The following is a 72,089-nucleotide window of genomic DNA, read 5'->3' on the forward strand; positions in this document are numbered from 1 at the left end:
AAACAAACCTCGGGTGGCTATACAAGATTTTACAAGTGGCATATATAATCATTTTTATCAACTCCGTCACTGAAAAGTACAACCCAAATAGACGATCTATATTGGTTGGAAGATTCCTACTTTAGTGCGGCGCATTCAAAAAAATATAGTTTTAGATTGACATGTCAAGTTTAGTCATACTTTGAGGGAGGGGAATCAATGTGTTGATTGGGTAAATAGTTTTAGACTCTCTCAAATATGTCTAAATTGTACTTTTGACGAGACTCCTTCTAGAAAAGTTCATAATTTTTTTTGATGACATCTCCATGACTTGCATGTCTATTGTTAATTATAATGCTTATGATTGCTGATGTGGAGTCTTTATGTATTAGATGTTGGTTATTTTTATTTTAGTAACTGTTGTTCAACTTTTAATTAATTGTGGTGTTGTATTATGGTAATTATTGAAAGTTTTAACATTATGAATCTACGTAAAAGAGAGTGTGCATGTTCAGTTTCTATCAAAGATCAACTATATGAATCAAAGCAACTAGTTTCTCCTTTGTCCTGTTCATTTCCTACAACTATTTTCTTGTTCAATTAACAACAATTGGTACCAGAGCTCTCTTCTTGAGGGACCTCAAATGGATGTTGAGTCAAAAATTTCAAAAGTTGCCCCTCCTCTCTTTGATGGGAACAACTATGACATTTGGGTAGTAAAAATGGAATCTTACCTAGAAGCTTTGGACGCTTGGGAAGCCATATAAGAGGATTATGAAGTTCCTCCGCTGCCGAATAATCCTATTATGACTCAGTTGAAATATCACAAGGAGAAAAAAAATACTAAAAAGGCAAATGCAAAATCACGTCTCTTTGCTGGTGTTTCAAAAACAATTTTTACTAGAATCATGACCCTCAAAACAACAATAGCAATCTGAGACTGTAACACCTCAAAATTTGCCCTCCTCTCTTGGGACTAGCTTAACATATTGCATTGCATTTCTTAGGTCATTAGTCATTAGCATGTTGCATATCATATGGCTACATTGAGCAAGTCATCCTCCTAGGTCTTGATCAGAAGATAGAGAGGTTAAGATGCAAGCTAAGGTTTCATGGATTGATCATTAACCATCTGAGGATGTGTGATTCAAATTAGGGTTTCATGGTTCCTCAAGGAGGGTTGAGCTTTATCTTGGTTGAAATGGTACATCATCATCATCATGGTTTTGTCATCACTAAGAGATTCCTTATGCTTGATCATATTCCTTGAGATTAGGGTTTTGACCTCTGGTCAACCCTAATCATCTGCATTGTGCCAATCAGGGCTTGTCAAGGAGATGGGGGTTTCAATGGATATGGGGATCATCATATGGTTATATTGAGCTTATGGAAGCTAGGGTTTCATCATTGAGCCATTTCATCAGGAGTTTGAGGCTCAATTTGATCAGTCAAGCTGAAATTCATCTATCAGTCAGAAAAAGTCAACTGTGCCTGAATTCATGGATTTGGAGGAGGGAGAGGGTTAGAGACACTTCATTCATGTCTAAACAAGTTTCATTTGACATTGCAAACATCAAGAATGAAGAAAATAAAGTCAGATGGAAACTTTCCAAAAATAGAAAGTGACTTGTAATTGAAAATTGCCAAAAATGGAAAGTTTTTCTCCTCAAAATTACATGTCCAAAAATGCTTCAAATGAAACTTTGTTCAACATGAAAGTTGAAGATCTTGCTCTCACCTTTCCAAAAAGTCCAAGAACATGAATTTCTCATTTGTGGTTGGCAAGATATGGATTGATCATTGTCCAAAAAAGTTGAGTTTCAAAGTGGCATAACTTTTGATTCACAAGGCCAAATGGAGTGAGGTTTTTTTGAGCAAAATTCTTTTGATGTCCTCTATCAAAAACAAGCATTGCATTTCATGAAAACTCATCACATAAAAAGTCCATTTTTCAAGTGAACCAATTTTGAAAAAGGGAGGGAAAAAGGTGATTTTGAGAATTAAGCATTATTTTCACATGATTCCACTTGCAACAGTTCACAAATGCCATTTGAAACTTACTCAAACCAAAAAAATTCTACTGTTACATTGCATTGCATAAGTGAGGGTGGATTGACTAATTGGCATTTAGCATGAAAACTTGCATTTTCACTAATCATGTGCATTTTCACTAATTAGGATTAGAAACATCATTAACCTCACATATATAAACATAATTGTAACTGTTTTCATCTTAATCATAATAGAATTTCAGATCTAGATCCAAAATTGCACAATTCTCTCAACTTTTCATCTTCACTTTTCTTGCAATTTCTTCACAAACCTAGCCAATTTCTTCATTGCTTCATCATCTACAATCATTGAAGAAGCTTTTGGAAGCAAAATCTTGAAGAATTCAAGCAAAATCAAGGACTGTTAAAGTGAGGTGCAACAATGGCAAATGGAGATTTCATCAAGATCGTGCGTTATTGAGCCAAGGCCTTGCATCCATTCACTTCTACTAGCATCATAGAACATCTGTTTTTGCTTTTGGAAGCCTGAAACACGCAAATTCGCAACTGTTCTCAAATTAAGGTCAGATTTCGACTTCAATGATTCTTGAAATTGTTTGATGCTTTAGATAGATCTTGTTTAGTAGAGAATTCTGCAATTTGAACCACTAAATATGGTTGAGAAATGAGAGAGTTATGATGATTTGAAGTTTTATGCACAAACATGTTTGCTATCGATTCTCTTAAGTTATGAGGAATTAGGCTTAATCAATTATGGATTCGTGTTGTACGTAGTGAGACCTTTCCATTGATATAAAGTTTGTGTAATTTGGTGAACATTTGTTCTTGGACCTATGAACGCATGATGAACGTGAAGAACATGTGAAAATTTCCAGAAAAGTGTAGTTTGATCCAAAGTTTCGCTACTGTTCATGCTGATATGTGTTTGTACGCTGGAGCTAGTTTACTGTAGCGATCGATCCTGGCCTCCAGCAATTCCACTTTTTGGCATTTGTATTTTTCTCATCACATGTTACATGTTCCACATGCTTCCGTTCATACTTTTTTTTAATTTTCTTCAACATTCAAAAATTCATATCTCACAAACTATTGATCCAAATTGAATGAGATTTTTTCCACCATGATCCTTGCAATCTCTAGAATTTTTTGATGATTTTTGTGGAAATTGTGCACGTGTGGTTTTTGGAATAGCCTAGGGTTTGTTCATGTATGTGGTTTCATGCACCTTGCTTGGTATTTTGATCATGAAATGATTATGCTTAACTGGATGGAGCTAAAATTTTGCATGCTTATTCTAGAGACATTAATGGATATTTTGGCTTTGAGTTTGCTATTTTATCATTCCTGGATTGTGAGATATGACATGATCATTAGAGGTGTGACAATTTGTGTCACACCATTTCTTGTCCTACTTCCTGATTTTATTTGACATGCCATATGAACTTGGATTGAGCTGAATTTTTTGCATGATGATGCTTAGGGATGTTAGGCTCACATGTGAAGTTTTCTGGAATTTTTGAGTGCATTTCCTATTTGTTGGAGAATTTCTCCCCTGTTTGACCAAATGTGGACTTTTTGTGAGTCATGTTTTTAAATGTTTTGTGAAATTCTGGATATGCATTGGATGGACTTGAAATTTTGTGGAGTGATTATAGACACATTAAAGTTTGTCATGGTTTTGGTTTGGTGCATTTATCCTGTTCCTACACTGTTTTATGCTTAATTGAAGTGGATGCATGTTTTGGTGCCTTGTTTGGACTTGTATGAGCATGCTTTAACTTGATGAATTTAATTGACTTACTTACCATTGTCCAATTGGCTTGAAATTTGGTGTGATGGACATGTAATGAATGCTGTTTAGCTGTGAATTGTTTGAGGATTTATTGAATTGTTTTGGATTGAGTTTGGATTGGATCTTTCTGTTTGGTCCTTTGAGGTTCTAAATTCCATGCTTTGTACTCTTTGCCTCATGAAATGATAATGGTTGATGATATGAACATGAGACCAACTGGATTTGATTCTTATTTGATTGATCTTGATTTTGGATAAGTTTCATGTTCTGTTTTGACTTATTGATCCTATTTTGACCCTAGTCTTGTACTAGTGGTTTGTGTTCTCACATTTGAGCTTTGTTTCAGGTCAAAGAGCACAATTGCTTATACTTGATGATGTGCACTCAATTGGGATTGGTTTATTGCTTGTTTATGACTAACTTGAGTTTTTTTTGTAGGCATTGATACTTATGCTTAGGCCTTGTGGCTTGCACCTTTGTGCATTGATGCTTGTTATCTGTTTGTGCTGTGGACTTGTAATTTTCTGTTTGACTTTTGTTTGTCTGGTATACTGATTATGTTGGATTGATTTCAGGTACCTTAGTTGCTATAGTTCATTGTGAACTTGCTTGTGCTACTGCTTGGTTGTGTAAACCAATTGAGGTAGAATCACTAACTCCATGTAGTCTGGAAGACCTGGCCTGTTACTTGGCCAGACACCTGTCTGAAGTCCTCCTTAAGAGGCGATGTTTGTGCTTGTTTATTTTTGTCCCCAAGCAGGAAAAGACCTTTGTTAAGGCAATTGGCAGATACAAGAGGTGTGTAGTCCACCTCCTGCTAATCTGTTGAGTCGTCCCTTGGCTCACATTACATGTTGATGCCTTGTGGATCCTAACCCAAGATCCATGTACAGTTGTACAGTTGAGTCAGTGTCATAAGTGTAGAAGGGTTCCCACTTTCTGGACCCACACTTCTTTGTCTGAAGCTCTCCCTGGCCAGGGATAAGAGCTGTGAGGCACACCCCTCACTCCCATTTCATCTGGCTTCACCTTGACTCTCAATGTCAAGGTTAAGAGCTAACATCACCTGATACAGTTGACTTGCTTTGGCAGTCTAACCCTTGTTTAAGCCACCTCTGTCTGTATATAGTGTGTGCTATTTGTGATTGTTTGCTTTGCCTGTTTAGGATTAGCTTGCTGCCTGTGCAAGTTAGGATAGAAACCATAACTTAGGGATGATATGCATGATAACATCTAGGCTCGAGTCCAGCTCCCTAGTAGTGTGTCTCCCTTTGTATCTGGTTAGAATTTCTTTCCCGTTCAGGGGAACTACGTCGCCCTGATCCTCATACCAGATGAGGTACGTAGGCAGGAGACCGTGCGAGGTCTCTCTGGGCACCCTTTTTTTTCTTTTTGTGTGTGTTTGCTTGACAGTTGCTAGGCTCGAGTGCCTGACTCCTTAGTAACTTGTTGTTTGTTTCTTCTTGTGTGTCAGGATATGGATGTAAGACCAGCGATTGGCTGTCCGTATCCTGATTGTGTTTGTTTGGTTCGGAAGCCTATGTAAGTCCAGCGATTGGAGTTCGGGTTCCATGTTTGCCTGTGTTTGTGTGTGTCTTGTTTCGGCGTGCGTGAGCCGAACTACGGCAGCTCTGATTCTCGTTCCAGACGAGATACGTAGGCATAGGATGCGATATCCTAGCGAGCCCTCTCCTCTCTTTCTCCCACCTGTGTTGTCTTCAGTGTGTGTGTATGATGTTTGTTTTAGCAACCTTAACCTATCGTTTGAACGTGGATCCCGTCGAGTACGACGGATGCGTAGGGGTGCTAATACCTTCCCTTCGCATATATAACGCACGGTGGCGGTTCTGTGTTGTTTTATTTCAGCCCGCCGGTTGTTTTTCGCGGATGCGACAGAGACCATTTGAAAGAAGAATATGCAGGGGATGAGAAAATTCAAAGCATGCAAGTGCTGAATCTGATGAGATAATTTGAGTTGCTGAGAATGAAATAGTATGAGACAATTAAAGAATACTCATACAAATTGCTTTCTATTACAAACAAAGTTAGATTACTTGGCACTGGATTTGCTGATTCCAGAATTGTAGATTTTTTTGGTTACCGTGCCTGAAAGATATGAGGCATCTCTAGCCTCTTTGTAGAACACAAAATTGATGAGAGCATTGAAGATTAGAAAAATAAAATGGTAGATGATGTTCCTGTCAGGGGCACACAACTACTTTATGATGTTTATCAAAGATGCAACATTGATGTTTGTGAGCCTGCTGGTTTTGAAGAAGCAAAACTTGATAAATATTTGATGGTTGCGATGAAGGAGGAGTTACACTTGATTGAGAAAAATAATACATAGCAACTTGTTGACAGACCGCAAGATAGGAAGGTCATTGGTGTCAAGTGGGTTTTCAAAACTAAGCTCAATGATGATGACTCCATCAACAAGTGGCAAAACTTGATAAAGTTTTGGAGTGGACTACTCTGATACATTTGCGCTAATGGCTAGGGTAGACACCATCAGGATGCTACTTGTTGTTGTAGCCCAAAAGGGTTGGAACATATACTAGCTGGATGTTAAATCAACAATTTTAAATGGTTCTTTCAAGAAGAAATATATGTTGAACAACTTGAAAGCTTTATGAAGAAAGGAGAAGAAGATAAGGCTTATCTTCTCAAGAAGACCCTATATGGTTGGAAACAGGCTCCAAGAGTTTGGTATAGAAGAATTAATAATCATTTGATGAGTTTGAGCTTTGCAAAAAGACAATCCGAGTCTACTCTATACATCAAGCACACTGAGGTTGATATTCTTGTTGTCTCTCTTTATGTTGATGATAATTTGGTCATTGGAAATAATGCGACCTTGATTGATGAATTTAAGTTGGAAATGATGAAATAATTAAACTTGACAAATCTTGGATTAATGAATTATTTTCTCAGAATGGAAATCAAACAAAGCAAAGATGAAGTTTTCATTTGTCAGAAAAATATGCAAAATTCTTAAGAAGTTTAAACTTGAAGAATGTAGAGAAATGGCCACGTCAATGAATTCAAAGGATAAACTTTGTAAAGAAGATGGAACTGAAAAGATTGATCAAACATATTTTAGAAGTCTGATTTGTTGCTTGATGTATCTTACATCTACACGACATGACATCTTGAATGTTGTAAGTATTTTGTCTCGATTTATGCATTGTTCTAGTGAAGTGCATCTCAAGACTGCAAAAAGGGTGCTTAGATATGTCAAAGGTACATGACATTAAATTTACCAAGAGAAAAGAATTCAAGTTGATTGGTTTTTCAGACAACAGTTAAGGAGGTTCTATTGATGATATGAAAAGTACTTCAGGCTAATGTTTCACACTTGGTTTCAATATTTTCTCTTGGAGCTCGAAAAAACAAGAGACGATAGCTCAATCTACTACTGAAGTATAGTTTGTTGTTGCAACTGCTGCTGTAAATCAAGCTATCTTTCTGAGAAAGATATTAAGTGATCTTCATCTTAAGCACAAAGAAGACACTAAGATCTTTGTTGATAATCAAGCTGCAATAACTATTTCGCACAATCCAGTTTTTCACGGAAAAACCAAGCATTTCAACATCAAACTGTTTTTTTGAGGGAAGTGCAAAAGGATGGTACTGTTACTCTTGTTTATTGCAAAATAGAAGAGCAAATAGTTGATATTTTTACAAAGTCCTTACCAACTATAAAGTTTGAAGACATGAGATCAAAGTTTGGTGTTTGCATCTCCTAAAGCAAAGAGGAGTATTATGATCATGCTTAGGACCGCTGATGTGTAGTCTTTGTGTATTAAATGTTGATTGTTTTTATTTTAGTAACTATTGTTCAAATTTTAATTAATTGTGGTGTTATATTGCGGTAGTTATTGGAAGTTTTAGTATTGTGAACCTATATGAAAAAGAGTGTGTATGTTCAATTTCTATCAAAAACCAATTATATGAATCAAAACAGTTGTTTTCTCCTCAGTCCTATTCATTTCCTACGACTATTTTCTTGTTCAATTAACAACATGTTTAAAATTTTAAATTTCTCTTTGAACTTCAACTCTCTTATATCAGAACAAGAAATTTATCTCTTGTTACATTCTTTGTTGAATCTTTCCCATACTCTTTTAAATTTCAAAAAGATAAAATGAAAACCATCCATGGTGATTATAAGTGTGTGATTGTTAAGCATTAAGCTAAGGAAGTTTTTGGTTGTCCAATGATTTATCTTTGTCTTTAAACTCAAATCTCAAAATTTGCTTAAAAATGTTGTGTGAGGTTCATGCTAAGGTCACAAAAGCAATGGATGAGGTAACAATCTATCAATGCTTCTAGATATAATGATAATCTAGATGATGAAAGAAATGCTCAAGACATGTTTTAAAAAGGCCCTCCGAATTCAAAAACATTTTTGGAAATACAAATCTAGGTCCATTTATCACTTATTTAATTTAAAATTGAAAAATAAAAAAAATATTATTTTTGCACTCTTGTAATACCAATTTATATATAATTATAATAAAATAACACATTTTTTTTTAGTAATTTTTATTATTATAAGTGAATTTTATAACAAGATACTGAGAAAAAACATGATCAAATCCAACAAGAAAAAGGGAAATGTTTCTAATGTTTTTACCTCCCCGCGCAATTAATCATAAGGATAACGATAATAGAAATTTCAGAACCACATAAATAGTGAAACTCACAAACCTATATTTTTCATGCTTCAAAACTGAAAATTATATTTCAAATGGCAATGATTTCACACACAGCACCAATTCATGCATCGTTGCACTTTTCATCATTCACTACCAATTTCCCTAATTCACCTTCATTCCCATCTTTTACTCCTATCATCAGAACAACTCCTCTTAAATGTCATCACAGACAGAGAACTATAACCAGAGCAACCCTTGATGATATTCAAAGAGATAAACTTTCCTCAACTCCACTTGTTGTGGACGACGTGAATCCCAAAAGGGTATGCATTCATTTTGATTTACTCTTAATGTTTTTAAAGTTTCTTAGAAAATTGAACTTGTTAAGATGTTAAAGTTTGAATCTTTAACCAACCCTTTTCACCTTTTAATATGAAAACTTGCTCAATTTTGTAAGGTGGTTTTCTTCTATTGTTTTGATTTGAGTTCAAAGTTTGAGTTTTTTTTCATGGGGTTTCTGTTTTGTTTTTCAATTCAATTTAGGGCTTGTTTGAATTTATCTACTATCATAAACACTTATAAGACTGTTTTTAGGTTATTTTCATAAGTTTCTTAAGATATATTATGAAACAGCTTATACCTAATATGAAAATGCTCTAAATTTATGTTTATATTTTGTTATAAAAATAACATATACATGCCTTTTAAAGAAAACATATATATAAGCACTTATGTGATAAATGCTTATGCTAGAAGTGCTTAATTAAGTTGTTTATCCAAACCGGCATAAATTTAATATTCAATTTCTATCTTTACTTAGGAGTTAGAGGAAAATGTGAAAGTGCTAAAAAATGCAGCTAAGACAAGAAAGGTACCCGCGGAGGAGATTCTTTCTGCACTGTCTTTCATTGAGAAAGCAAAAGTCGATCCTTCGGGTTTTCTTGACACCCTTGGAGGAAAGGAATCCCCTGGGAGAACCTGGATGCTGATTTTTACTGCAAAGGTTAACATATTTCTATTATTTCGTATGATTCTGGTTTAAACTATCGATAGCAGTATATACTTATTATAATTTTGTGCTGAGTTTTAGAAAAAATTAGACGGTGGTCGCTATTTTCCTCTCACAGCTGTTCAGAGATTTGATGCTTCTGTAAGTATCTTATGATACTATCTAAATTTCATTCTTGATAGTCCGTTTAGAGTGAATTGTCTAAGTTAGAATGTTATATTGGTGAAATTGTTAGGCGAAGCGGATTGAAAACGGTGTATTTCTTGGACCTATTGGACAATTAACGTTTGAAGGCAAACTTTCATGGAAAAACAGAATACTGTCTTTCATTTTTGAGAACCTTCGAATAAAAGTTGGACCTTTGAAACCGCTACAAATCAGCCTTGGAGAAAAGGATGACAGGGAACCAAGTACCAAGGATCCCTTTTTCATCTGGTTTTATGTTGACGAGGAAATAGCTGTTGCTCGTGGCCGAAGTGGAGGCACTGCATTTTGGTGCCGGTGTCGTCAGGTTGATAATTGATTCTTTTTAGCGTCCTCTTGAGTGTCTTTTTCTGAGTTTCTGACTTATTAGAAAGAAAAATTGATGTAGATAATTTGAAGCAGTTGAAGTTCATTCAGGTGAGTCATTTTTTTTTGTACTTGTGCACTGTTAGTTTATAGTACATACAATCCAGAAACTGAAATGTATATAGATACTTCAAATTGAAGTTTTCATTTCATGATATGTTCATTATGCTGTAGAAATTCGGGTGGGGCCATTTGTGAAAAAGAATTACTCAGCAATTAAAGTGAAGAGGATTCAAAAAAGTTAGTTACATATTGACAAGCCAAAATATTTTTCCTCGTTAGGTGAAGTTAGCTGCATAAATCAAACAATATCAGAACAACTTATTATTCAACAATGTCGTAATATCTTATTATGAACCATGTGTCAAGACAAACAATTTGAATCCAAATATCGTTGAATGATTTGATAATTTTTTTTTTGTCTTCCTTCTTAATCTACTTTCTTACGAGTATTTGTGATAGTTTTATCCACACATGTCCTCATTTCTTAAGCTGCGATTTTTGATTTTATTTCTTATAAAATGGGTGTTACTCCAATTTTCTGTTAAGAGTCTCGTATTGGATGAGATATGGTATTAAAATGTATTAAAATGTGTTAATAATTAGGGTAGCCGTTTTTTTTTGTCTCCATAAGCCAATGAGGAAAAAGATGCATCAATTTGGCATATTTTTTTGTCTTTCAAAATGTTTTTATATATATATACATAATGCAAAAGTACACACTTTTATATCTATATTAATCAAACCAAATAAACAAATATGAACAGACAGGCCGAAAACAACACAGAAAGGGGTCACTCAGTCTCCGACCCTATTTGATAGAACTTTCTATGATACATGAATGCAAGACTGTTTCCTTGGCGTAACTAATCACTTTACAAGCTTAACATCCGGGTTCCTAATAGTTTTGAGCCACATATCAGCCACGATCCGCGATGAAATACTATATAGCAGGTCTTGTCCCTTTGCCACTGCCGGTTTCCCTTTCTTCCCCGCTTTTCCCAACCCGTATGCAACTAACCATTGCATTGCGGTTAGTCTCTGCTTCTCGTTGTCCCATCCGTTCTTCTTTGTAGAACTCCTAACCTTGAAACCTCCCACATGCATGCTTATTAGTTTGAATTTCTTCTCCTCCTCCTCAGTCCCGTTCGCGCCAACACGCGATGCATGAATAAGCACCATAACAGGGCCTCCAACTGTTTCATAGCGTCTCATTGGATCCCGCAGTTGGACAACCAATATCAGTGTGACTCTGTCAGTTTCGCCATCAGAACTTGCAGTTGCAGAGCCCTTGTTGTTGCCTAAGCTTTGGTTTCTAATCCAATCCTCAAGTGGAATAGCAGAAGCCAAAAGATCGTTCCCGCTAACCCCTTTCTTTGAGCTGAGTGCAGAAAAATCAAATGGAGCTTCTTCCTCGGCCATGCCAGCTTGAATTTTCAGTGCTTCAACTGTCATAGACTCTATCTTCTGCATTGAAATAGGAAGAAGCTTCTCGGAAGTAACTGGATCTTCATCAACATTCCAAAGTCCCGTTGTTATCCGTTCTTTCCTTCCCGAACTGATAATATTTGACATGCTTTTCAAAGCAGAAACTATGCGGGCAGCGCTGGAACTTGCTCCTTCCTTGTTCCTACCTTGTACGACAGTTGAAGCAATGCCTTCAAAAGCAATCTGCTCTGCAGTTTTACCTATCAGTTCATCTATCGGCATCAAGGAGGATAAGACTTCAGAGCTGAGTTCATCAAGACCAATGCTAGCCAATTTCTGAAACAAATCAAACCCACTCATCGATTCATGCGATGCCAACACAAAAGGCTTCGACATCTGCATAGCCAGCTTTGGAGTATCTTTTCTTGCCACTGCGACATCCAAAGGGTTCATAGAAGCCAAGTAGCCCCCGTCCCGTGTTTGAACCACGCAACCCAAGCCCTTACCAAGTTCAGAAAGATATACTTTGGATTCTCCTCCATCTGCCGGAGAATCGTTGTGTCCTTGTTCAAGTTGTAAAGGTGGAATTTCAGGTTGGTTGAATAAGTATCCTTTGTTGTCTTGATCCTCCTCAAGCATCTGAAGAAACTCCCTAGTTACAGTATCTTCATCCGCATCCAGTGCGTCTGTCTCTTCATCTATTTTCATCATGTTATTCATATCATCATCTCCCATCATAGACTCGAGAGCTTTTATTTGTTGAGCAATTGAATCAAGCTCAGACAATCTAGCATGGTGCACATGATCGTGCACTACTTCCTTCACAACCTCGTCTGCAACCGGTTTCTCTTCGACGGATTTATCAGATTCCCCTCCTTCATCTTCTTTCTTCTCTTGAATCTCAATCCCTTTATCAACAACCTCAAAATCTGGAAGATCAAAATCCTCCACCTGTTCTATGTGGTCACGATCGACTTTCTGGACAGAAGAAGAGGAATCATGAACTGGATTCGGGTCATCAAGATTCAAATCGTCCATTCCTTGGATACTGTCACCTTGCTGTACTTGTGAAGGACTCCACGCGTCGCTTCTACTTGTCATTCTGGGACTAGGCACGCTGAAAGATGACTTGGATTGTTTGCGTGCGAAAGAAGATGAGAAACTACTCAACTTGCTGGACTTTGGATTCCCCATTGGACTATTACTATTGCTATTATTATATATATCAACTCCTCCATCTTTCTCCACAATCTGAAAACCAAGTTTCACAACAAGTTCTCCTCCTTTTGCCTTTCCAGATAACTCGAAGCTCGTATCCCATTGCCTAACTCGCGAACCTTGTTGGCTCTTCTCCACAGACTCTCGAATCAACTCGCTCAAATCCACATAGCTTCTTCCAAAATCAAGCTCTTGAGCATCAACAGCAAAAAGGTATATCAAAAAGGGACGTGGCTCAAACTTGCGCCTCTTCTCATGATTGTTGTTGGTGTAATAAGCATGGCACTTGATAAAAAGGGTCTCCTCGAAATCAGCAGCTCCTTGTGAAACGCGTGACGGCATTGTCTTAACAGCACCATCCTTTGTTTCCTGCTTCCTAACGCAGACAGCTAACCTTAGTCCATTCATGGAAGAAGGAAGGTCTTGAGCAGCAACCACTTCAACAGAAAACAAACAGCTAAGTTTCTGCATTCCAATATGCGAAAGTGCCCGCATAGGCTTCCACTTCCAAATCCCTTTCTTCTCATTTTCACCCAAATTAGTTGTTGATGTCTTAGCCACAACCTCTTTGGTTTCTGTCTTTGAAATTCCATCCACAAGCTTTGATTTTGATCGCCACGGGGACAAGGACATACGACGGGATCGCTGTTTATTACTACTTTCACCATAAGCTTCAACCGTGTGTCTGTCACTGTCATCATCATCTTCAATAGATGGAACAGGAGTAGTTCGCGGCAAGACAAGTGAAGCTGTTCTTCGAGCCGTGGCGGACGTGTGTGATTTGTAAAGGGTATCACTCAGAGCCTCGAGCTCTTCGAGAATCTGAGCATTGGGATTGCTCTTGGTATCTGCCATAGGTAATAGTCAATGAAGAGGATGTTGCTGCAACGAATGGATAATGAGAAGATAAGATGCTCATATCACATGTTTAAGCGTGGCGATTTTTAAAGGCGGTTTCTGAACCAAGAAAAAAAAAACAATGATGAATTGGATTTGTGGAGGATAGAAGATGAATGGTGACATTGCATTGTTCCTTGGGGAGTAAGACAAATTTGGAAATGGATAGGTTGATTTCTGAGTAGGCAAACTGGTCCCAGAGTGTTTAATGTGAATTGTTTGCTTGTGGCATCAGTACTCTTGCACTGATTGGTATGTTTCACAGACACAAGATGCTGATTTTGTGAAACTTCTCTTCCTCACCTCAAATTCTTTAGAATTTGAGAAAACAGAAGAAGCCAAAGTACATAGCAGTGGAAAAGGTTATTTCAACAGTGATAATAGTTATTTTCCCAACTTTGTATTAAGTCCAATTGTTTGAATTTTTTCATTGTTCAAAGTTCAAACAAAAACATTACAGGTTTTATTATGATTCAAATTTCAACATGATACAAGCAAAACCACAATAAATTGATTATGGAATTTGTTCAAGTTTTTGAGATGGTGAGCTGCTGTCTCTGAGGGTAGTATCTGGCAACATAATTGATTGACCAACTCTGCTTTGAGCTTTCCTTGCCTAATAAATAAATTAACAAGAGTCATGTTAATAAAAAAAAATGCAATAACAAACAAAAACGAGTGTTGTGCTATTCTGAATTTTCTTACTTGTTCTTCCCAGTTAGAACGAACTATAAAAATACTGTAAAGTAAGGTTTGCACAGTAAATGCTGAGATGATCCCCAACCACAGTCCCTATTGTTTAACAGAACAAAAAAACTCAGTCACAGACACGAGATCACAAGTTTCAGACTAGAATCTCGCTATAAGTGCAGTAAGAATTAGAAAATATTTACCGTGGCATGCATGTGTAGAAAAAAGGCTAATGTAACTGCACATGGTACACCAATTACGTAAAATGAACCAAGATTCACGTAGGCACCGATCTTCTGCCATCCGCATCCTGCAAGAACACCTGCACCGTCGTCGAAAATTGTAAGATGAATAGTAATATCAATCTTTATAAACTGTTTTCGAGATGCATGCATGTATATATTTTACCTGAAAGTGTACTCTGAATGGCATCAAGAAAACTGGAAATAGCCAAAATTGGCATCATGTCTGACACATATCTCATAACCTCTTTGTCATTACTATAAACATGTCCCCACACATTTCTTGCTACAATCATGCTTACAACCATTAACAACCCTTCCATGAAGGCCGTCGATAGCCCCACACGAACCGCTAGACTCGCACCGCGCGGATTTCCGCCCCCCAGTTCATTCGATACTCGTATGCTTTCAAACAATTCCGTCAAAACTAATATCAAATTTCACAACATTCAGGATGAAATATATTTGGGAAAGTTAGTTACCATAAAATACCTGACAGCAGCACTGCACCCAAAAGGGATCATCCAAGCTAGACCAAATGTATTAAGGCTGCAAATATATAGTTTTATTGTTATAGAGGATACAAATAGTTCATGTGGATTCATCCATTATGTTGTGAATCAATGTGACTAACCATATTGATAGCACTGAGGTTTCTAATACTGGATTTGGAAGAAGACCAGACAGGAGAACCATCAATTCAAATGTCCACACTTTCAAACTGTCATTTACAACATCAGATCAATCTACTTTTTGTGTAAATCATATACAAAATTGCATCTATCGTCTTTTAAGATATTCGCCCGTACTAGATTGATTCTTTAAGTGATGTGTCTAACTTTCTTAAAGAATCAATTTAGTACAATAGTGCAATTTTTCCTATAGTTATACTATCGGTGGGTTTGTGAGTACAAAAAGATTACCAGATCATGAAAGCTGAAGGAACAGCAAGTTTAAGGAACTGAGATAGATCCTGAAAGGCTTTCTTTGAAAAGCCAGTCCATGATTGTTTACAAGAAGAAGAGAGTTTGACATAGAGTGAAATGAACAACACATTGACCCAATAACATATAGAAAGGGATATAGCTGCTCCTTTACTTCCAAGCTTTAATTCAAAAACCAAAAGCCAACAGAGAAGGGTGTGAAGCAAAGCTGCAATTCCAGAAGTTAGGAGCATTGGAAGGACAATGTTTTGTGTTTGCAAGAACTTGAGAATGCACTGAAGAAGACCATATGCAAACAAACTTGGGATCATGAAAAGTGCATATGAACCGGCTTCTTTGGAAATGGCTTTGTCTTGATGTATAGCTACTAGAATTGATTCTGTATTTGCCCATATGATTGCAAGGAACACACTGACAATTGAAACAACAAGCATTGATCTTTGCATGTGTATTCCAAGCATATGGTACTGTCCTGCTCCATTTGATTGACCGCAGAATGTGTCTAGCGCACTCGCAATTCCCATCTGATCATCAGATTCACACATATCAGATACATCAGTTATTCAATAAACATAAATAAAATGAAAGAACGAGGAAACGAACCAGTAAGGTGAAGCCGGTGACAGCTGCAAAAGAAGTAGCCATGGAAGCACCGGAAAGAGGAAGAGTACCGAGATGTCCGACAAACATGATAGAAATGGTTTGTAGAATGTATTGTAAGATACCAACTGAGGTCAGAGGAACTGCTAGCCATAGCTGCCTCTTCAATTCTGCTATCACTAACTGTTTTCTTTCAGTTCTCATGTTTGATATTTTATATTATTTAGCTTTCTTATAAAGTAAACATAGAAAGAAGAAGAAGAAGACATGACAATATTTATACTACAGTAATTACCGTAAAGTTTGAAACACCACAGTACTTTGTGAACTGCATGTGCTCGATTTTCTTGTCACTGATCTTTCATTACTTTTCTTGTTTTATTTCTCTGCAGAGCATATACTTAATCGTGCACATATTTTAAGATAACTTACCTTTGTTTTATTTCTTTTTTCTTACTACAATAGATTCCGGCGGCAAAATAAGTAATAAATACAAAATGATATAAATATTCTTTTTAATTGAAAGAATAAAAGTATAAATAAGAAGGAAAAAAAAACCAAATCTAGAAACTTGATATTTTGAGTATGGTATACCTAATGTGCAATAATCTCCGCAATAGAGTACTGCTATATCATTCTTAAATCTAAATTTATAATCATTTTATTTTTTATTGACGAAGCTTACAAAACGTGTTTGATATATTTGGAAACACATCATTTATTGGTAAAAAAATTCTAAATTTAAAATTGTTCATCTATCACCTAAAAAGAGTAGCAGCTTAACTTATTGTTCATCTATCTTCTATTTTTGTATAACTTTATTATATATTTTATTATATACAAAATTAAAATTGTATTATTCGCTTCAAGTAATTATTAATGTACTCATGATCAAGGTTTAAAGATTAATAATGATAGGTCTTATAAAAAGAATTAATAATGAGAAATTATGTTCACAATTCTAATAATTTTTAAAATTTTAAAATTTTAAATTCATCAAAATCTTATTTAAATGTTTTGGTGACTTATAAATATTTAGATGAGAAATATACAATATATATATATATATATATATATATATATATATATATATATATATATATATATATATATATATATATATATATATATATATATATATATATATATATATATATATATATATATATATATATATATATATATTTATTTATTTGAAATTTGAGTTTTATCTACCGTCTATGGCAGTAGGTACATGTTAGACAATATATTCTCTACTGTAATATTAATTTAATTTCAATTACCTTAATATTTATGTTAGATGGCTTAGCTTTATACCATATATAAAAATAAAATAAAAAAAATTCCGTATTCATACTTCAACTTTAGAGTCAAATAAATTAGATGTCTTCAAGTTATATATAGAAGACACCCACTTTTTCAAAATTATCAATTTTGAAAATAATCCAAATAATTTCCTTTTTATAACTATCAATTTTGAAAAGAATCCAAATAGGTTTGTTTTGACATTTTAAGAATGATTTTTTTATAGTATCAATTTTGAAAAGAATCCAAAATCGATAACTTTGTGAAAATAATCCAAATATATTTATAATTTTTTTTCACAAAGTTATGTTTTACTATGAAAAGGAACCTATTTGGATTATTTTCAAAATTGATAATTATGAAAAGGTGAGTGTCTTCTATATATAACTAACTTGAAGACATCTAATTTATTTGGCTCTAAAGTTGAAGTATGAATACGGAATTTTTTATATTTTATTTTTATATATGGTATAAAGCTAAGCCATCTAACATAATATAAATATTAAGGTAATTGAAATTAAATTAATTTCACTAATTATTTATATACTGTATAAAGATCAATACTAGAGTTGAGAATATATTATCTAACATGTACCTACTGCCATAGACGGTAGATAAAACTCAAATTTCAAATACAATTAATACTACCCTTTACCTATAGGCAATGACATTAGGCATAAATTGAATACTTTTTAGTTATTAAGTTTGTCTTTCATTATTGAACTTTTTTTTAAATTTTTTTAAAAGTATAAATGTCTTCCAAGACTTTGTTAAAAGATCTGAGGACCATGTAACAACATAACATCAATGACTCTATTGATGTTGATCCGTAAAAGTCGTAGAGTTCCCCCAATAAAAAGGATATGGAAAATGGGTGTCAGTAGAAGACATAGACACATTAGGTTATCTCTCTTAGAAATTCAATGATTTTTTTTCAAAATGCCCCATATCTAAAATTAATATCCCATAATATTTTAGTTTGAAAAAAATTTCTCAATCTGTCCCATTTTCTTTATTGGACTCGTCCATTCATTGGGCGAGTGTGTGAAGCCCAATTTTCGCCGGGTAGGCTCGGCCGTTCATTGGCCGAGCTTGTGAAGGATGTAATTATTATTATTTTTTTTTTAAAAATCATTATATAATTAAATAACTTTATTAAAATTATTATTAAATAATTTTCTAATTAATTCTATATTTAATTAATATAATTGATTTTTTAAAAATAATAATAATATTTTTATAAAAATATTTAAAATAAAATGTTAATAATAATAGTTTTTTATAATAATAATAGTTTTTTAATATATTTTTTTAAATATTAATAATAAAAATGATTATTTTTGTAATATTAATAATAGAAATGATTTATTTTTTTAAGAATTACAATGAAAGAAATACATTTTATTGATATAATGGAAAGAATACATTTTATTTATAGTGACCGCTTGTGCCAACTTTTTTGCGTTTTCCCTTGCCCAAGTCTTCTTGTCTTTGTCTTGCGGGAGACGGAGATGAGTCGGAAGACAATTCATCATGGGCGTCTTGTTGTGGATGTTGTTGTTGACTTTGGGTAGTGAATGTGTGGCTTGTGTGTAGGTGGTGGGTTGGGTGTGTTGGATAGGAGGATAATAGACATCATCAGGGTTGTACGTGGGAGTGGGATGTGCGAATGTGGTGTTAGATGTTTGGGGTTGAGAATGAGGGTTAGAGTATTCAAAGTTGGGTTGAGGAATTAAAGTGTATTGTATGGGTGGGCGTAGGTTGGTTTGTTGTTGATATTGTTGGTTGTAATAGTAGTTTGTTTGAGGGAATGAAGTGTGGGGATTATGGTGTTGGGTTGAGGTGGAATAAATTGTGTGTTGTTGTGTGGTCTGGGTGTGTTGGTAAGTTTGTTGAGCTGAGGATGATGGTTGATCATGTTGTTGCGGGGGTGATGTTGTTTGTTGGGTTGAAGAAGCTACACGTTGACGGGGATCATTCAAAAACTGTGTCGGAGCAACGTGCATAAAAGGAATTGATAAAAACCAATTCATGTATTCTCTACCCGGCTTAAACTTACCAATTACCGAGTTTCCTTGTAACACCAAATGCCTTCTTCTTTTCCATTCTTTTAGCTCTTCTTTATTTAAATCTTGCCAATGTGTGTCCCAAGCTTGGACCATAGTCATGTTATGGTGTTCACTTAGACATCTTGGCTGAGATGGTATTTGTTGTTCAAATCCAAATTGGAGTTTGACTCGATCCGTCTGATACATCTCAACGGTAAAGAAACATACCATATATGTTGTTGCACTCCAAACTCGGCTGTCATTATAATCAGGCACTGGATATTGTATGTACAGCCTCCAAATAAACTGTTAAAAGAAATATAACTATTAGAATGTATAAAATAAATTTAAATAAGTTGAATATTATAATTAATCATTCTTACATCGTTTTCTTCCATGTGTTCTATTGCAACACGGTACCCTCGTAGATGATGACGAGGATTATTTCCATAATTCATACCTCGTTTGCACCATCTTGCATATTAAAAAAAATACCTTAAAGCGACGTATAAATAATTTTGAGAAATATAAATTGCAATTAAATGAAAATCGTTACCTTAATGCATAAGGATGTGATGGAACCTCGTTACTAGCCGGGGCTAACAAGGGTATGCGTGTGAATGCCCATACAGTTAGTAATACAACACATCCTCCTATGCTCTTGACTCCTTTATGGGCTGCCTTGCACATATGTCTATATAGTGTCGCCAGACAAGCAGAACCCCAACTGTATGTATTACATTTTTCAAGGTCTCCTACTAAAGGTAACCAAGAAGAATGCAACAAATTGTGACTCTTATCTAGCATTAAAAAAGTAGCAATTAAAAGTAAAATATAAATTTTTGCATGAAGAATATTTTCTGCCTCGGTCGGGTTAGGGTTATTTTTCAGTTGTGTTATACTGCTTCTAACCAAACTATTTTGACAGACGCCCCATTTTTATCCGAAGCTGTTGGTTCGATGCCCAAATTCTCCATGTAAACATCATTGGTTACGTTTGTTGGGCCATTAACAACTTTACCATGGATTTGGAGACCGAGTAACATACTCACATCATCTAGTGTGATAGTACATTCACCTGTTGGTAAATGAAAGGTATGTGTCTCCGGTCACCATCTCTCTAACAATGCAACAATTAGTTTAAAGTCTACTTTTAGACTTGCAATCTTGGCCACATTTGCAAAACCGGCTAGTTCCAAATATCGTATTATAACCGCACTTGGTTGAATGTATGTATGCGAATGGACCCGAAACCTACCGTCTTGCTGAAATTAAAATAAAAAATGATAATGAATATTTGATGTGATATTTACATATTGAATTTGTGAAATAGATCTGAAAGAGACTTACGTATTCGACAATGTTTTCCGCCGTCCCACGGTGTGATTCGCCCATCCATAACAAAGACATTTTGGATTTGAAGATAATGAATATTTGTAGAGAGTAAATATTTGAAGAGATTAAGTATTTGTGAAATATAAATTGTAGGAAGATGATGAGAAGGAATTGTAGAGGTAAGGATTATTTATAGTAGTAAAATATAATAAATATATAGGTTAGAATATTAATGGGTGATTGGATAATGCATGGAATGCATGCAAAATATTTTGGTAAGGAATCCTGCAAAGAAGAGATTCCCACGCTGATGAGAAATTTCACTGCCCAAAAGCCTGCTTTCAGACTCGTCACTTTGATGGACGAGTTAAGCTTTGGTATGTATGAGCTCGTCCAATGGAATGACGAGGTAATTCATTTGCCGTATGGGCTCGTCCAATGGAATGACGAGTTTAGTCTTTTAGGGTTTTGGCTCGCCCAATGAATGGACGAGCTAGTACAACCTAGGGATCACGCTTTCTCTCTCTTCCTATTAAATGAATATCTGCATGTGATTTGTATAGGGTTTGGTTTACTATAAATACCATTAACATCTTCATTCATTCTCACCAAACCAAATCTACTACATTTATATCTTTACTTCTTTTCATCAAACAAAATTTTCTACATTCATATCTCCTAAATCAAATCAAATATTCCACATCCATGGCTCAAAGAAATTTAATTGTGTCTATCCATTCCGAAGGGTCCCTTTTCACAGATCCAAGTGAGGGATTCTCATTTTGCAATACGAATTTGCATATGTTCAAAATCCACATCAACTCCGACTTCCATCATTTAAAAGACCGTATTGAAAAAAAGTTACAACGTTATGTTGAAGACATCATTTATCGCCATCCATTATTTAATGGAGATGATAATACCGTCTTTTACATAATGACACCCATTGAGACCGACAAAGATGTCAAGTCGATGTTTCAATGTCATGTAACATTATCTCAATTACCCACCATTGAGATATATGTTCTTCTAGTCGAAAATCTTGAAGAACAACCGAGTCACAATGAAGATGTTGAAGAACAACCGACTCACAACGAAAATCTCGGTTATCCAACGCAATCTGTACAGTCACACGACTATGGAATGAGTCAAGCCATTGACGAAGAACCAACTCAAAATAATGAACCTTTCATACCAAATGAAGAGGTAGGCAAGAATAGTAAGGATGATCTGCGTAGAATAGTTGTTAACATGGGTTATGCGTTAACAGAGGCAAAATTTAACTACTATCGAGGGGAAATCCGAAGAAAAAACAACGACACTTTATCATGGATAGACAATATCCCTTGGGAGAAGTGGGCAAGGGCATTTAACAGAGGGCAACGCTGGGGTCACATGACAACTAATCTAGCAGAAGCAATGAACTCGATGCTAAAAGAAACCCGAAACCTTCCAATCACTGCATTGGTCAAATCTACGTACTATCGTTTAGGATCACTATTTGGTAGAAGAGGCCATCAATGGACAAAAATGTAGCCTCTGGGCAGGTTTTCACTGATAACTGCAACAAGGGGATGACTGAGGAAGTCATCAAAGCTAACACGCATAACGTCATGCTGTTCGATCGAGAGAGATTTTATTTCATGGTCCAAGAGAAGATTAATCATAACGACGGTCGGCCAACCGGAACATTCAGCGTTGATCTGAGGAAACAACACTGTGACTGTGGGAAATTTCAGGCATTTCACTTACCTTGCTCCCATGTAAACGCATCATGTTCGAGCATACGCCAAGACTACTCCATTCACATTCCAGACGTCTTCAAAATTCTTAACGTCTTCAAGGTCTATCAGGAGAGTTTCCTAGGACTTCCCCATGAGGAGAATTGGCCACAATATGAAGGATTTACTCTTTGCCACGACGACTCTATGAGAAGGAGGAAGAAAGGGCGCCCAAACAGCACCAGGATTAGAACCGAGATGGACGACATTGAGAAGGAAAAGAGAAGGTGTGGAATTTGCCGTGAAATAGGACACATGCGTAGGAAATGTCCTAATGTTGCAGGACCGTCCCAGCGACCATCCAGATGATTGTGTTGTTATTTTAAATATCCGTCCAGATGATTATGTTTTTTTTAATTATTAACTACTATGCACGTAATATATATAAACCATTGTGTATTTCTAATGTCTTTTGGGAACAAACAATTATGAAATACATTTGATAATCAAAGGCTTCTGGTTACAATGTACGCCCACATTAACTAAACAACAACAACAACAACCAACACAAGTGGTAATTAAAAAACTAATCAACAACAACAACCAACACAAGTGGACCTTCAACTCCTCTATTAACTTCACCACTATGTGCCGAAAACATACACTGAACATCTTCATCATTTTCTATACAATCCAGGTAATACATGTACGTACCATCGAGGCTTGCATCAGTCAACGTTATATATGGACAATGATACTCTACTTTCCTCACCTTCATACGATGCCCGCCCAACTGTCGGAAGCCAGTGTGGATGGCTGAAATCAGTGTTATGAAATTCCATTGCGGATCAAGGCAAACACTCATTTTTTCACCTTGTCCATAAAATACAAGACCCCAAACAGACATTCTGACCAAAAGAAAGGATTTTGTGATCTGAGTTACATTTCTACAAGTTCTGCTATTTATAGAAAATTAATACTTGAATACTCGGCCAATCATTGGCCGAGACAATACAAACACAAAGCAATTGCTCGGTCATTGAAATTTTGGAGGGAAATATATCATTCCCAAAAAATTATTGAAATTTTGGAAGGAAACATATCATTTTTATTATTAATATATAAGAAAAAAATTATTTTTATTATTAATATTAAAAAAAACCAATATTAGAAAACTATTATTATTATAAAAAAACTATTATTATTAACATTTTATTATAAATATTTTTATAAAAATATTATTATTATTTTTAAAAAAATCAATTATATTAATTAAATATAGAATTAATTAGAAAACTATTTAATAATAATTTTAATAAAGTTATTTAATTATATAATAGTTTTTAAAATAAAAAAAATTCTTCCTTCACTAGCTCGGCCAATGAATGGCCGAGCCTACCCAACGTGAAATGGGCTTCACACACTCGCCCAATGAATGGACGAGCCCAATAAGGAAAAGGGGGCAGATTGAGAATTTTTTTTCAAACTGGGGTATTATGGGATATTATTTTCAGGAATGGGGCATTTTGAGAAAAAAGTCAAATTCAATCTCCCATTCTTATATTTCCATGCTCCTCTTTTATACTATCTCTCGCTTGTTTGATCCAAGACAAAGACTTTGAATGTCATTAATCAACACAATGGCATTCATGATTGTTGGTCTGATTCATTTATTATATTCGGGGAACAAACTTGAATGTGTTTATGTCTTAAGATAAATGTTGATAAATGCTTGTCTTCTTATACCTCGCTTAGGGCGATCTTTGTCACGCCGAACTCTCAAAACCATAATTTTCTAGGATAGACACAACTTCTAAGCATGGCATTCATAGAGGCGAGATGCTTAAGGAAAATTTTTACCGAATAACCCGACCATCGTATTTTCTTGGGATGCACACAACTTCTAAGCATGAGGATGATATGGGCGAAATGCTTAAGGAGAAAGTCATAAGGGAAAACCAACCATTGTACATGACCAAACTTAACCATCGTGACTTTAGGCAAGACTTTAAATCTGATCATCGTAATTTCTCGGGATGTACACCCCCCCCCCCCAAGCTTGAGGCATAATGGGGACAAATGCTTAAGGAGAAAGTCAACCGTGGTGTGGAATATATGATATCACATTATTGTTTAAATCCGTCTTGTCTGAGCTTATCATTTGGGCTAAGGCGGTTTCTTAGTTGATGATAGAGTTGACTTTCTAACAAGAATTGTCCTTGGTAATTCATAGCGGGATCTTCTGACTTTGTCAAAAGGTTCCTGTAGCCCGACTTATCTTTAGGGTATGCTTTTGTTTTATTATTAATGTCCTGTGAAGGCACAACTTTTGTTTGTTTTGGATTTCACCATTCACTTTGTTATTTTTGCTTCATCAATATTGTCGAGTTTCAGTGAGTCTTTTTGTAGCAAGAAAGTTCGATCTGAGACCTTGACGGGTCCTTGTTCTGCATTCTCGTAAGAATTTTTAATGGCCATAAGAGAGCCCCACATGGTCATGCTTTGTTCTCTTTTGAGAGTTTTGAGATTATACACAGAGAGCCTGGAAGTTCTAACTTTAGCGCTCTTCTAAGAGCCTTATCGTTTAAGCACAAAGAACGTGAAGGTTCAGACTTTGGAGTTTTTCTAAGAGTATCAACTTTTAAGCACGGTGTTCCCGATGGTTTCCATTGTTTGCCACTTAGGATACGGAGTTAGGCGAAAGGAGAGTTCGGTGAGTTCATGCATTTGCTCCCCATGGAAGTCTTGGGTTAATTTGCAAGTATAGGCCGATGGGTTCTTACATTTTCTCCTTGTGGAAGTCTTGGATTAATTTGCAAAGAGAACCTGATGGGTTCCTATGTTTGCATTATGAAGTCTTCTTCAATAGTTTGTAGAACGACACAACGTGTTGAGTTGACTTCAAGATGAACCTGTTTAAAGCTGTCAACATTCCATTTAGTTTCATCACCTTCTTTTTTTCAACGGTGCTACCATCCAAATGACTGCCTCACACTTATAAGGGATATCTTCTATGCCTTTACCGGCCAAATAAAAGCCCCAATTTTTTTTGGCTCTAACTCCAAAGGCACGCTTCTCTAGATTAAGCCTCATATTATACTGCCGAACTATTTGGAATACGCGGGTGAGATGTTTGTCAGGCAACTTCTCTTCGCTGAATTTAACGAGCATGTCATCTATATATACCTCAAATGTATCACCTATTTCTTCCTTAAATACTTTATTCATCATTCTCTAGTATGTAGCTCATGCATTCTTCAGGACAAAGGGAATCACATTGTATTGATGATTGGGTTGTTCGGTTATGAAAGTTGTTTTCTCCTTGTCCAATTTGTACATGGGTATCTAGTTGTAATCGTAATATGCGTCCATAGTTGACAAAATTTTATATATGGCCAAATTATCTACCATTTTTTCTATATTCGAAAGTGGACATGAATCTCTAGGGCACGCTCAATTGAGGTCAGTTTAATCAACGCACATCCTTCAGTTCCCCGAAGCCTTCTTGACTAGCTCAAATTGGAGAGTCGTTTGGTATCTCTCACTTCAAAGATGAAGTTAGCATTGAGCAAACCCTAAATCGTCTTCATAGTTGCTTTAGCTTTTTCGAGGGATTTCTGTCTTCTTCGTTGGGACGCATATCAGGCACAAAAGTCGATGATTAATTGGTGGAATACTATACTCGGGTCTATTCCTGGTATCTCATGGGAGGGGGATTGCATGTTGGTGTAAGCCCCAGAGGCCAATACTTTTGGTACTTGTATCGAACTATTTATTAATAATAAAAGGATTTTTCTTTATTATGTTTGTCTAATAAAGTCCCTAGAATAGATAGTCCATTTAATGTATCAAGTGTGACTTAATCATGAGATCACATTAAACATAAGGACACTATTCTTAAAGTATCCATAGTCGAACTTTATTGTGAACTGGGATAACATTAAAGCATTAAGATTATTATGTATATAGACTGATGATCACATCTCATGAATCATGGATAAGGAGTTATCAAGTCTTAAACATAGGTATGAATATTAAGAGTAATATTTATACTGGATTGACCCGCTATGAGAATACTATATAGAATGTTATACAAAGTGTCATAAGTTATTCTCATGGTGATAATGGTGTATACCACCCTTCGACCTGAACCCATTATGGACCCTAGATGTAGAGTCGAGTGCCTTATTGTTGATCAAACATTGTCCGTAACTGGATGACCATAAAGACAGTTGATGGGTACTCCACGAAGCATGCTAAGGGACATGAGTGACCTAGATGGAATTTGCCCATCCTGCATAACAGGATAAATGTCTATGGGCCCAATATTGAACTAGACAAGGATGAAACGGTCTATGCCTTGTGTTCAATATAGATATAAGGGCAAAAGGGTAATTGTACACATAAGTATTATCACAAAAGGATTTGTCAGATCACATGACATTTTCGTGTCTAAGGTAGCAGTGATGTGTTGCTAGATACCGCTCACTGTTTATTATGTTAAATACGTGATTTAATATAATTGCCAATGCCGTGAAAACCTACAGGGTCACACACAAAAGGACAGATTGATGAGAGATAGAGTAAGTAAGGAATACCGTAATGTACGGTGCACTTAAGTGAATTGTAGAACATCGTAAGGTACGGTGTACTTAAGTAGAATACGAAATATGGTAAGGTACCACACGCTTAAGTGATTTTGGCATATTATAAGATATGGGCCACATACACTTGAGTGGGCTTTTTAGCTTGCAACCCACACAAGTGGTTCTATGAATAGAACCCTTGTGTAAAAGCATTTGTGTAGTTGCAATTTTGTTTCTCTCTCTCTCTCTCTCTCTCTCTATCTCTCTCTCTCTCACTCAAAGCCTTCATTCGTAGCAGCTAGCGCTGAGATTGAAGGAATCCGTTCGTGTGGACTGAGTAGAGGCGTTGTCATCGTTCAACGTTCGTGATCGCTCTGTAGATCTGCATCAAAGGTTATAATCGCCACAAGAGGTAACGATTCTATCACTGATCATGTCCATTCGTAAGGATCACTAAAGGAGAAATTTTAAATTCCGTTGTGTTTTGGATCGCTCTTCTTCTTCAGTGGTATCAGAGCCACTTACGAAACCATGCATCTGATAGCTGTTTATTTTCTGTATTTTCTGTATTAATACGATTAAAAGACAAAATGAATCAAAGAATAAACGAGTAATTAAATTTGGCGTCATGTGTGTACGATTTGGATGATTGATGTTGACTATGCTTTGGAAACCGACATTAGTATGGTGAAGCAGCGATACATCGATCGTCCATAGGTTATGCAATTGAGATCGATCAAGTTATATATATGATATAAGTAATCCTGATGCAAAATACGGTATATATGATATACTGTTTCTGTTTCGTTCATTCAAACACTTAATGGTTGTTTTCCTTTGAGCGATCAATGGTTGTTTGCTTCTTGATCTGACATTAGTATGGTGAAGCAATGACATGTTAATCAATCATACTGAATCAACAATCGAGGTGCGTTTGACGGTCTGAAATTGGTGCATTAGGGTTAATGACGGCACAAGGTTTATGTTGTCAAAGAGTTATGCGATTAGGGTTGTGACTGCGCAAGAGTTGTGCTTTAAAGTATCAAGTGTTGATGCGAAAAACAACGTCGATTTCAAATGAATTGTTCATTAAAATTTTGAGTCAGGGCACTGCCCCCTTGACCCCGGCTAACTCTGCGTAGTGTGATCGGTCGCCGAAATTTAATTTGGTTTTAATTAATTAACATAATTTAAATTAATAATAATAATATGGTTATGGCCTTACTTTTCCTTTATTTTGTTTTGGGATTTTAAAATACGACCTGCGTGTCGTGCCTCTCTTTTAATCTCTTAATGTAACTTATTTTCTCATCTCACTCCCTCACATGTAAAACGAGTTTCTTTTATGTAATGTAATGTTATGAAGAAAGAGAAGAATTCAATATCAAAGGAGGACAACCTTGAAGATCTTGCTTGGAGAAGCTTAAATCGTTATTAGGTTAGCTTAGGTTCTCTCATTGGCTTGGAAGAACAATTGCGCTAGGGGCCATAACTGTTTCATTATATATGTTGATGCATGTGAATGTATGTTTATGCATGTGAGAGACGATTTATATGATAAATAAGCCGGTGAGATTAGAATAATTGCAAATTCCCTCAAATTAAATATTAAGTTTATGCTTTCCAAGTTTTAGCACTCATCAAGACTAGTATCAGATAATGTAGGTTTCGCCTACGCGAGGTGCATGTTCTATATTAGTAAGGTGCGATGGGATAATTGTAATATCCAATTGCTTAAACAATGGGTCAAACTTAACTAAACAAATTATAATAAGATTATATATGTTTAGAAGCAAGATTTGGAAATGATCCATGTGATGGATTGGAATAAGGAGTTATTCACCCAACTAAAATATTCGAGAGTTGTATTAGATACAATTGGAAGGAGTTCCTACCTAAATAACCTAGTTTTGTGTAATCCACCTACGCGGATTTAAAACAAAGTGAAATGTGGATCTCGACCCACTAGAAAATCTTCCAACGGGATTTTCCGAATCAAATGGCGAGGGTCATTTGTTTTGAGTAAAATAGTGGGAGCATATTTAATTAAAGGCCTAATTAAATATGTTATTGATACTTATATTTTCATTATTTTCATGTAGATTACCATGACAACAAACACCTCTAACAACAATTTACGATCAATCCTTGACAAGGAAAAATTGTCTGGGACAAATTTTCTAGATTGGGACCGGAATCTGAGGATTGTCCTCAAACATTATAGAAAGCTGTATGTCTTGGAGAAACCTGTTCCTGAAGAGGAACCTCATAGTTCTGCACCTAAGGCAGAAAGAGATGCTTATAAGAAGCATGTTGATGATGCCAATGAAACTGCTTGTCTCATGCTAGCTACCATGAACTCAGAGTTGTAAAAGCAACATGAGAATATGGCAGCGTTCAATATGATCGAACACCTGAAGATGCTCTATCAAGAGCAAGAAAGACATGAAAGGTTTGAAGTTTCAAAAGCCCTTTTTCAAGGCAAGTTAGCTGAGGGAGCCCCTGTAGGTCCCCATGTGCTCAAGATGATTGGGTATGTGGAAAACCTTGAGAGGTTGGGTTTTCCCCTCGGAAAGGAACTTGCGACTGATTTGATCTTGCAATCGTTGCCAGATAGATTCAGTCAATTTGTCCTAAATTTCAATATGAATGATATGGACAAATCTCTTCCTGAACTGCTAGCCATGTTAAGAACTGCTGAGCAGAATCTGAAGTCAAAAGGGAAGTCCATTCTGATGATCGGAAATGGAAAGAGATAGAACAAAAGACCCACCAAGTAGGGTGATAAAGGGAAAGGCAGGGAAGTTGCCAAACCCAAACCCACTGTTGCTGCTTTGAAGCCTAGTGGAAGCATAGCAAAGGAAGACACATGCTTCCGTTGCGGTAAGACCGGACACTGGAAGAGAAATTGCCCAAAGTACCTGGAAGATAAGAAGAATGGAGTAGAGACTTCAACTTCAGGTATTTTTGTTATTGTAATTAATTTATCTACTTCTGCATCATGGGTATTAGATACTGGATGTGGTTCTCACATTTGTATCAATGTGCAGGGGCTAAAAAGGAGTAGAGATTTGGCAAAAGGTGAAGTTGACCTACGAGTTGGCAATGGAGCAAAGGTTGCTGCTTTAGCCGTAGGAACTTATGTATTGACTTTACCTAGTGGTTTAATAATTCAGTTAGAGAACTGTTATTATGTACCTGCAATTAGCAGGAATATTATTTCCGTTTCTTACTTGGACAAGTTTGGTTTTTCATTTATAATAAAGAACAATTGAAGCTCAATTTATTTGAATGATATATTCTATGCTACAGCACAAATGAACAATTGGCTATATGTCCTTGATTTTGAAATGCCTATTTATAACTGTATCGGGGTTTTCATTACCTTTAGGTTTATTGACTAAACCAAAAGTCAACATACAATTCGAGTCGCCACCGCACTTTTATTTGTCCAAAGGAAAGGCTAAAAAGTGAACAAAAGTCAAGATAAGAAGTTTTTCAAATCAAAAACTAATAAAAATGTCAGAGATCTGGGTAAGTGAAATTCTGGTATCAGATATAAGATGTCGAAGGTAATGTTACGACACTGATATCTGCTAACACACAATGGATAAATAAACAGAATGGTAAAGCAAATAACACAAGCAATTGTTAACCCAGTTCGGTGCAACTCACCTACGTCTGGGGGCTACCAAGCCAAGAAGGAAATTCACTAAAATAGAATTAGTTCAAAGACTATCCGTACACTTCATTAAGTTACAGTCTTTCTCACCTAATCTCTACCCGTGCAACTTCTACCTAAGCACTCTTAGATATGAGAACCCACTCACTTCCCTTACAATCACACACCCGTGATTTTAAACAACAATCCCTTGTGAAAAGAAAATACTTTTCAATTACAAACTCTTGATTTTACTTCACAGTTTCAATCAAGAAGACACACTCTTGATCTTGCTTCACAACTTTGATCAAGAAGACAAACACTTGATCTTGCTTCACAGCTTTGATCAAGTGGACACACACTCTTGCTTAACAGCTTTAGAGTGACAAATTATAACCACAAATTAGTCTAATTCAATCGTCAATGGATGACTTGAATGACCTACAAGTCTTACGACTAAACAGACACAAACCCTAGCTCTCTCTCTCAATTTCGCTCAGTCTTGGTTGTGTGTACAAACAGGTTTTCTAAGTCCCTTTTTATAGAAGCATTGGACATCTTGAAAACCCTAAATATATTTTCCAATCAAATCTTTTTATAACAACTGTAGAGATCTCCTTGGAAAATATGTAAATCTGGTTGTAATCCATGATTGAATGCGCCAGCTAGCCATATCTTCAATCATCCAATGATTGCCAGTAATTGTGCAATCACAAAACACCAGACATTCATACTGAATGTTCTGTGTACAGGATGTCATGACATCGGGTCTGACATCCTGGAAAAATCCTGCATAATCCAATTTCCTTTTATAGCAGGTACAACCATATCAGATATCATGACATTGTGTATGTCATCTGAAACAATCCTGCATGAGCATGTCTTCCATAAAAGCTCCAGCAGGTACAACCAATATCAGAAGCCTTGTCAATGTAAGTGGCATTCTGAAACAATCCTGCTTGCATATATTCTTTAACTCCAGCAGGTACATAGGATATCTCATGTTAAGACATCACAAATGACATCTTGTGAACACTCTTTGTTTTACCAAAATTGCTGCCAACACTTAGAATCAACAAACTCCCCCTTTGGCAAATTTTGGCTAAAACATATATCTGTCCTTTTTGTTCACAAGTCAAACTATCAGCAGTTTAAACCATATAACAGTAGTTTAATCAGCAGCAGAAGCAAAAACGATTACTAGCTATGGCTACTAGTAATACACACATGCACAAGGGTACTTCTCCTCCCCCTAAATCTATGCAACAATCAGAATTACTAGTTATGGATGCAACTAGTAAAACACACAAATGCATAATGCACAAGGGTACTTCTTCTCCCCCTAAACCCGTGCATTCATCAAAAAACAGCTACTGTAACTCCAGCACCTGTACCATCCAGAATGTCATACTGACATCTGCTTCAACATCAACACCTGTGCACCATGACAAACATCCTCTTTGACATCTGTAAACATCTCTAAACAGAACACCATTCTGTCTTCGCACCTGTGCACTTCTTTCAATAATAGCTGTCCTCCAGTCCAGCCACATACAACTTCCATACCTCAACTTCCATATCAAGCACTTCTCCCCCTTTTTAGTCAAAATTTACCAAAGGTGAGTAAATCTCATAGCATCTTTCCACCCATCACCTCTTTCACTACACCATACCTCACAAAATCCCATACTCTTTTTGTGAGAACTAACCACACACTCCTTTGATTGCTATAGATCCTCATACACACATATCCCCAATTTTCCTCTTAAACATTCAAATTGATTGGTATCCAAAGCTTTTGTGAATATGTCAGCTAATTGCCTCTCTGTAGGAACATGCTCCAGTGCTATGATCTTCTCTTCCACAAGTTCTCTGATGAAGTGATGCCTGATATCAATGTGCTTTGTCCTACTGTGCTGAATAGGATTCTTGGAAATATTTATAGCACTCAGGTTATCACAGTATAATGTCATGACTTCTTGTGTGACATTGTATTCAGACAATATTTGTTTCATCCAGACCAGTTGAGAACAACTACTTCCTGCTGCTATGTATTCAACTTCAGCCGTGGATAGAGATACATAGTTCTGTTTCTTGCTGAACCATGAAATCAGGTTGTTCCCTAAGAAGAAACATCCTCCTGATGTGCTCTTCCTATCATCAACACTCCCAGCCCAGTCTGCATCACAGTATCCAGTCAACATAGAGCCAGATCCATGAGTATATAACATCCCATAGTCACTAGTGCCATTGACATATTTCAGTATTCTCTTTACTTGGTTTATGTGACTGACTTGGTTCATCTTGATATCTAGCACACACACCAACAACAAATGCAATGTCAGGTCTGCTTGCTGTGAGATATAACAGACTGCCTATCATACTTTTGTATAGACTTTGATCTACAATGACACCATTTTCATCTTTGGAGATTTTTACATGTGTAGGAGCAGGTGTCCTTTTATGGCTTGCATTCTCCATGCCAAACTTCTTCACAATGTTCTTGGCATACTTGCTTTGGGATAAGAAGATAGAGTCTTCCATCTGTTTGACTTGTAGACCAAGAAAGTAGGTCAGTTCTCCAACAAGGCTCATCTCAAACTCAGACTGCATTTGTCTAACAAAATGTTCAACCATCTGTTCTGACATCCCACCAAATACAATGTCATCTACATATATTTGTGCCACCATGAGCTTCCCTCCTTCATTCTTCACAAACCAAGTTTTGTCAATACCTCCTTTCCGATATCCGTTGTCAGTGAGGAACATTGTGAGTCTCTCATACCAAGCCCCGGGAGCTTGTTTTAACCCATAGAGGGCTTTCTTCAATCTGTACACATGTTGTGGAAGATTTGGATCTATGAAGCCTTTAGGCTGTTCAACATATACTTCTTCATATAGGTAGCCATTTAGAAAGGCACTTTTTACATCCATCTGAAACAGTTTGAATTTCAGAATACATGCCACTCCAAGCAATAATCTAATGGACTCAAGGCGAGCTACAGGAGCAAAAGTCTCATCAAAGTCAACTCCTTCAACTTGAGTATATCCTTGAGCTACTAATCTAGCTTTGTTTTTAGTAACAACCCCTTGTTCGTCAGATTTATTCTTATATACCCACTTTGTACCTATGACATTCACTCCTTCAGGTCTAGGGACCAATTCCCATACTTCATTCCTCTTGAATTGACCTAACTCTTCTTGCATGGCATTGATCCAGAACTCATCAGTCAAGGCTTCCTTGATGTTTCTAGGTTCAATCTTTGACACAAAGCAGCCATGTGAGATTACTTCCCTTGATCTAGTAGTGACTCCTTTATCTGGGTCTCCTATGATAAGGTCTTTGGGATGATCCTTCTAAATTCTGACAGAGGGTCCCTTGTTGATTTTGTCATCTTCAGGTTCAGCTTGAGGTGGTTCTTCTTCCTTATTCTTGTCTGAGGTGTTAGCTGGAGAATCATTCAGAGATGTCTCGACATCGTCTGTGACATCAGTCTGTTGATCATCAACCACTACATTTATGGATTCCATCAACACATTAGTTCTGGAATTGAAGACCCTGTAGGCTCTGCTGTTTGTTCAATAACCCAAAAATATTCCTTCATCACTTTTGGGATCCATCTTCCTTCTTTGCTCACGATCAACCAAGATATATCATTTGCTACCAAAAACATGGAAGTATTTTACTGTAGGTTTTCTTCCTTTCCAGACTTCATAAAGGGTTGTGGGAGTCCCTTTCTTTAATGTCACTCTGTTGTGGACATAGCGGGCTGTGTTCATGGCTTCAGCCCAAAAGTGATAAGGTAACTTCTTAGCGTGAATCATAGCTCTAGCTGATTCTTGCAGAGTCCTATTTTTTCTTTCCACCACACCATTTTGTTGGGGAGTGATGGTGTAAGACCCCAATTTTGTCCCTAAGATCCCTCATGGCATCATATCATACCATATCATTGCCTCAAGGATCATTGTGCATCTTTGCTTGCCTCCTAGTGGGTGGGGTATCTTATGAGTGTGGTTCTTGATCACCAAGCATGTATTTCATTTGTATATCATTGCTTTTCATATGTTTACTAACCAAAAGTACAAAAATATTGTCATCTAACCTTGTTGCTTGCAGATGAAGCCAACTAGGTCAAACCAGTTAAAATCAGCCATTGAGCAATGGATGGTGGCCATTCTTGAAGAATTTGGGCACCATGATCATTCATCATGAGTTCATATAACTTGTGATATCATTTGGAATCAAGATCTCAAGAGAAAGAGGCTTGGAATTCATCAGAACATGGCTCAGTCAACCAAAACCCTAGAAAGTCAACTGTGGTCAACTGTGGTCAACTGTGCATTTAATCAGGAATTGGAAGGTGTGAGATGGTTGGAAAGGTCTCATTCATGTCCATATGAGCCTCATTTGGAATTTCAAAGATCAAGGTTGAAGGATTTGAAGTCAAACAAAAAGTTTCCAAAAATAGAAATGACCTGTAATTTTCACCTGCCAAAAATGGAAAGTTTTTCTCCCCAAATTTACATGTCCAAGAATGCTTAAAATGAAATTTTGTCCAACATGAAAGTTGAATATCTTGTTCTCACCTTTCTAAAAAGTCCAAGAACATGGATTTCTCATGTGTGGTTGGCAATTTATGATCAAATTATTTTCCAAAAATGCCTAAATTCAAAGTGGCATAACTTTTGAATGGAATGGCCAAATTGGATGGTTCTTCTTTGAGCAAACACCATTTGATGGGTACTATCCAAATCCATCATCACATTTCACCAAAAACCTTCACATAAAAAGGTCATTTTTCAAGTGGACCATTTAAAAATTGGTGGGAAAAAAGGCCAAATTTCAAAATACATGGAATTTCCACATGAAACCAATTGGAATAGCTTCTAAATGTGATTTATGGTTTGCTTCAAGTGAAAAATTACTGTTACATTGCATGGGATTGCATAAGGGCAAATTGGCCAATTTCCATAACAAGCTCATTTTGCTAATCATCCAATTTTTGGTTAATCTTGATTAAGGATGGATTAAGGGATGGTATAAAAGGTTAATCATAACAGAAATTGAAGGGGGAACAATCACTTTTTCAGATCCAATCCAAAATCTCACAAACTCTCTCACTTAATCATTGCCGTATGCTTGCAATGTTATCCCTTTTGAAGTCGCCAGTGGGTCTTTTCACCGTTTGCTAGTGATTTGTTCCCCGAATCATTGATCGTTTATCAATGTATTCCCAGCTCGTCCCCGTGGATAATTGCCGGATGCTTGCAATTTATCCCCAGCGGATCGTCTTTCATTTACCCGTTTGCTTGGTAATGATTATTGCGCTTTGATTGGTCATCTTTATATACCTAGTTTGGTATCCCGATGCCTTTCTTTTCGGTCGATTTATCCTTTATTAACCTAATAACCGGTTGTGGATAATCTTCCTTGCGAGTGTATTATTCACGTTCTGACGGTAATGAATAATATATCTCATGCACTCTTCAGTTGAAGCCTTTTGTGTTTCCCTAGTCGAGTAAGATTCGTATTTCCCTCTGCGGAGTCGAATATTCTTTGTTGTTGGATAATTGTCGGATGCTTGCAATTTATCCTCTTTTGAGGTGCCTTTCGTGTACCCGGATGCTTGGTATCGATTGTTTCTCTCTTTGGTTAGTCACCTATTATATACTTCGGTATCTCTGGTGTCTTTTCCTTTCGAGTATATTATTCACGGTCTGCCGGTAATGAATAATATTTCTCATGCGCTCTTTAGTTGGAATCCTTTGTTGATTTTCCCCAACTGTGCAAGATTCGTATTCTTTGTAGAATCGAATGTCCATCCTTTAACCAGTTTGTGTTTCGGATGTGTGTTTTGGCATATATACCAATTCACGTTTTCGGTAGATCACCTATTATATACTTGGTATCTCTGGTGTTTCTTACCATGCGAGTTTATTATCTACGTTCTGACGGTAATAGATAGTATATCTCATGCGAGTATTCTTATCCACGGTCTGCCGGTAATGGATATTATATCTCATGCGCTCTTTGGGTTTATGTCCCCATTTGAGTACGGTTCGTTTTCCCGTAGTGGATTCGAATGTCCATCCTGTAAGTTCGATTTGCTTTTTCAAGCCCTCTTTTCGGATGATGAGTGTTTTGGCATATATACCAATTCACGCTTCGGTCGGTCACCTATTATATACCTCGGTATCCCTGGTGTTCCTTCCTTTCTGCTCCCTATTATGACTTTGGTCCCCTGTGGAGTCAGATTTTCCTGAGTTTGTTACCCTTATACCGATAACACTTCATCCTTTGGCTTCCCCTGAAAAGTCTTTTCTAGATTTCCCCAGCGGAGTTGTGTTTCTATTTGTGTTGCTGTATTGGTGTTCTCCCCAGTACATGCATTTTGCGAGTCTGCTTGAGTCTTTCCAACGGGAGTTGTTTTCCTTTGGAATTTCTTCTTTCCCCGGCTTGAGTCCTTTACTTCCCCAGTGAGGTCTCCAGTCTGATTTCTGTTATATCTCCTAATCAGAGTCGTGTCTTGCGCACGTTGCGTCAGTTTTGTTTTCCCAACTTGAAGTCGTGTCCTGCTCACGCATTCTTTTTCTTTATTATCCCCAATAAGAGTCCATAAGAGTCTTGTTAGAGTCTCTGTTCCTGGTGAGTGAATTACTCCGATGGATCGTCTTTTCTTCTGTGTAAATAGTATCCCCACAGAGTTTGTGTCTTTTTGCATGCATACATCTGCATCATGAGGTCTCTTAGGGACCAAAATTTGTCTCATTACTGTTATTTAAGCCCATTCTACCGCGTCGAGACGAAGATTTCTAAACTTCACTTCTCCGGCTAGAATGACCTTAAATAGGGGCATCTGTAAGACCCCAATTTTGTCCCTAAGATCCCTCATGGCATCATATCATACCATATCATTGCCTCAAGGATCATTGTGCATCTTTGCTTGCCTCCTAGTGGGTGGGGTATCTTATGAGTGTGGTTCTTGATCACCAAGCATGTATTGCATTTGTATATCATTGCTTTTCATATGTTTACTAACCAAAAGTACAAAAATATTGTCATCTAACCTTGTTGCTTGCAGATGAAGCCAACTAGGTCAAACCAGTTAAAATCAGCCATTGAGCAATGGATGGTGGCCATTCTTGAAGAATTTGGGCACCATGATCATTCATCATGAGTTCGTATAACTTGTGATATCATTTGGAATCAAGATCTCAAGAGAAAGAGGCTTGGAATTCATCAGAACATGGCTCAGTCAACCAAAACCCTAGAAAAGTCAACTGTGGTCAACTGTGCATTTAATCAGGAATTGGAAGGTGTGAGATGGTTGGAAAGGTCTCATTCATGTCCATATGAGCCTCATTTGGCATTTCAAAGATCAAGGTTGAAGGATTTGAAGTCAAACAAAAAGTTTCCAAAAATAGAAATGACCTGTAATTTTCACCTGCCAAAAATGGAAAGTTTTTCTCCCCAAAATTACATGTCCAAGAATGCTTCAAATGAAAATTTGTCCAACATGAAAGTTGAAGATCTTGTTCTCACCTTTCCAAAAAGTCCAAGAACATGGATTTCTCATGTGTGGTTGGCAAGTTATGATCAAATCATTTTCCAAAAATGCCTAAATTCAAAGTGGCATAACTTTTGAATGGAATGGCCAAATTGGATGGTTCTTCTTTGAGCAAACCCCATTTGATGGGTACTATCCAAATCCATCATCACATTTCACCAAAAACCTTCACATAAAAAGGTCATTTTTCAAGTGGACCATTTAAAAATTGGTGGGAAAAAAGGCCAAATTTCAAAATACATGGAATTTCCACATGAAACCAATTGGAATAGCTTCTAAATGTGATTTATGGTTTGCTTCAAGTGAAAAATTACTGTTACATTGCATGGGATTGCATAAGGGCAAATTGGCCAATTTCCATAACAAGCTCATTTTGCTAATCATCCAATTTTTGGTTAATCTTGATTAAGGATGGATTAAGGGATGGTATAAAAGGTTAATCATAACAGAAATTGAAGGGGGAACAATCACTTTTTCAGATCCAATCCAAAATCTCACAAACTCTCTCAATTTTCACAATTCTCACATTCACTTTTTTCATCAATTCATCAAGAATCCTTGATCCTTTATGCTGTTTCTCGCTGTAATCTTCATCTGCAGGTATTCTTGGATTTTTGTTTGAAGCAATTGAGGGGAAGAATCGATCAAAACCAACTGTTGCAAAGCTTGCTCCTCACATGGCAGTTGCGAATTTACACTGATTCAAGCATTGTTGAGCTAAACAATCATCACCATTCATCTCCTACATCAATCTACTCCATCTGTTTTCACTCATTGGAACCAAATTCACACGATTTTCACAGCTGCACATCAAGAAGGTTGGAATTCAAACTCTTTAATTCTTGCAATTGCCATGTGGTTTAGATAGATCCTTTGACATAGAGTAGAATGAAGCTTGAATCGTGCATTTTCGTTGGATATCCATGGAGAAATCTTGGATTAAAGTTTGCATGTCAAAACTATTTTGGATTGGATCTTTGGGTGTGATAACTTCTGGACAATTTCGTTGCCATATCTATGATCCTCGTTGAAAGATGAAGAGAACCATATATAATTTGTACATTTTCGTGCAAAATTGTTCTTCACGATTTCTGGAATTGATGAACGTTGATGAACACGCGAAGAACTTCTCCAGTTTCGCGTTTGATCCATTTTCCTGTGTTTCCATTTGAATTTCCTGTTTACCGCTCGAACCAACCAATAGCGTGATGCCACGCCATTTAGTGAAACGGGGCGTTTTGCCCCTGGCCTCTCATAATTACCAAAATGCCACTCGCGCCAATTAATTAATTTTAAACTCTTGAATAATTATTTCATTTCATCATTAAACTTCTAAAAATCATAATTAATTCATCTTTTGTCCAAATTGGATGGGGATTTTTGTGTTGATCTCCAAATTCCCTCTAGTTTATTTTAGGTATGATAATGGAAGTTGTGCCTGGTGATTTTTTGGTTTTGCCTAGTGATCTTTGACATGTATGCATTATGTGTATGTTTTACCATATTGATCATGAAATAATCATGCATTATCCAAAATGAATGAAATTTTATAGGCATGTTCTTGACTCTTTCCTGGTGATTTTGGTATATAGTTTGCTATTTTTGAGTCCCTGGTTAGAGAGATATGATGTGATCTTCATGAGTGTGACAATGTGTGTCACACTATGATATGCTATGTTCATGATTTTATTTTTTATGCTTATGCTATGCCTATGGCTCTGATTTTTTGCATGTGATATCATATGTATGTCTAGTTTCACCATGAGATTTTGTGGATTTGATTGATCCATTTCCTATTTGATTGGGATTTTTGTTGGCTGTTTAGTCATTTTAGGGTTTTTCTAGAGTAGTTCACTTACATATCTTGTAAAATCCTCATCCCTTATCATATGAAGATGAAATTTGGTGGAGTGTTTCTTGACATGTTTAGCTTCACTTTGGCTTTGGTCCCATTCATTCCTCATTTGTTTTCACTGTTTTACAATTGATTGAAGTTGGTGTACACTTTGTGACCTTGTTTGGGTTGATTTTTGCATACCATGATTTCCTGATTTAATTCCCCTACTTCCCATTATCCAAATAGCATGAAATTTGATAGGTAGCTCATTGAATATGTTCTGTTTGAGCTGGAATTTTTGTGGAATTTATTGAGCTGTTTTGGTATTTGTTTGATTGTGATCATTCTGTTCACTCATATGTGGTTCACACTTGCTTACTTTGACCCAAATTGTGCATAAAATGAAATTGGTGCATTGTTTTGATATGGGACCAATTAGACTTCCTTCTTAATTGAATTATCTTGGTTTTGATCATGTTTCACTTGCTGTTTTAAGATTTTTCCCTCCTTTGGACCCTAGGCTTGTCCTAGTGGTCTTAATTCTCATGTTTGAGTTTGACTTTGACTTTTCAGGTTAAGAAGCAAAGTGCTTTAAAGGAATTAATGCAAGTTGATTGAGTTGTTTCATTTGACTATTGTAAACTAACTTGTTTGTTTTGTAGGATGCTTAGCTCATTTGAGCTTTGAGCTTTGCACATTGCATTGTTTGATTGTATATTATCTGTTGGTTCACTACCTTGTTTGTTTTGACCTTTGTGATTGGTGCTGATTATATTTGATTGATTTCAGGTACCATAGTTGCTCATAGTTCTTTGAGAACTTGCATTGCTTTGCTTGTATAGCATTTTCATTGAGGTATATCACCTTCTTCTTCATGTAGTCTGGAAGACCTGGCTTGTTATTTAGCCAGGCACCTGTCTGAAGTCCTCCTTAAGAGGCAATGTCTTTGTGTGTTTATTTTTGTCCCCAAGCAGGTGAAGTCCTTTTAATAAGGCAATTGGTAGAATCCAAGAGATATGTAACCTATCTCCTACTATTCTGTGAGTCACTCACCTTGCTCACACCACTTGTGTTGATGCATAGTGAGTAAAAGCCCAAGATCTATCGAGTCTGACTTGTGGAGAGAGTTCCCCCTTTCTGAACTCCCACACCTTCTGATATTCAATGCTCTCCCTGACCAGGGATAAGAGTGATGAGACACACCCCTCATATCCTTTCATCTGCTTCACCTTAGTCCCTCAATGTCAAGGTTAAGAGCACCATTTAACCCATTCCAGTTGACTTTAAAGTCAAACCCTTTGCTTGAGCCTAATTGCTTGGTTATAGTGTGTGATAAATGACCTTGCTTGATTATTTGCTTGATCCATATGTACATGATTACTTGAGTTTGCCATGGTGCATTTATCATCATTGATTGCCATTAGTGCATGATCATTTCATTTGTCCTTGTGATTGCTGTTTTCCCATTGAGGACAACTGTAAGTCCATTTATTGGCTAGTGTTCCTATGACATGGAAGGGATAGAGTGTAAGACCATTTCATTGGTCACTCATATCCTCTTTGATCTTTGATTGAGCTGGTTGTTGTATGTGAGGATTCATTGTAAGCCCATGTAATTTGGCATTTGTTTTCCTATGATCATATGTGGAGGTTAACCTAAGTCCAGATAGATTGGCAGTTGACTTCCATGTTTGTTTCTGTTTTATGGTCGAGGAGATTAGAGTAAGACCATTTGTTGGCATCTGACATCCCTATTTTGTTTTGTTTTGTGAGATTGGAGTAAGACCATCTATTGGCATCCGGTATCATTGTTTTGTTTTAGGAGATTGGTGTAAATCCATCTATTGGTATCCGGTATCCGCTTTTGTGTGAGATTGGAGTAAGTCCATTGAGTGGCATCCGGTATCACCTTGTCTTTTATTTTACTAACTTGTTTCGTTGCTTCATTCCAAAGGACACACTTGAATCATCTTCTATATGATTTCAAGAGGTGGACCTCTAGGAAGTTTTACACTCTATCATCCATACCCTTTTGTTTCAAAAATCCTTTTCACATTGTTGACTTTTCAAACTTGTATATACATATTGTGCAAAAATTTCTCACCTCTTTCAAATTAGAAACCTGGACCTTAAGTCCTTGATTTTCAAACTTCACTTTTGTTAATACTTCTTTTTGAATCAATCTTAATCATACTTTGACCATACTTTGTAAATACTCATAATCAATTAACTTCACCCATTCAATTGTTTTGTGGCTTTGTCCATTATTAATATGTTTGCATACATTAGCCATAGGTTTCAATTCTCATAGTGGTTGATATAAATCTCACCACATCCTTAGTAAGTTGATTGTAAGCCTTCCATACTTATTATAGGGTTAACCCCTCACTAGTATGTTGAAGCTATCCTTGCATGGTGGATTGTTGGTATTGGTTGAGTTTTCTCCCGTTGAGAATGAAAAGCCTTAGTGCTCTTGTTTTAAAATTGAACCCACTGACAATTTGGAAATCTTTTAGCCGAACTACAGCGTTTTGATCCTTACCTTTGATGGAAGGTACGTAGGCAACGGGTTCATCCGTTCGAACACAAAAATAATTAACATGTACATTCTTTTCTCATCATCCCATTCATGTTTGCACAATATGTAAAAAACAAATAAACATTTTTCTTATACAACAAGTGTGAAAAGGGTTCCCTAGGAGTACCTAGGACGTGATGGGTGCCTAACACCTTCCCATTGCGTAATTTACCCCTTACCCCGATCTCTGATCTTTTCATTGGTTTTCTACGTGTAAAACTTCTTAGGCTTTTGTTCGCTTTTTAGCCAGTCCTTTGGATAAATAAAAGTGCGGTGGCGACTCTATTTACTTGTATACCTTGCTTATGATTTAATCAATAGATCATATAGCGACGAATACACCGCTACAGAAAAGTGGCGACTCCACTGGGTAACAATATATCCTTGGTGGTATTGCCTACTTTTCACCCTTGTTGTGTGATATATTGTTATGTGTTATTTGACATATTTTTGTACGATTTGGGATAACTGTATTGATTGTAATGTTTGAATTGCTTGATATACAATTGCTGTTTGCTTTGGTGATCTCTATGAGATGAGTTCTATACCCGAACTCGAGTGCACTCTAGGATAGGAGAATGGCATAGTCTTGTTGACTGGTGTGGAGTATTCCTTAGCCAGTTGACTTGCGAGTCCATTCACTTGGTGGAGGTCATGTTGGATTAATAATGTCACACAAGTTATTTGTGGTTAGGCATTATTCTTTCAATCATGTGCCTTAGAAGCCAAGGACCTTAGTTTACCAAGCCCATCTTGGCCTATTTTTAGGACGTAGTGCGGAGGTCGTTCAGATGTAAGATCTGATGCGATTGTTACGCGATACTACACTCATAAGAGTCTCTCTTGAGAATATTTTTGGAATACGAGTATTCGTTCCTCCGATAATATCCGAGAGATGGGACGATGATTATGGGAACCTCTGATAGAACATGTCTGGCAGGTTTAAACCCTAGTACACTCCCTTGGGGTGGTTCTTAACCGAGACTCCATGCTCGTGACTTTCAGCAAACCCGTGATTCGTGGTTGAGTCGTTCAGACAACCTTAATATCAATGGAACTTGGGCGTTGATAAGGTGTAAACCATAATCCGCCAAAATGGATGATTGATATTAAGGATGTCAGAGCCGGTTCATGTACCGTTAATATCAATGGAACTTGGGTGTTGATAAGGTGAAAACCTAAATCCACCAAAATGGATGATTGATATTAGGGATACAATGAGCTTTCCCATGACCTTTGTTTGGTGTGACTTGCTTGATCCTTGAGTGTGATTGTTGCATTCATGCATTCATGCATTCATCTGCATCCATATCATCAGATAAAAAGAAAATTCTCAAGGGACTCAAAAGAGTTTATTTGCAAAAAAATTTCAAACATGAAAAAACTGGGAAAATTTTTTCACCTGATATATCTGATGAGATATTCTCATATACGATCAAAATGTTAAAATTTCAAAGTTTGCAAATAAAACCCTCGAGTTCCCTTGAAATAAAAACAAATCATCTGCACGAGCATTGCATGCATCATTTGCATAAGCGGGCGTCGTTCTCAGTTTCTGGTCCGGTGGTTTGATCCCCGTGCTCTTCATTTATTTTGAAGATGCACTTTGCCGGTACTACACCAGAGCCAACTCTGCCAGATTGATGGATCATCCTGAGCGAAAGAATTGTGAACTCGAGGAGGATTTTTCCAGACTAAGTGCTGTTGATGGATTTATTCCTGGTTAACCGATCCCGGGCTGGCATTGGCTACTGTTCTGGGGCGTATAATGAGCAAGGTTTGTTCAAGAGTGGAGGACTCATTCATGATGACCAATCTGAAGAGGAAACTGCTGCTATCTTAGAAGAGGATGCAGAGGATGTGAACAACTTCGTTATACCTGGTGGTGTCTGCCACAATTGGGTCGCTGTAGATGTTCCTACGGTCATCCATAGATCAGAGTAATTGTTCATTTTGTTTAAAACCCTTCTCCTATGCCAAAAGGAGAAGTGATGACATTGTTGGCAGCATATATACATTGATGTTTTCATTCAATTAATGCATTGTTAAACATTTGTTTTTCCCTTTGTTTTCACTTTTTGCTTTTTCATGAAATCAGTGATCACAAAAAACCCTGAAAAACAATAAAACAGCTTTTTCATCTGCATAAATGATTTGCTTATTTAAATTCAAAAGCTTTTCATATCAAAATCATTATGCAGGGATTTCTAAACCCATTGAACATAATGATCCAACGCCATCTCCCAATCTTGAATTCCCTGTATTTGAGGCAGAGGAAGATGATGTTGAAGGGGATTCCTGATGAGATTACCCGACTTCTTGAGCACGAAGGAAGCTCATTCAGTTGTATCATGAGAATCAGCCAAAACAGTCAAGCTGGGGCATTACAAATGTAATGTAAAAATAAAAAAAGAGAAGAGGGTGAAAAAAATCAAAATAAAAGGAAAAAATCAGAAAAAAAAATTTCAAATTTTTTTTTTTCAAAAGAAAAAAAGAAAAATTATACCCTCAAAGTCCCTAGTTGACTGATGCTGAATGGATTCGGAGTCGTTACGACCAGTTGAATTTAATTGAAGAGAAGCGATTGACTGCCATGTGTCATGGTCAGTTATATCAGCAGAGAATGAAGAAGGCATTCGATAAGAAGGTCAAGCCTCGTGTGTTCCGAGAAGGTGACCTCGTGCTCAAGAAAGTCTTGTCTTTCGTGCCCGATTCCAGGGGCAAGTGGACTCCAAACTACGAGGGTCCATATGTTGTTAAGAGAGCCTTTTCAGGCGGTGCTTTGATGCTTACAACAATGGATGGGGAGGATTTCACTCGTCCTGTGAATTCAGATGCAGTCAAGAAATACTTTGCCTAAGAAAAAAAGTATATGCAAATGAGAAACAGAATAGCTCGCTAAGTTGAAAACCCGAAAGGGCGGCTTAGGCAAAAATGAGCGTCTCGGTGGAGAACCCGCAAGGGTAATCCAGGTAAAAATTAGAGACTTGAAAAAAAAGTATATTTGCATCCCGCTAGATTGAGTACCTCACCCTGGGGCAATCTAGGCAAAAATTAGGGATTTGGCGAGTAACTGCATCCTGACAAGACTTTCTGGTCACCAGCTGTCTATTCGTCAGAGGATTCTCGATTCGTCGTCAACTGAAGCTTCGGATACATCGAGATTCAAATTGGTAGAGAAAGGATCATTATGTTCAATGTAGCCCTCTTCCAATATATATCACTGATTTCAAATTTGTACAGATCTATGGAGTCTTGCCATTTGCAGGCTACCATTCCATCAAATGAATTTGAGCTTTTTATCCAATTATTTGCACTCTTATTTGTTTCAATTCGACAAATGTTTTGCATGTTTTAATTTATAAAATATCATTGTTTTAAACAAATCAAATTTTCAAAATTGTTGTTAAACAAAGTGAATATTCATAATGTTGAAAGGATACCTGAGGATGTCTCAGTGCTCTCCCAAGGGTGGTATGATTCCCGACAGGTAAGACGTTTGTTCATATTCCTGGTTTGGTTGTATCCCTTTCTCCAGATCTTTGTTGGGGTTGTTCCTCAAGCAAAGTTGTTGGTGGGGTTGTTCCCCAGCATAATCGCAAGCAGAGTGTTGTTGAAGACTCAGTTTTCTCCAGCAGCAGTTTCTCTCCAGCATGGATGTTATTTTTGGAAGATTCAGTCAGTGGGTTGCTATACCCGTATTTTATCTATCCCCTCAGCGCAGTCGCGGGTAGAGCAGTTATTGATATCCCCATCGTAGTCACGAGCAGAGTTGTTGTCACTCTCTCCAGTGCAGTTACCAGTAGAGTTGTTGATTTCTCTCCATCAGAGTATTGGTTCTCCTCAGCAGAGCAGGATTTATTTTCCTACTCAGTGGTTGATTGGGTTGATATCCCAGTATTTTCATCCATCTCTCACCAGCATTGTCGGCAGAATGGTTGTTGTGGCAATATCGCCTGTTGAATCTCTCAATCCCCAGTATGGTTGGTTGACGGCTCTGTCATCCAGAGATTGGATTGGTTTCCTGATTGTTTTTGATCCTCGGTAGAGTGCTTATATTGCAGAATCTACTGATGTGATCCTTCAGATGCATGTTCTCCTCAAGTAGAGTGGTTTGTTGCAGAATCTACTTGTGTGATGCTTTCTCCTTCAGTGGATTGTTCCCCGAGAGAGTAACCGATAGTTTTTTCCCCAGTAGAGTTGCTTATGCAATTAAATTCTACTTGGATGATTTTGTTCTCCTGCAGTGGTTTGTTCCCTGGAGTTGTTTGGAGTTGCCTTTGCAGCAGTTCTTGTTGTGCTGTGATTTTTGTTTCTCAATTGATGCTGAGATCCCTTGCAGATATTTTCGAGAGTTTTCTCTTGTTCCCCAACAGATTCGTCTTGGTGGCAGTTTTTGCCCGTTGTGACTTTCTGTGCCCTGATTGGTTTGTTTTGCTGATCCATTACTCAGAGAGTTGGTGTATCCTGATATCTCTGCTTCCCTGCAGTATCCGCAGATCCTTGCTTTATAGCATGTGGATCTCCGCAGATTGGCTTTCCAGTTGGTTTTTCCCCTGGAAGTATAATACCGGGCGTTTGATTCCTGGGCTGTTGTGTTAGATATGTCTGTTTTGTCAGCATTCATCAAACATAAACACGCATATTCATACATATTCATGAAACATTCAGATATTTATGCTGCATTTTGCCATATATCTCTCGTTTGTTGTGTCTCCTGCTATGGGTTTCATAGATCTCTCTAAAAGGTCCCCCCAAGCGGATGTCGGGTTTTAAATCTCTCAATATAGAGTCAGCCCTATAAGCAGAAAAAGTCTGTCTTTCCTTCTGCAGTTCCCCACTGAGATGCTTCCTCGTGGATGACGGTTTCTTCCGTTTCCTCCCAACATATATATTGGGATGGAGTTTTCCTATTGAGTTATATCCTCAAAGGACGTGTCTTGATTCAGTCTGTCTTTTCGGAATATTCCCGAATTGGCGTTTTGTCAAATGTCTTGTGCTTCCCAGTGGGTTGTTCCCCAGCGGGGTTTTCGGGCCTCTACCCTGATACCGGTAGTTGTAAGTCCTATTGTTCCTCCTTTCCTCTTGGCGGAATTTGTGGTTATATACCTTTCATTCCTCAGCAAGAGTCGATTGGCTTCTACCCTTATACCGGTAGTTGTAAGTCCTAGTTTCCCTTGCCCTTTTGATGTAATTGGTGGTTATATACCTTTTATTCCTCGGCAAGAGTTGTTGGTTTTCTGCCTAGTAATGGGTAGTCATAAGTCCCGTTTTCTTACTCTCCAGCAGAGTTAGTGGTTGTTAAACCCTATTTTGTTTCCCGTGCGGATTTGTGATATATCTCCATCCCCACGTGGAGTTAGTGGTTTGAAGTAAACCCTGATCTTTTATCCCCACCAGAGTATGGCTACTGCCCCGTATTCGGTAGTTGTAAGCCCTATCTCTTTTCCCCTAGCAGAGGTAACCCTTTGTGGTTCGTTCCGGCTGTTGATGAATTTTCTGTGGTTGTGGTTTCATCCCTAACAGAGTTGGTATCTCCCTGTGGTGATTTTTATCCCCGGTTGAGTTTGTGGTCTTCTACCCCGTATTCGGTAGTTGTATATCCCATGTTGTGGTTCTGTTCTCCCTAGTGGAGTTTGTACCTTGTGGTACACGTGGATAATTGCCGGTTGCTTGCAATTTTATCCCAACTGAGTCTTTGGTTCTACCCAGTAGTCGGTAGTGTTAACCTCTTGTTTCCTCAGCATGAGTTTTGGTATTCTACCCCGTATTCGGTAGTTATAAACCCTAATTTCTCCCTTTTGCAGAGTTAACCTTGTTGTTCATCCTAACCGATGATGGTTGCTCGTTGTGGTTATCTTCATTCGTGGTTCGATGTTGATATTCCTCCTTTCTTCTGGGTAGTTGCTCTTGAATAAGTACTTGTATCCCCAGTAAGTCTTCTAGATCATTGCCGTATGCTTGCAATGTTATCCCTTTTGAAGTCGCCAGTGGGTCTTTTCACCGTTTGCTAGTGATTTGTTCCCCGGATCATTGATCGTTTATCAATGTATTCCCAGCTCGTCCCCGTGGATAATTGCCGGATGCTTGCAATTTATCCCCAGCGGATCGTCTTTCATTTACCCGTTTGCTTGGTAATGATTGTTGCGCTTTGATTGGTCATCTTTATATACCTAGTTTGGTATCCCGATGCCTTTCTTTTCGGTCGATTTATCCTTTATTAACCTAATAACCGGTTGTGGATAATCTTCCTTGCGAGTGTATTATTCACGTTCTGACGGTAATGAATAATATATCTCATGCACTCTTCAGTTGAAGCCTTTTGTGTTTCCCTAGTCGAGTAAGATTCGTATTTCCCTCTGCGGAGTCGAATATTCTTTGTTGTTGGATAATTGTCGGATGCTTGCAATTTATCCTCTTTTGAGGTGTCTTTCGTGTACCCGGATGCTTGGTATCGATTGTTTCTCTCTTTGGTTAGTCACCTATTATATACTTCGGTATCTCTGGTGTCTTTTCCTTTCGAGTATATTATTCACGGTCTGCCGGTAATGAATAATATTTCTCATGCGCTCTTTAGTTGGAATCCTTTGTTGATTTTCCCCAACTGAGCAAGATTCGTATTCTTTGTAGAATCGAATGTCCATCCTTTAACCAGTTTGTGTTTCGGATGTGTGTTTTGGCATATATACCAATTCACGTTTTCGGTAGATCACCTATTATATACTTGGTATCTCTGGTGTTTCTTACCATGCGAGTTTATTATCTATGTTCTGACGGTAATAGATAATATATCTCATGCGAGTATTCTTATCCACGGTCTGCCGGTAATGGATATTATATCTCATGCGCTCTTTGGGTTTATGTCCCCATTTGAGTACGGTTCGTTTTCCCGTAGTGGATTCGAATGTCCATCCTGTAAGTTCGATTTGCTTTTTCAAGCCCTCTTTTCGGATGATGAGTGTTTTGGCATATATACCAATTCACGCTTCGGTCGGTCACCTATTATATACCTCGGTATCCCTGGTGTTCCTTCCTTTCTGCTCCCTATTATGACTTTGGTCCCCTGTGGAGTCAGATTTTCCTGAGTTTGTTACCCTTATACCGGTAACACTTCATCCTTTGGCTTCCCCTGGAAAGTCTTTTCTAGATTTCCCCAGCGGAGTTGTGTTTCTATTTGTGTTGCTGTATTGGTGTTCTCCCCAGTACATGCATTTTGCGAGTCTGCTTGAGTCTTTCCAACGGGAGTTGTTTTCCTTTGGAATTTCTTCTTTCCCCGGCTTGAGTCCTTTACTTCCCCAGTGAGGTCTCCAGTCTGATTTCTGTTATATCTCCTAATCAGAGTCGTGTCTTGCGCACGTTGCGTCAGTTTTGTTTTCCCAACTTGAAGTCGTGTCCTGCTCACGCATTCTTTTTCTTTATTATCCCCAATAAGAGTCCATAAGAGTCTTGTTAGAGTCTCTGTTCCTGGTGAGTGAATTACTCCGATGGATCGTCTTTTCTTCTGTGTAAATAGTATCCCCACAGAGTTTGTGTCTTTTTGCATGCATACATCTGCATCATGAGGTCTCTTAGGGACCAAAATTTGTCTCATTACTGTTATTTAAGCCCATTCTACCGCGTCGAGACGAAGATTTCTAAACTTCACTTCTCCGGCTAGAATGACCTTAAATAGGGGCATCTGTAAGACCCCAATTTTGTCCCTAAGATCCCTCATGGCATCATATCATACCATATCATTGCCTCAAGGATCATTGTGCATCTTTGCTTGCCTCCTAGTGGGTGGGGTATCTTATGAGTGTGGTTCTTGATCACCAAGCATGTATTGCATTTGTATATCATTGCTTTTCATATGTTTACTAACCAAAAGTACAAAAATATTGTCATCTAACCTTGTTGCTTGCAGATGAAGCCAACTAGGTCAAACCAGTTAAAATCAGCCATTGAGCAATGGATGGTGGCCATTCTTGAAGAATTTGGGCACCATGATCATTCATCATGAGTTCATATAACTTGTGATATCATTTGGAATCAAGATCTCAAGAGAAAGAGGCTTGGAATTCATCAGAACATGGCTCAGTCAACCAAAACCCTAGAAAAGTCAACTGTGGTCAACTGTGCATTTAATCAGGAATTGGAAGGTGTGAGATGGTTGGAAAGGTCTCATTCATGTCCATATGAGCCTCATTTGGCATTTCAAAGATCAAGGTTGAAGGATTTGAAGTCAAACAAAAAGTTTCCAAAAATAGAAATGACCTGTAATTTTCACCTGCCAAAAATGGAAAGTTTTTCTCCCCAAAATTACATGTCCAAGAATGCTTCAAATGAAAATTTGTCCAACATGAAAGTTGAAGATCTTGTTCTCACCTTTCCAAAAAGTCCAAGAACATGGATTTCTCATGTGTGGTTGGCAAGTTATGATCAAATCATTTTCCAAAAATGCCTAAATTCAAAGTGGCATAACTTTTGAATGGAATGGCCAAATTGGATGGTTCTTCTTTGAGCAAACCCCATTTGATGGGTACTATCCAAATCCATCATCACATTTCACCAAAAACCTTCACATAAAAAGGTCATTTTTCAAGTGGACCATTTAAAAATTGGTGGGAAAAAAGGCCAAATTTCAAAATACATGGAATTTCCACATGAAACCAATTGGAATAGCTTCTAAATGTGATTTATGGTTTGCTTCAAGTGAAAAATTACTGTTACATTGCATGGGATTGCATAAGGGCAAATTGGCCAATTTCCATAACAAGCTCATTTTGCTAATCATCCAATTTTTGGTTAATCTTGATTAAGGATGGATTAAGGGATGGTATAAAAGGTTAATCATAACAGAAATTGAAGGGGGAACAATCACTTTTTCAGATCCAATCCAAAATCTCACAAACTCTCTCAATTTTCACAATTCTCACATTCACTTTTTTCATCAATTCATCAAGAATCCTTGATCCTTTATGCTGTTTCTCGCTGTAATCTTCATCTGCAGGTATTCTTGGATTTCTGTTTGAAGCAATTGAGGGGAAGAATCGATCAAAACCAACTGTTGCAAAGCTTGCTCCTCACATGGCAGTTGCGAATTTACACTGATTCAAGCATTGTTGAGCTAAACAATCATCACCATTCATCTCCTACATCAATCTACTCCATCTGTTTTCACTCATTGGAACCAAATTCACACGATTTTCACAGCTGCACATCAAGAAGGTTGGAATTCAAACTCTTTAATTCTTGCAATTGCCATGTGGTTTAGATAGATCCTTTGACATAGAGTAGAATGAAGCTTGAATCGTGCATTTTCGTTGGATATCCATGGAGAAATCTTGGATTAAAGTTTGCATGTCAAAACTATTTTGGATTGGATCTTTGGGTGTGATAACTTCTGGACAATTTCGTTGCCATATCTATGATCCTCGTTGAAAGACGAAGAGAACCATATATAATTTGTACATTTTCGTGCAAAATTGTTCTTCACGATTTCTGGAATTGATGAACGTTGATGAACACGCGAAGAACTTCTCCAGTTTCGCGTTTGATCCATTTTCCTGTGTTTCCATTTGAATTTCCTGTTTACCGCTCGAACCAACCAATAGCGTGATGCCACGCCATTTAGTGAAACGGGGCGTTTTGCCCCTGGCCTCTCATAATTACCAAAATGCCACTTGCGCCAATTAATTAATTTTAAACTCTTGAATAATTATTTCATTTCATCATTAAACTTCTAAAAATCATAATTAATTCATCTTTTGTCCAAATTGGATGGGGATTTTTGTGTTGATCTCCAAATTCCCTCTAGTTTATTTTAGGTATGATAATGGAAGTTGTGCCTGGTGATGTTTTGGTTTTGCCTAGTGATCTTTGACATGTATGCATTATGTGTATGTTTTACCATATTGATCATGAAATAATCATGCATTATCCAAAATGAATGAAATTTTATAGGCATGTTCTTGACTCTTTCCTGGTGATTTTGGTATATAGTTTGCTATTTTTGAGTCCCTGGTTAGAGAGATATGATGTGATCTTCATGAGTGTGACAATGTGTGTCACACTATGATATGCTATGTTCATGATTTTATTTTTTATGCTTATACTATGCCTATGGCTCTGATTATTTGCATGTGATATCATATGTATGTCTAGTTTCACCATGAGTTTTTGTGGATTTGATTGATCCATTTCCTATTTGATTGGGATTTTTGTTGGCTGTTTAGTCATTTTAGGGTTTTTCTAGAGTAGTTCACTTACATATCTTGTAAAATCCTCATCCCTTATCATATGAAGATGAAATTTGGTGGAGTGTTTCTTGACATGTTTAGCTTCACTTTGGCTTTGGTCCCATTCATTCCTCATTTGTTTTCACTGTTTTACAATTGATTGAAGTTGGTGTACACTTTGTGACCTTGTTTGGGTTGATTTTTGCATACCATGATTTCCTGATTTAATTCCCCTACTTCCCATTATCCAAATAGCATGAAATTTGATAGGTAGCTCATTGAATATGTTCTGTTTGAGCTGGAATTTTTGTGGAATTTATTGAGCTGTTTTGGTATTTGTTTGATTGTGATCATTCTGTTCACTCATATGTAGTTCACACTTGCTTACTTTGACCCAAATTGTGCATAAAATGAAATTGGTGCATTGTTTTGATATGGGACCAATTAGACTTCCTTCTTAATTGAATTATCTTGGTTTTGATCATGTTTCACTTGCTGTTTTAAGATTTTTCCCTCCTTTGGACCCTAGGCTTGTCCTAGTGGTCTTAATTCTCATGTTTGAGTTTGACTTTGACTTTTCAGGTTAAGAAGCAAAGTGCTTTAAAGGAATTAATGCAAGTTGATTGAGTTGTTTCATTTGACTATTGTAAACTAACTTGTTTGTTTTGTAGGATGCTTAGCTCATTTGAGCTTTGAGCTTTGCACATTGCATTGTTTGATTGTATATTATCTGTTGGTTCACTACCTTGTTTGTTTTGACCTTTGTGATTGGTGCTGATTATATTTGATTGATTTCAGGTACCATAGTTGCTCATAGTTCTTTGAGAACTTGCATTGCTTTGCTTGTATAGCATTTTCATTGAGGTATATCACCTTCTTCTTCATGTAGTCTGGAAGACCTGGCTTGTTATTTAGCCAGGCACCTGTCTGAAGTCCTCCTTAAGAGGCAATGTCTTTGTGTGTTTATTTTTGTCCCCAAGCAGGTGAAGTCCTTTTAATAAGGCAATTGGTAGAATCCAAGAGATATGTAACCTATCTCCTACTATTCTGTGAGTCACTCACCTTGCTCACACCACTTGTGTTGATGCATAGTGAGTAAAAGCCCAAGATCTATCGAGTCTGACTTGTGGAGAGAGTTCCCCCTTTCTGAACTCCCACACCTTCTGATATTCAATGCTCTCCCTGACCAGGGATAAGAGTGATGAGGCACACCCCTCATATCCTTTCATCTGCTTCACCTTAGTCCCTCAATGTCAAGGTTAAGAGCACCATTTAACCCATTCCAGTTGACTTTAAAGTCAAACCCTTTGCTTGAGCCTAATTGCTTGGTTATAGTGTGTGATAAATGACCTTGCTTGATTATTTGCTTGATCCATATGTACATGATTACTTGAGTTTGCCATGGTGCATTTATCATCATTGATTGCCATTAGTGCATGATCATTTCATTTGTCCTTGTGATTGCTGTTTTCCCATTGAGGACAACTGTAAGTCCATTTATTGGCTAGTGTTCCTATGACATGGAAGGGATAGAGTGTAAGACCATTTCATTGGTCACTCATATCCTCTTTGATCTTTGATTGAGCTGGTTGTTGTATGTGAGGATTCATTGTAAGCCCATGTAATTTGGCATTTGTTTTCCTATGATCATATGTGGAGGTTAACCTAAGTCCAGATAGATTGGCAGTTGACTTCCATGTTTGTTTCTGTTTTATGGTCGAGGAGATTAGAGTAAGACCATTTGTTGGCATCTGACATCCCTATTTTGTTTTGTTTTGTGAGATTGGAGTAAGACCATCTATTGGCATCCGGTATCATTGTTTTGTTTTAGGAGATTGGTGTAAATCCATCTATTGGTATCCGGTATCCGCTTTTGTGTGAGATTGGAGTAAGTCCGTTGAGTGGCATCCGGTATCACCTTGTCTTTTATTTTACTAACTTGTTTCGTTGCTTCATTCCAAAGGACACACTTGAATCATCTTCTATATGATTTCAAGAGGTGTACCTCTAGGAAGTTTTACACTCTATCATCCATACCCTTTTGTTTCAAAAATCCTTTTCACATTGTTGACTTTTCAAACTTGTATATACATATTGTGCAAACATTCTCACCTCTTTCAAATTAGAAACCTGGACCTTAAGTCCTTGATTTTCAAACTTCACTTTTGTTAATACTTCTTTTTGAATCAATCTTAATCATACTTTGACCATACTTTGTAAATACTCATAATCAATTAACTTCACCCATTCAATTGTTTTGTGGCTTTGTCCATTATTAATATGTTTGCATACATTAGCCATAGGTTTCAATTCTCATAGTGGTTGATATAAATCTCACCACATCCTTAGTAAGTTGATTGTAAGCCTTCCATACTTATTATAGGGTTAACCCCTCACTAGTATGTTGAAGCTATCCTTGCATGGTGAATTGTTGGTATTGGTTGAGTTTTCTCCCGTTGAGAATGAAAAGCCTTAGTGCTCTTGTTTTAAAATTGAACCCACTGACAATTTGGAAATCTTTTAGCCGAACTACGGCGTTTTGATCCTTACCTTTGATGGAAGGTACGTAGGCAACGGGTTCATCCGTTCGAACACAAAAATAATTAACATGTACATTCTTTTCTCATCATCCCATTCATGTTTGCACAATATGTCAAAAACAAATAAACATTTTTCTTATACAACAAGTGTGAAAAGGGTTCCCTAGGAGTACCTAGGACGTGATGGGTGCCTAACACCTTCCCATTGCGTAATTTACCCCTTACCCCGATCTCTGATCTTTTCATTGGTTTTCTACGTGTAAAACTTCTTAGGCTTTTGTTCGCTTTTTAGCCAGTCCTTTGGATAAATAAAAGTGCGGTGGCGACTCTATTTACTTGTATACCTTGCTTATGATTTAATCAATAGATCATATAGCGACGAATACACCGCTACAGATGGGAGATGAGAACTCATGATGAATTCCTTCTAAAGAGCAGAATTCAGCAAATTTGCTGTTTTCGAACTCCTTTCCATGATCACTTCTAATTTTGACAATAGGACTTCCTTTTTCCCTTTGAAGTTTCAGACACAGCTCCTTAAAGACTTCAAATACATCAGATTTTTCTCTTATAAAATTGATCCAGGTGTATCTGGAGAAATCATCCACTACTACATATGCATATTTCTTCCCACCAAGGCTTTCTACTTGCATGGGTCCCATCAAGTCCATATGAAGTAGTTCCAGGACTTTGGTAGTCGTGTCATGTATGAGCTTCTGGTGTGACATCCTTGTTTGTTTTCCAATATGAAATTCTCCATAGATTTTTCCCTCATCAATCTTTAAGTTGGGGATTCATCTAACAGCCTCAACTGATATGATTCTCTTCATCCCTTTCAGGTGCAGATGGCACAACCTTTGATGCCATATTTTTACTTCTTCTTCTTTGGCTAAGGAACACATTGAAGAGTATCCAGTCTCTTGAGAGCTCCACATGTAGCAATTGTCTTTGGATCTAACTCCCTTCATGATTACTTTATTTTCTCTGTTAGTAATCAGACATTCAGTTTTGGTGAAGTTTATATTCAGACCTTGATCACACAGTTGACTGATGCTTATAAGATTAACAGTTAATCCCTTAACAAGTAGGACATCATCAAGGTCAGGAACTCCTGGGAAATCCAGCCTGCCCATTCCCTTAATTTCCCCATTTGCACCATCACCAAAGGTGACATAACTCATGGCATGAGGATGAAGCTCAGTTAGCAGATTTTTGTTCCTAGTCATATGTCTGGAGCAACCACTGTCAAAATACCAATCTTCTTTGGCAGAAACTCTGAGGGAAGTGTGAGCTATAAGACTTGTGACCTTTGTCATAGGAGCCCATTTCTTTTTGTTGACAGTCTTGTGATGCTTGGACCTTGATTGGTATTGAGACTGACCAGGGCCAGGATAGCCACATATCTTATAGCAAAAGGGCTTCAGGTGGCCAAATTTTCCACAGTATTGGCATTTCCATCTTTGATGCTTCCCTTTTTGCTGTTGTGACATCTGTTGTGACATCTCAGGTTTGCTTTTAGCCTGGCTGTACTTAGGTTTGAATTTTGGTTTACAACCAGTGTACCTGTACTCAACCTTGAATCCAATACCAGATTTGTTTCCTGTTATTTGGCCAGTCTGGAGAATCTGGTCTAAGATGGCAGATCCATTGTTACGCATTCTTATATACTTAGTCATCTCATCTAGTTTGGAATTCAAGAATACAACTTCCACCTTTAATTTAGAGATGGTTTCCACAAGCTCTTCCTTTTCATTTTCCAACTGAGTTATCATTTTCTTATGGATGTCCACTTGTCTGCACACTCCTGTCCTTCTATGGCACACTTCTTTAAGGGTTCTTTCATCATCACTTGACTCTTCCTCAGACCCCCATCTTCCTGTCAAAGCAGTCGCATGGTTTGTGGCTTCTTCTGCTTCACTTCCATCAGACCAAGAGGCCACAAGACTCCTCTTTTGTTTCCTTAAGTAGGTCCCACATTCAGTTTTAATATGACCATACCCATTGCACTCATAACACTGAACTTCTTTGGGCTTTTCTTCAAACTTTGGTTTCTTACCAAAGCTATTGGATTTGTCAGATGTGATGTTCTTGACATTTCCCTTGGCTCTCACATCTACCCTTTTCATCAGTCTGTTGAACTGCCTTCCCAGCATTGCTATCTCATTTGCTAGGTCTTCATCAATATCTTGACCACCTTCCTTATCTTCCTCTTCAGTGTTTGACATAAATGCTATGCTCTTGGCTTTCTTTTCAGCTCCATCACATATTCCCATCTCGAACGTTTGGAGGGATCCAATTAGCTCGTCAACTCTCATATTTGAGATGTCTTGTGATTCTTCTATGGCTGTTACTTTCATAGCAAATCTCTTGGGGAGTGATCTGAGTATTTTTCTTACTAACTTTTCATCTGACATCTTCTCCCCAAGGCTCCAGAGGCATTGGCAATTTCAAGGATACTCATGTAGAATTCATGAATATTTTCATCTTCTTTCATTCTTAAGTTTTCAAACTTGGAGGTGAGCAACTGAAGTCTCGACATCTTTACCCTAGAGGTGCCTTCATGAGTGGTCTTGAGAATGTCCCAAGCATCTTTGGCCACATCACAATTGTTTACCAACCTGAAAATATTCTTGTCTACCCCATTGAATATTGTATTCAAGGCTTTAGAGTTTCCAAGAGCAAGATCATCCTCCTCCTTGGACCATTTTTCTTCAGGCTTCTTCTCAGTAGAGGCTTCTCCTTCTTTAGTGACTACAGGGTGCACCCAGCCTGTCAAAACAACTTTCCAAGCCTTGTTATCAAGGGATTTTAAAAAGGCTACCATTCTAGGTTTCCAATAGTCATAGTTAGAACCATCCAAAATTGGTGGCCTATGAACAGATCCTCCATCTCTTTCCATTGTACCAGAAAGTATTGTCCCTAGATCTCACCCAGAACCAGAGCAGGATGCCTGCTCTGATACCAATTGAAATTCTGGTATCAGATATAAGATGTCGAAGGTAATGTTACGACACTGATATCTGCTAACACACAATGGATAAATAAACAGAATGGTAAAGCAAATAACACAAGCAATTGTTAACCCAGTTCGGTGCAACTCACCTACGTCTGGGGGCTACCAAGCCAGGAAGGAAATTCACTAAAATAGAATTAGTTCAAAGACTATCCGTACACTTCAACAAGTTACAGTCTTTCTCACCTAATCTCTACCCGTGCAACTTCTACCTAAGCACTCTTAGATATGAGAACCCACTCACTTCCCTTACAATCACACACCCGTGATTTTAAACAACAATCCCTTGTGAAAAGAAAATACTTTTCAATTACAAACTCTTGATTTTACTTCACAGTTTCAATCAAGAAGACACACTCTTGATCTTGCTTCACAACTTTGATCAAGAAGACACACACTTGATCTTGCTTCACAGCTTTGATCAAGTGGACACACACTCTTGCTTAACAACTTTAGAGTGAAAAATTACAACCACAAATCAGTCCAATTCAATCATCAATGGATGACTTGAATGACCTACAAGTCTTACGACTAAACAGACACAAACCCTAGCTCTCTCTCTCAATTTCGCTCAGTCTTGGTTGTGTGTACAAACATGTTTTCTAAGTCCCTTTTTATAGAAGCATTGGACATCTTGAAAACCCTAAATATATTTTCCAATCAAATCTTTTTATAACAGCTGTAGAGATCTCCTTGGAAAATATGTAAATCTGGTTGTAATCCATGATTGAATGCGCCAGCTAGCCATATCTTCAATCATCCAATGATTGCCAGTAATTATGCAATCACAAAACACCAGACATTCATACTGAATGTTCTGTGTACAGGATCTCATGACATCGGGTCTGACATCCTGGAAAAATCCTGCATAATCCAATTTCCTTTTATAGCAGGTACAACCATATCAGATATCATGACATTGTGTATGTCATCAGAAACAATCCTGCATGAGCATGTCTTCCATAAAAGCTCCAGCAGGTACAACCAATATCAGAAGCCTTATCAATGTAAGTGGCATTCTGAAACAATCCTGCTTGCATATATTCTTTAACTCCAGCAGGTACATAGGATATCTCATGTTAAGACATCACACATGACATCTTGTGAACGCTCTTTGTTTTACCAAAATTGCTGCCAACACTTAGAATCAACAGTAAGGGGGTTGGTTATGAAATATGAAGGTTTTACGCACCCAAAACATCCTTAGTACTCTAAGGGAACCCTTTTTGCAAATATGTGTTGTAGGTTGGTATTTGTGAAAAGATTTGTGCAAAAGATTGGAGGGATGAGAAGAGAATAGATCATATTTACAAATTTTGTTGTTTGAATGGATGAACCCATTGCCTACGTACCATCATAGAGGAGGATCAAAACCTCGTAGTTCGGGGTAAAAATTATCTACCATTTTTTCTATATTCGAAAGTGGACATGAATCTCTAGGGCACGCTCAATTGAGGTCAGTTTAATCAACCCACATGATTCAGTTCCCCCGAAGCCTTCTTGACTAGCTCAAATTGGAGAGTCGTTTGGTATCTCTCACTTCAAAGATGAAGTTAGCATTAAGCAAACCCTAAACCGTCTTCATAGTTGCTTTAGCTTTTTCGAGGGATTTATGTCTTCTTCGTTGGGACGCATATCAGGCACAAATTCGATGTTTAATTGGTGGAATACTATACTCGGGTCTATTCCTGGCATCTCATGGGAGGGGGATTGCAAAGATATCAGAATTAACTCTTAGGCATTCAATAAGCCCCCTCTTCACCCCGACTGGTAGATCAACACCTACTCGAGTCAAACATTTCAATTTATTATCGAGATGGACGACTTTAAATTCACCATCTGGAACAAACTTTAAGGTCTTCATCCTAATCTTGGTAGATAAACCAAACTCATCATCTTGTCATATTTCTTCTTCCGGTACATCGAGACCGACCACGTTGATTGTTTCGCGTTCCTTCTTCCTTCTCCTCTTAGAGGCGACAACAATTGCTAGGGGGTTATTCACTATTGTCTCATGTATATGACGAGCTCCACGTAGGTAAGCTACAACGACGACTGACTTACCCAGATCATTATGATATTTTATCTTCAGATGGACGGTAGAGGCCACTGTGTCTAACTACCCCAGGAATGATCTTTCAAGATTGTCGTTATAGACATTTTCAAAAGGACTACAAGGAACTGCATGCTTATGGTCCTAATTTCCTTCCCACCTCCTAAGGAAAATCGGTAGATCTATAGCTCCACATGGATGAGTTGAGGAGTCGTTGAATGCTATAAGATTCTTGCCTTCGCACAGTTTCAAATATTGTTTGTGTAACCCTAACTTCATGAAGATTCTGATGTACATCATATCGCACGAACTTTCGTCGCCAATGAGTATCCTTGATACTATGTGATTTTCTATGGTGGCGGTTGCGACCAACAAAAGTGTTGTGTTATGAGTTCCTTCAACCTTCTCGTGGTCTCGAAGCCCTAAAATTACTTTATCTTTTGCTTGTTTTTCGGTTGCTGCTGACGATTTGAATGAGCTAAATGATGGAGGCTCTTTCTTATTAGGAGATCTAAAAACTGAGTCAACGACAAAAATTGGGGGCGATATTGACGTTGGAAAAGCTATGGCGTTTTAGGTAACTTGATTGAAAATTATCTTCATCCTTCGAACGCAACTACTGCAGTGATCTGTGATTTTGAATCATAAGAAATTTGATAGTTGAAGTTCATAGGAATCAAAAGTCAATTTTCACAAACAACGACATTGTTCTATTATGAAACTAGAATTGTTGATGAATTGGTGGTATAGACCCTTGGTGCGGTGGAATAGGTTTTCGGTGCAACTGCGCGGGGGTAGACCTACAAGGTTAACACTCAAACACACAAGTCAGTTAATGAGTCCAAAAAAGAGTAGAATGAGTTTTGGTTAAAATCATACCTTCAACTTCACCTGGAGTGCCTTATATAGAAAGTTGGTTAGGATGCCTTATGTCGTAGAATACGGGAGACCGTTAAATGACATCATACGGTGGTTAGAGATCCATGGTGTGGGTTAAGTGTAGGGCTCCATAGCGAATGAAATGGTATTGGATTGAAGATTGACTCTTTCTCTTATAAGACGTGTGTTCGGTCCAAAAGATTACTCCATTGAATTTCCTTAATTAAACAAAGTTATTGGGTTTGTTTCGTTTATCTTTCATTTATCTATGCGACGAAAATCTTTATATTATGTTTAACCCAATTAAGATCGAGAGTTTCACAATCCACCCTTTTCTGTAACAGCCCAAATTTTAGTAATTAGTTCTTATATTATTTTTATTATTTTAATTTAATTATTTGGAGTGTTAAGTAATTAAGCGGTTGTGAGGTAGTATAATAATGGATTAATTAATTTAATTAGTGTGATAATTAATTATTTAGTGATATGAGATATAATTAAATAATTATTAATTAACCTAGTGTGCATAGTGAGTGGTTAATTATTTGAATTTAAATAGAGGTATTTAAATATTAGGTATTATTGGACCTAGTGATTAAATTAGATGAGTTAAGCCCAACTAGAACACTATTATAAATAGTAAGAGGTGAGGGGAGTGAGAGGAGAAAGAGGAGAGGAAAAGTAAAGAGGAGTCAGGGTTTTCATCAGATTGACAAGGTAAGGGGGGAAATCCTTACTATTGTGGGTTAGCATGATTGGGTCAATGGATAGGAACATGATTTAGGTTGAAATCCTTAATTGGCATGAATTGGAATTATTAGGTTTTGATAAATACCCTTGAATTGTGATGAATAAATTATGTTAAAACTGTGAATGAATCTATATTTGGGTGAGTCGTAATTTTCTGGACGTGTAGCTTTTTACGGAATCGAAATCGGAGGTCCGGAAGTCCTCCAACGGCGAAAAATACGGGTAATTCTGCATTCTGTTCGTTGTTAGCGCAGAAACAACTTTCTGTTTTGCGTTAACCGGTTAACCCAGGGCGTTAACCGGTTAACACTGTTATGATAATTAAAAAAAATTAATTTCTGTCTTGCGTTAACAAGTTAACCCAGGGCGTTAACCGGTTAACACTGTTATAATTTGCCAAAAACGTATTCTGTCTTGCGTTAACAGGTTAACCAAATGCGTTAACAGGTTAACACTGTTGAAATACTGTTAGAATTGCATTCTGTCTTGCATTAACAGGTTAACCCAGGGCGTTAACCGGTTAACACTGTTGAAATACTGTAAAAATTGTATTCTGTCTTGCGTTAACAGGTTAACCAAATGCGTTAACAGGTTAACACTGTTTGAAAAGTGAAAAATTGATATTTAAATATTGTGTACGTTTTGGAATGGAATTATGTGTACATATTGGATGATTGGCCTATATTGGTGAATAATATATTGCATGAATGTGTATGTATGCCATTATTGAATTGTGAAAGGTTTATGATTATGAATGTGTATATGTACCAATTGTGAGTTATGGTGATATGTGGATGTTAAGACGGTATAGGAGGTCTTAATTATATATGTGTTGGTATGTGTGCATTCATTCATAGCATGGTCAAGCGGTGATCCTTTATTGGAAACAGACGTAGCAGACGTTGATTCTTGATTGGAATCAGGCGTAGTATTAAGCGGTGATCCTTAATTGGAAACAGACGTAGCAGACGTTAATCCTTGATTGGGATTAGGCGTAGTATTAAGCGGTGATCCTTTATTGGAAACAGACGTAGGCTTTGGTCTTGTCCGGATCTGAAGCGTGGCTTGGATTCTAGATATTGAATCGGAAAGCGGTGAAACTTTGAGTTCACATTACGGTACCACATGCATAGAGTCACATTGTCTTGCATAGAGTCGTCTATAGTTATGTGATCATTGAATGCATGTATTGTTGTGAGTGTGATGTACATTGAAATATGTGGAATAATTGTCTGTTAATATTAAGACGTGATTATACTAAGTGTGATGAATTCTTAAATTGTGTGTTAATTCATTGTGCCTTATTATGCTATTTCATAATGATTTGGAATTCTCACCCTTTCTGTTTGAATGTTACCTTTACATGGGTATCGTGCAGATACTACAGAGTAGTATTGCTGGAGTAGGTGGACGGTAGCTCGCTCAAGATTAGCTGAAGAGTTTCCGTATTTAGTTTGAATCGGTAATGAGTCAATGCTCTGGTCATGTAACACTGGGTAGATTAGCGATGTTGAACTCGTATCTTATTTTGATATGCTTTATGACATAAATCGTTTTATTTAATTTGAAGTAGTGACCATGGTATGGGACATGGATCATTTTATGAAATGCATGAGTATTCCTTATTTTCCGCTGCGAACGCATATGTTTGAATATTCATGATAATTGGAATGTATTACTTTAATTGGCCAGGTGTATTGTTGGTTTTTGAAAAGTTTTAAGTTTCGAAAACGTCGATGTGACGCCCTTTTCTTATATGCGTGTTTATTTACTCTGATTATATGCTAAATAATTTGGGGTAGAAAAAGGGGTGTTACATTTTCCATATTATATTTTCTATTAAAATATACTATTGAAAAGAATGAGTTAAAAAATAATATTTATGCTAGACGGCTTAGCTCTATACTTCAATTTTAGAACCAAATAAACTTGACGTCTTCAAGTAATATGAGAAGACATGCACCTCTTCATAATTACTAATTTTGAAGAGTCTTAAAAGTTGATTTTAGTTTTTTTATAATACCCTAGATTATTGGGATGGTGATAGGGATAGCTATAAGAGGCAAGTTCACTCTATTATGTCATTAATTTATCTAAAAAGAGGTGGACATGCTATTTAGACGTCTATGCTTGAAAATCTCACCAGCCTTTTTCATTGAAGTTTGTTAATTTAATCTTTTAATATCCTTTTATAAAAAATAGTTAAAATATTCAAAAATATAATTTAAAACTATAATTTATAGAGTTTAAAGATAATGTAGAGACAATATACATTAATTTTACACAATTATTTAATAGAATTGTAACATTCAACTATTTCATATCAGTATTTTAAAATAAAAAATATGATTTAACGACATTCAAATCTCTGATTAATTGACAATATTTTATATGCATATTCTTTTTCTCAAACTTCTAACTGATTAATATTACACAAATATAAAAATCATCATCTAAAAGTTAACAAGTCAACAAAATATCTAAAGAAAAGGTTCACAAAAGTATAAACTGACAATTTATTAAAATTGTGAGCATAATGCCCTATTATTAACCTTTGAAACTTGATCTTGAATAGTTTATTAGTGATTTGCCCCAATATAACATTCAAAATTTTATAGGATGTTAACTTGTCTGTCTAAATAACAATTATGTTTCTCTTTTTTACTTTTTATTTTTGTTAGCCGCGGAATTTATTGTTGTACAAAAAAGAGAAAATAAAATAAAAGTTATTGTATTTTATATATATATATATATATATATATATATATATATATATATATATATTATATATATATATATATATATATATATATATATATATATATATATATATATATATATATATATATATATATATTATGCAGAAACAACAAAACTAATGAGAGATGAGTGAAAGAAAACAGTTAGTGATAGCAGAATTGAAGAGGCAACTATGGTTAGCAGTTCCTCTGACCTCAGTTGGTATCTTACAATACATTCTACAAACCATTTCTATCATGTTTGTTGGACATCTCGGTACTCTTTCTCTTTCCGGTGCTTCCATGGCTACTTCTTTTGCAGCTGTCACCGGCTTCACCTTACTGGAAGCACCGGAAAGAGGAAGAGTACCGAGATGTCCAGTAAGAATGAATGAAAGAAGGAACGAACCAGTAAGGTGAAGCCGGTGACAGCTGCAAAAGAAGTAGCCATGGAAGCACCGGAAAGAGGAAGAGTACCGAGATGTCCGACAAACATGATAGAAATGGTTTGTAGAATGTATTGTAAGATACCAACTGAGGTCAGAGGAACTGCTAGCCATAGCTGCCTCTTCAATTCTGCTATCACTAACTGTTTTCTTTCAGTTCTCATGTTTGATATTTTATATTATTTAGCTTTCTTATAAAGAAAACATAGAAAGAAGAAGAAGACATGAGAATATTTATACTACAGTAATTACCGTAAAATAATTAATAATTAATGTACTCATGATCAAGGTTTAAAGATTAATAATGATAGGCTTATAAAAATAATTAGTAATGAGAAATTATGTTCACAATTCTAATAATTTTTAAATTTTTAAATTTTTAAATTCATCAAAATCTTATTTATATGTTTTGTTGACTTATAAATTTTTAGATGAGAAATATACAAATGTTTGAATTATATATATATATATATATATATACCGTCTATGGTAGTAGGTAGATGTTAGACAATATATTCTCAACTGTAATATTAATCTTTATACAGTATATAAAATAATTAGTGAAATTAATTTAATTTTAATTACCTTAATATTTATGTTAGATGGCTTAGCTTTATACCATATATAAATATAAAATAAAAAATTTCCGTATTCATACTTCAACTTTGCAGCCAAATAAATTAGATGTTTTCAAGTTATATATAGAAGACACCCACCTTTTCATAATTATCAATTTTGAAAATAATCCAAATAGGTTCCTTTTCATAGTAAAACACAACTTTGTGAAAAAAAAATTATAAACATATTTGGATTATTTTCACAAAGTTATCAATTTTGGATTCTTTTCAAAATTGATACTATAAAAGAATCATTCTTAAAATGTCAATGGATTCTTTTCAAAATTGATAGTTATAAAAAGAAACCTATTTGGATTATTTTCAAAATTGATAGTTATAAAAAGGAACCTATTTGGATTATTTTCAAAATTGATAATTATGAAAAGGTGGGTGTCTTCTATATATAACTTGAAGACATCTAATTTATTTGGCTGTAAAGTTGAAGTATGAATACGGACATTTTTTATTTTATTTTTATATATGGTATAAATAGTAAGCTAATTGAAATTAAATTAATTTCACTAATTATTTTATATACCGTATAAAGATTAATTTTACAGTTGAGAATATATTGTCTAACATGTACCTACTGCCATAGACGGTAGATAAAACTCAAATTTCAAATACAATTAATACTACCCTTTACCTATGGGCAATGACATTGGGCATAAATTGAATACTTTTTAGTTATTAAGTTTGTCTTTCATTATTGTATTTCCATGCTCCTCTTTTATACTATCTCTAGTTTGTTTGATCCAAGACAAAGACTTTGAATGTCATTAATCAACACAATGGCATTCATGATTGTTGGTCTGATTCATTTATTATATTCGGGGAACAAACTTGAATGTGTTTATGTCTTAAAGATAAATGTTGATAAATGCTTGTCTTCTTATACCTCACTTAGGGCGATCTTTGTCACGCCGAACTCTCAAAACCATAATTTTCTAGGATGGACACAACTCCTAAGCATGACATTCATAGAGGCGAGATGCTTAAGGAAAAAATTAATCGGATAACCCGACCATCGTATTTTCTTGGGATGCACACAACTTCTAAGCATGAGGCTGATATGGGCGAAATGCTTAAGGAGAAAGTCATCAGGGAAAACCAACCATTGTACATGACCAAACTTAACCATCGCGACTTTAGGCAAGACTTTAAATCTGATCATCGTAATTCCTCGGGATGTACACAACCTCCCAAGCTTGAGGCATAATGGGGACAAATGCTTAAGGAGAAAGTCAACAGTGGTGTGGAATATATTATATCACATTATTGTTTAAATCCGTCTTGTCTGAGCTTATCATTTGGGCTAAGGAGGTTTCTTAGTTGATGATAAAGTTGACTTTCTAACAAGAATTGTCCTTGGTAATTCATAGCTGGATCTTCCGACTTTGTCAAAAGGTTCCTGTAGCCCGACTTATCTTTAGGGTATGCTTTTGTTTTATTATTAATGTCCTGTGAAGCCACAACTTTTGTTTGTTTTGGATTTCACCATTCACTTTGTTATTTTTGCTTCATCAATATTGTCGAGTTTCAGTGAGTCTTTTTGTAGCCAGAAAGTTCGATCAGAGAGCTTGACGGGTCCTTGTTCTGTATTCTCGCAAGAATTTTTAATGGCCATAAGAAAGCCCCGCGTGGTCATGCTTTGTTCTCTTTTCAGAGTTTTGAGATTATACACATAGAGCCTGGAAGTTCTAACTTTAGCGCTCTTCTAAGAGCCTTGTCGTTTAAGCACAAAGAACGTGAAGGTTCAGACTTTGGAGTTTTCTCTAAGAGTATCAACTTTTAAGCACGGTGTGCCCGATGGTTTCCATTGTTCGCCACTTAGGATACGAAGTTAAGCGAAAGGAGAGTTCGGTGAGTTCATGCATTTGCTCCCTATGGAAGTCTTGGGTTAATTTGCAAGTATAGGCCGATGGGTTCTTACGTGTTCTCCTTGTGGAAGTCTTGGATTAATTTGCAAAGAGAACCTAATGGGTTCCTATGTTTGCATTATGAAGTCTTCTTCAATAGTTTGTAGAACGACACAACGTGTTGAGCTGACTTCAAGATGAACCTGTTTAAAGCTGTCAACATTCCATTTAATTTCATCACCTTTTTTTCAACAGTGCTACCATCCAAATGTCTGCCTCACACTTATAAGGGTTAACTTCTATGCCTTTACCGGCCAAATAAAAGCCCCATTTTTTTGGCTCTAACTCCAAAGGCACGCTTCTCTAGATTAAGCCTCATATTATACTGCCGAACTATTTGGAATATGCGGGTGAGATGTTTGTCATGCAACTTCTCTTCGCTGAATTTAACGAAAATGTCATCTATATATACCTCAAATGTATCACCTATTTCTTCCTTAAATACTTTATTCATCATTCTCTAGTATGTAGCCCATGCATTCTTCAGGACATAGGGAATCACATTGTATTGATGATTGGGTTGTTCGGTTATGAAAGTTGTTTTCTCCTTGTCCAATTTGTACATGGGTATCTAGTTGTAATCGTAATATGCGTCCATAGTTGACAAAAGTTTATATATGGCCAATTATCTACCATTTTTTCTATATTCGAAAGTGGACATGAATCTCTAGGGCACGCTCAATTGAGGTCAGTTTAATCAACGCACATCCTTCAGTTCCCCGAAGCCTTCTTGACTAGCTCAAATTGGATATTTGTTTGGTATCTCTCACTTCAAAGATGAAGTTAGTGTAACGGGGTATTCGTTACCATTAGAGATATTGAATAAATCCAAGGTAAACCATACAAGTCGAGTCGCCACCGCACTTCTATTTATCCAAAGGAATGGTTAGAAAGCGAACAAAAACCTAAAAGTTTTATCGAATCAAAAACTAGTAAAAATGTTAGAGATCTGGGTAAGGGGGTTGGTTATGCAATGGGAAGGTATTAGGCACCCAAAACATCCTAGGTACTCCTAGGGAGCCCTTTTCACATTTGTTGTAAGGTTGTTATTTTTTTTTTTGTGAAAATTTATTTGTGCAAACATGATTAAAGGGATGAGAAAAGCGTGTATGTTTATCTAATGTACTACTTACTAAAAGAAGGGTCGAAAGAAAATGACTCGCACGGGTGTCGCATCCACTGCATACGTATCTCATCTGAATCTGAGAATCAGAGTCTTCGTAGCTCGGCTACCTACGGGTTAAAGGGGGAGTATGCTTGCTAAGACATCGCGTCTTATGCCTACGTATCTCATAGGGGATGAAAATCAGAGCAAAACGTAGTTCGACCAACTACGGGGTTAAGGGTTTGGATTTGGGGCGAACGACATTACTATGCAATCTACCGGATGCTCGACCTTTGGAGACTTACTCGCCTGTAGTAGAAGGAGTAAACGTGTTCTATGGAGAAGAAAAATCAATGAATTTGTTTGCGTTTTAGGAACGCTCAGGCAAAAGGGAAGTCCTAGACGAAGGAACCTGCATAAAGTAAACACACAAAACATTGCCTCCTATCGAGGTCTTCTAGCTAAGAAAGCGGTAAAAATACGGGAAAATGTAAAAGTACCACACGGATAAAGATCCGCAGTAACAAATATTAACGGAACAAAAAAAACCTGAGATCCTTCCAAGCTAACACCATCAAAGAAAGTGAGTCAGTACAGGTAATCGGAATGAACCTCCAGGTGGTATCCCACAAATAAAGTGGAACACCGGGCAAACCATCTCTGCAAGAGTCATATGAGCCCTCACAAAACAAAACTCAACAAATAGGTTAGAGTAATATGACGGAATCAGCAGAAAACAATGCCATGACAAACACAAGACAAATTAGAGCAAAACAGAAAAAAATCAGCTATTGTCGCGATCGCCACTGCATCGCCGCGTGCTCACCTAGCGAAGGTGCTAGCGAGCGTCTGCGGGTTCTGGATTTCCCATTGATAACAGTACGATTTTAGGGACTCCAAACCTTATGGCATCCATCTCAGATACGAAATTATTAAACATTCAAGGCATTGTTTACATGTTCATGCACAATTATAAACCCGTGGGCAAAACCTAATGTTACCTCATACATTCAGAGTATTCAAATTCAAAGCATAGAGTAATGGGAATCATAGCAAACCTGATGGGAGAGACCGATTAAAATCGAATGGCACGGCTGGGTTTGCAAAGCGATGTTAGGGTTTCCAAACCCCGATTAAATCAAAACATTTTCATAATAAAAAAATGAAAAGGGAGATGACTTTGAGTTTTCAACTTCACTCCTCAATTGGACGAATACGAGTTCTCTTACTCGGTCAGTTGAACAATTGACATTTTTCCGCAAATACAACTTAATCAAATCGCTTTCTTAACTATACAAAAAGGGAGATGGTTTTGAGCTTTCAACTCCTCTTCTCAAATGCTTGGATATGAGTTGTCTTACTCAGCTATTCAAGTACTTTTCGTTCACTTTAAAAATACATCCACCATATACAACCTTATTTTCATAAATATTCAGATGAAACAGAAAGCGGTCTAGAGTCTTCTATTCCTCTTCCCGATTATTAGGATACGAGTTGTCTTACTCGATTATCCGAGTATTCGTCATCCGTTCAAAACACTTTAATTATTATCGAATCCTTTCTATAATTAAGGGTGAAAAAGAAAGTGGTCTAGAGTCTTCTATTCCTCTTACCGATTATTAGGATACGAGTTGTCTTACTCGATTATCCGAGTATTCGCCACCCATTCAAAAATACCTTAATTATTATCAAATCCTTTCTATAATTAAGGGTGAAAAAGAAAGTGTTCTAGAGTCTTCTATTCCCTTTCCCGACTGTTAGGATACGAGTTGTCTTACTCGAATATTCGAGTAATCGTCATCCAACAAAATGTCTCAACACATCAAATATATATCTTCCGCGCCCCCGTGCGATCAAAACATCTTAACCAATCGAAACATCCAACATATTAATCCAATTTGTCACCCTCGTGTGACCACAACTATTTTCAGAAAGAACACCATTTAATTATTTCTAATGCGCATAACAAACTAGTGCTTAAGCCTCCGTCGAGAGTAGATAAGCCAACGTTTAGCCTTTAGGGCACGATCTAAACATTTGTTCACTAAAAGACCCCAACCAACCGTAGTCCCCGAACTACGAATGGTCTGATTTCCTTATTATATCATAAGGATGCGTAGGCAGGAGATTGTTGTATCTTCGCGAGCACACTAATAAAAAACCTCCCATTTCCCTTTCTGAGGTTCTCATCCATTTCTGTTCTTAATAATTTTATAACCTAAAGATAACAAACAAACATAAATTAACACTCGAAATGCAAATTAGAACTAAAAGGTTCCCGCTGAGTACAGCGGACGTGAGGGGTGCTAATACCTTCCTCTTGCGTAAATCACTCCCGAACCCGAATATGGTTGCGACGACCATTATTGCATTTCCTAAAGGTTTTATCTATATTTTCCTATTCCTTCATTGGGATAAATAAAGTTCGGTGGCGACTCTGTACAAACATAATTTTTTTCGCGACCATCGCGAGGAATCATATTTTTCGAGATGCGACAGATGGCGACTCTGCTGGGGACTAGCTCCAAGCAAAAGAGAGTGAAGCCTAATTTAGTTCAGTTTCTGTATTGCGTGTTAATCTTGTTTGTTGGTTTGTTATTTTTATTCTGTTATTATTATTCTGTTGTAATTATTGTGTTGTGGTTTATTGACTGTGTGTTATTTGGGGCTCTCTGTTAGTGGTTCTTTGTGAGATAGACTCTCTACCCGAGTCTGAGAAAAATCGTAAGTTTAAGTTGGTGGTTGCGTAGTGGACACCCACAAGGAGTCTTCCTTGTTGGGAAGATACGAAGACCCCACCTAGAGGAGATTCTCTTGAGATATTGTTGACCGGCGAGTTTTCGTCACGACGATAGTATTCTCAAGTTGGATCAATGACTCTTGGGACCTTTTAACCCTATTTATCCGGCGGTTATGTAGTATTAACCTACAAAGTTTCAGACTTGTTGGGTTAATACGAAAGCCCAATCGGATGAGATCCCTTAGACGTATTATTACCTTACAGTAATATTTCCAACCTCGATCTATGACTCTGAGAACCTTGTTAGAACCCTGGACTCGAGAGTCGTGTAGTAGAATCCCCGTGGAGCCTTCCTTGTTGGGACAATACGAAGACCTCACCTAGACGAGAT

General features: G+C 36.9%; 3 protein-coding genes across 5 annotated transcripts; 1 reads left to right on the forward strand and 2 right to left on the reverse strand.

The window, feature by feature from the left end:
• The first annotated feature begins 8,423 nt into the window (after positions 1 to 8,423).
• On the forward strand, positions 8,424 to 10,435 carry LOC127108167 (uncharacterized). Of its 3 annotated transcripts, none has more exons than XM_051045591.1 (5): positions 8,424 to 8,767; positions 9,265 to 9,447; positions 9,535 to 9,594; positions 9,689 to 9,964; positions 10,198 to 10,435. In XM_051045591.1, the coding sequence occupies exons 1-5, from the start codon at positions 8,537 to 8,539 to the stop codon at positions 10,219 to 10,221; spliced, it is 774 nt and encodes a 257-aa protein (XP_050901548.1). In that variant the 5' UTR covers positions 8,424 to 8,536; the 3' UTR covers positions 10,222 to 10,435. The 3 variants fall into 3 exon arrangements, 2 of the variants coding, with proteins under 2 accessions (XP_050901548.1, XP_050901549.1); XM_051045592.1 differs by lacking the exon at positions 10,198 to 10,435 and adding an exon at positions 10,046 to 10,180; XR_007795974.1 differs by having other exon boundaries at positions 8,425 to 8,767; positions 9,689 to 10,074.
• A 293-nt stretch (positions 10,436 to 10,728) lies between these two features.
• Positions 10,729 to 13,744, reverse strand: LOC127108168 (protein PLASTID MOVEMENT IMPAIRED 1). Its single transcript, XM_051045593.1, has one exon. It carries the CDS (start codon positions 13,522 to 13,524, stop codon positions 10,894 to 10,896), a length of 2,631 nt encoding a protein of 876 aa, XP_050901550.1. The 5' UTR covers positions 13,525 to 13,744; the 3' UTR covers positions 10,729 to 10,893.
• A 262-nt stretch (positions 13,745 to 14,006) lies between these two features.
• Positions 14,007 to 16,425, reverse strand: LOC127108169 (protein DETOXIFICATION 16). Its single transcript, XM_051045594.1, has 8 exons — positions 16,046 to 16,425; positions 15,422 to 15,966; positions 15,133 to 15,219; positions 14,991 to 15,047; positions 14,665 to 14,903; positions 14,460 to 14,578; positions 14,272 to 14,358; positions 14,007 to 14,182 (listed from the first exon to the last, which is right to left on the reverse strand). The coding sequence occupies exons 1-8, from the start codon at positions 16,244 to 16,246 to the stop codon at positions 14,081 to 14,083; spliced, it is 1,437 nt and encodes a 478-aa protein (XP_050901551.1). The 5' UTR covers positions 16,247 to 16,425; the 3' UTR covers positions 14,007 to 14,080.
• Between the last annotated feature and the right edge of the window lie 55,664 nt (positions 16,426 to 72,089).

Source organism: Lathyrus oleraceus, chromosome 7 (assembly GCF_024323335.1).
Source record: "Lathyrus oleraceus cultivar Zhongwan6 chromosome 7, CAAS_Psat_ZW6_1.0, whole genome shotgun sequence".
NCBI classification, from domain to species: domain Eukaryota; kingdom Viridiplantae; phylum Streptophyta; class Magnoliopsida; order Fabales; family Fabaceae; genus Lathyrus; species Lathyrus oleraceus.

What these genes read in the sequence shown, in the direction of transcription:
- LOC127108167 (XM_051045591.1), top strand. Translation starts at nt 8,537, where the DNA reads ATGGCAATGATTTCACACACAGCACCAATTCATGCATCGTTGCACTTT. An exon ending in ACGACGTGAATCCCAAAAGG is followed by an intron (nt 8,768 to 9,264) that starts GTATGCATTCAT and finishes ATCTTTACTTAG; the next exon opens with GAGTTAGAGGAAAATGTGAA. An exon ending in TTTGGTGCCGGTGTCGTCAG is followed by an intron (nt 9,965 to 10,197) that starts GTTGATAATTGA and finishes ATTATGCTGTAG; the next exon opens with AAATTCGGGTGGGGCCATTT.
- LOC127108168 (XM_051045593.1), bottom strand. Translation starts at nt 13,524, where the DNA reads ATGGCAGATACCAAGAGCAATCCCAATGCTCAGATTCTCGAAGAGCTC.
- LOC127108169 (XM_051045594.1), bottom strand. Translation starts at nt 16,246, where the DNA reads ATGAGAACTGAAAGAAAACAGTTAGTGATAGCAGAATTGAAGAGGCAG. An exon ending in TCACCGGCTTCACCTTACTG is followed by an intron (nt 15,967 to 16,045) that starts GTTCGTTTCCTC and finishes TCTGATGATCAG; the next exon opens with ATGGGAATTGCGAGTGCGCT. An exon ending in CCTTCAGCTTTCATGATCTG is followed by an intron (nt 15,220 to 15,421) that starts GTAATCTTTTTG and finishes TGTAAATGACAG; the next exon opens with TTTGAAAGTGTGGACATTTG.